Source organism: Dipodomys merriami, unplaced genomic scaffold, assembly GCF_024711535.1.
Source record: "Dipodomys merriami isolate MVZ:Mamm:240054 unplaced genomic scaffold, mDipMer1.0.p SCAF_3, whole genome shotgun sequence".
NCBI classification, from domain to species: Eukaryota; Metazoa; Chordata; class Mammalia; order Rodentia; family Heteromyidae; genus Dipodomys; species Dipodomys merriami.
Genome location: NW_027204492.1, coordinates 780,051 through 840,998, shown reverse-complemented (window position 1 = coordinate 840,998; position 60,948 = coordinate 780,051). Strand labels below are relative to the sequence as shown.

The 60,948-nt window shown below is 42.1% G+C and overlaps 3 protein-coding genes and 1 non-coding gene across 4 annotated transcripts in view; 2 read left to right on the top strand and 2 right to left on the bottom strand.

Moving 5' to 3' along the window:
- Nucleotides 1–892: 892 nt before the first annotated feature.
- On the top strand, nt 893–12,487 carry Dkc1 (dyskerin pseudouridine synthase 1). The gene is made up of 15 exons (XM_070039452.1): nt 893–1,006; nt 1,680–1,747; nt 2,617–2,703; nt 3,494–3,585; nt 3,728–3,912; nt 4,607–4,671; nt 4,832–4,958; nt 5,168–5,298; nt 5,783–5,926; nt 6,884–7,004; nt 8,402–8,520; nt 8,985–9,088; nt 9,914–10,022; nt 11,158–11,295; nt 11,691–12,487. The coding sequence occupies exons 1-15, from the start codon at nt 991–993 to the stop codon at nt 11,757–11,759; spliced, it is 1,575 nt and encodes a 524-aa protein (XP_069895553.1). The 5' UTR covers nt 893–990; the 3' UTR covers nt 11,760–12,487.
- On the top strand, nt 5,398–5,530 carry LOC138840557 (small nucleolar RNA SNORA36 family). The gene has a single exon (XR_011376123.1). It is a non-coding gene; the product is annotated as a small nucleolar RNA SNORA36 family (small nucleolar RNA).
- An 803-nt stretch (nt 12,488–13,290) lies between the features above and the next one.
- On the bottom strand, nt 13,291–42,092 carry Mpp1 (MAGUK p55 scaffold protein 1). The gene is made up of 12 exons (XM_070039451.1): nt 41,855–42,092; nt 33,307–33,450; nt 33,062–33,140; nt 30,555–30,640; nt 26,978–27,046; nt 23,377–23,573; nt 22,405–22,511; nt 20,059–20,139; nt 18,565–18,645; nt 17,021–17,223; nt 14,310–14,384; nt 13,291–13,865 (listed from the first exon to the last, which is right to left on the bottom strand). The coding sequence occupies exons 1-12, from the start codon at nt 41,954–41,956 to the stop codon at nt 13,689–13,691; spliced, it is 1,401 nt and encodes a 466-aa protein (XP_069895552.1). The 5' UTR covers nt 41,957–42,092; the 3' UTR covers nt 13,291–13,688.
- An 11,380-nt stretch (nt 42,093–53,472) lies between these two features.
- Smim9 (small integral membrane protein 9) overlaps nt 53,473–60,948 on the bottom strand; it is a 10,631-nt gene continuing 3,155 nt past the window's right edge. The window contains exons 2-4 of the mRNA XM_070038853.1: nt 59,695–59,943; nt 58,455–58,584; nt 53,473–53,609 (exon numbers count right to left, since the gene is read on the bottom strand). Coding sequence (XP_069894954.1) covers nt 53,579–53,609; nt 58,455–58,584; nt 59,695–59,890 — 357 coding nt within the window. The 5' untranslated portion in view covers nt 59,891–59,943 and the 3' untranslated portion in view covers nt 53,473–53,578. The remainder of the gene's footprint in view (nt 53,610–58,454; nt 58,585–59,694; nt 59,944–60,948) is intronic.

The following is a 60,948-nucleotide window of genomic DNA, read 5'->3' as shown; positions in this document are numbered from 1 at the left end:
AAGAACCATAGAAAAGCGTTAGCCATTGTCTTTATCGGACAACTCATTAGAAAGCATAATGGCAATAATCCCAATCAAAGTAAAGAGTTAAATAAGAATTAATGAAGCTTATAGAAGCTAGGCTATGAACCTCTGATTGAGAGCAAGAAGAATGTAGTAGGGATGAGAGTGGAGGGTTTACAGTCCAAAGTTCTAGGTGTGCGGTGAAGTGTGAAACACAATAGAAAGATTTCCTGCGTGGAGGGGGGAGGAAAATATCACGTATTGTTGCATATTGCTTCAATGTTGAAATAGTAATTTTTCTGATATGTGGGGTTGAATAAAATTAATTCTTAAAATGGATCTGTTTTCGTGTGTGTGTGTGTGTGTGTGTGTGTGTGTGTGTGTGTGTGTGTGTGTGTATGTGTGCGCCAGTTCTGGGTACTGAAGTCAGCCCCATGCTCTGGCTTGGCTTTTTAGCTCACAGCTGGCACTCTACCACTTGAGCTATGCGTGCAGTTCCAGCTTATAGGTAGTTTATTGGCGGCAAGATTCTCACAGACTTTCCTGCCACGGCTAGGTTTGAACTGGGATCTCCAGACGTCAGCCTCAAGAGTAGGTTAAGATTACAGGCATGAGCCACAAGCACCCGACCGTTTTTATTTAATGGGATGAAAGGATGAACAATTTACAGAGCGCTAAACAGGGTGTCAGGTGCAAGAGTCGAAGAGACTGTGAGCAAAGCAGCCACGGTACGGGCCACGCCCACACACTCCAGAGGGTGGCGCCAAGCGCTGTGAGAGAAAGCAGAAGATGCGCATGCGCAGTCTCACGCGCGCCTCCTGAGTCCTGGCACCGCCCCTTCCCGTCCCAAGATCCCGGACGCTACGGGTTGGTGCACGGGTGGGCGGGTTCTAGCGGCGCGGCCTGACGGGACTCGGCGGCGGGAGTCTGCGGGTTTTTTTTCCTCTCAGCAGTGGCCTGGGAGGCACGCACGCGGTGTAGCGCAAGATGGCGGATGCAGAAGGTAAGGGTTGTGGGAGGTCGAGGCGGGAGACCTGAGCTGCCCTGGTGATCTCAGGGGACAGCAGCGGGGAGGTGGCGTCGGTCGCGGCCCGCGGTTCCGCCCATTCCCTCCTGCGGGTAAGCTGTCGCCCCCGCGGGCCTCAGGCCAGCGCTAGGTGAGCCTCGGCCCCAGGTGGGAGAGCCCGCCGGGACACTTGGCGTGGCGTCCAGGCCTCCCTCCGATGACTATCCGCCTAGGGCCCCGTGACCCCGTGGTGAGCGGAGACATGGCAACTCGACCCTCATCAGTCCAGTTGCTGCCCTTAGCGCCAGGAAATGAGGGGAGCAACTCTGCAGGGGAAGTATTGGGAAGAAAAGCTCCGGGATCCCGGAGTGGGTATAGTACAAGGTTGCAGCCGCGTTGTCGCCTATGGAACTTTCCAGCCTGAGAGCGAGCGATCCTGGGCTTTTGGCCCTGTCGCAGCAACGTGGAGGGGAACCGGAAGGGAAGGGAAGGCAACACGTGCGCCACACAGCCTGCACGGCCCCAGCCAGGCGGCCCATGTGCTCAGCCACACGCTTGAGTTTTCTCTAGTAATGCTCAACTTAAAGCCCTCTTCTATCTGCCCTGCTGTTGGCCTTTAAACTTCGCCTCATTTGTTTTCAAAGCAAATTGCCCAATCTCATTTCTTTAGTGACTGCTTTGCCAAAGAAGCATAAGAAGAAAAAGGACCGGAAGCCATTACAAGAAGATGATGTAGCTGTGAGTAGAAATGGGTTTCACTTAGCTTTGATTTTTTTTTAAGTTCAACAACAAACTAAAAGTTTTTAAATGTTTGCAAATAGTAGTGGTGTGGAAGCAAGAAAGCACTGAAATGACACAGCCTGTTACCCGGCATGCGTAGTTCACTAAATAGTGTTAGCTACATTTCTTCTTCCTTCTTTGGGGGGGGGGTTCCAGTCGTGGGGCTTGAACTCTGGGCCCGGGCGCTGTCCCTCAGCTCTTCAGCTCAAGGCTAGCACTCTACCACTTGAGCCACAGCGCCACTTCTGGCTTTTTTTCTTTTTGCTTATGTGGTGCTGGGGAATCGAACCCACGGCCTCGTGCATGCCAGGCAAGCGCTCTGCCACCGAGCTACCTTCCCAGCCCCGAGTTAGCTACATTTCTTTTCCTTATCCCATCCACAAAGCATTATTGTTGTTGTTATTATTATTATTCCCACATCAGTGGTACTTCTCCCTGGATCATTTCTTTTTGAGGTCCAGTGAAGTTCCTGACCCTGGTTTCTGTTTTTTTGTTTTTTTTTTTTTGTCGGTCATGGGGCTTGAACTCTGGGCTTGGGCGCTGTCCCTCAGCTCTTCAGCTCAAGGCGAGCGCTCTACCACTTGAGCTACAGCACCACTTCCGGTTTTGTAGTGGTTTATTGGAGATAGGAGTCTCATGGTCTTTCCTGCCCGGGCTGGCTTTGAACCGCGATTCTCATATCTCAGCCTCCTGAGTAGCTAGGATTACAGGCGTGAGCCACCGGTGCCCCGCCCTGGTTTCTGTTTAAAAACATGCAATTCAGTTGTAACAGAGTTGTTCCAAATCAGGTGTGAAGTTTCATGGCTTATATTTCTGTCTTGTTGAAGGAAATACAATATGCTGAAGAATTTCTTATCAAACCAGAGTCCAAGGTGGCTCAGTTGGACACTTCTCAGTGGCCCTTGTTGTTAAAGGTATGTGCTTGTGTGCCTAGACAAATGCCTGGATTTTACTTCTCATTGTTAAAAAAGTTATGAATGCTTACTGATAGCACTTTTCACTTTAGTAAATGCGTTAGATACAGCATAAACCACTATTATCCGCAGGAGAGCTGAGATGAAATACCAGGTTAGATAGAAATTTCTAACATGCTCAGCAAAGTGTAGGTGTCAGCTATGTAGTTTAGAGAAAAAAGGCTATTTAGACGCCCCTTGGCATGCTAAATGAATCATGTATGTGGTGGTAAAAGACTGAGGTTTGCTTATATTGTTCAGCATCAGTCAAACTAAACAAATCAAAAGTGGGCATCACTTGGTGAGTTCTTCCCCACTGGTGGTCAAGCTTTGGAGAGGAGACTGAAAAGAAGCAGATGTGAAAAGCACACATGGGGGCATCTGGAGCAGAACAGCTCATTATGTTAAAAAAAGTTGCCATTTATCCTTAATTTGGCTTTTTTCCCTAAGAAAATGAATGCTAGTCCATATTTTATTCATGCTTTTGCACAATGAAGCCTAATCCGCTTAGTAATGCCCCCAACAAGCCTTTTTCTACAAAATGCCATAAACTGATAAGTGTTCAAATTAGTCTTGTACTTAATGGTATTTGGAAATTTCTCAGTATAAATCTGTCATAGCAAATAATAGTATTAACATAGGAGTGGAACTCTATGGAGCTTGCATTTCTTGGTTGATGTGGTACTGACTGTTTTATATATTTCAGTGATGCATTAGTAAGTCAACTTCAGGTTGTATTGTTGCTTTCCAGAATTTTGATAAGCTGAATGTAAGGACAACACACTATACACCTCTTCCTTGTGGTTCAAATCCTCTGAAGAGAGACATTGGGGACTACATCAGGTAAGTCTTTCTCAAGTGAAAGCTTCATATCCGTTATTCAAGGAGATACTGAAGTATATGCCCTATGCCTTTGATGAGTTTTTCTTTCTAACTCTTGAAGAGCACAAGACCAGGTGGTACATTAACCCTTTTTCCACTCTAGGACAGGTTTCATTAATCTTGACAAGCCCTCTAACCCCTCTTCCCATGAAGTGGTGGCCTGGATCCGACGAATACTTCGGGTAGAGAAGACAGGACATAGTGGCACCCTGGATCCCAAGGTGACTGGGTGTTTAATTGTGTGCATAGAACGAGCCACTCGCTTGGTGAAATCACAACAGAGTGCAGGTATGTGGAAAGGGGCATGAAGAAGTATTTAGGGATTGTAAGGCATTCTGCATTTGTCTCCTTTCTGTATTTTGGCTCTTGCGCTCCATTAGCAAAAGTCTTGTTGCAGGGTTATTCTTTTGGTTTCTATGTACCTTATGTCCTCTGGCAATTCCTGGTGAGTCTGCCCTTGTTGGGAGTTCTAATACTAGACATGTGCACATTCCTACTATAGGAACAGAATTCTGTCTGTCTCTGAGCTTGTTGCTCCTGACCTCTCACTGAGCCTGTTTCTTCCTCAAGTGTCCTTTCCTTACTTTCATGTGAAAAAATTCTCCAGTCAGGCTCTAGACTAGGTATTCCACCTGTCCCTGTCTTTATCAGCACACTGAACATTGAATTCCACTCTGGGGGGAGTGGGGAGGATCTTGCTACACAACCCCCTGGCCTAGAATTTGGGATGCTCTTGTCTCAGCCTCCCAAGTGTTGGCATTATGGGCATGTGTCAACACACCACATTTGGCTGGAGAAAGTATCTTCGTTTCTTTTTCTTTTTCTCATCAACATTGTATAATCTTGCTTCATATTAATTTTAAGAAAACATGACATCAAATTGCCTGCTTTCTCACTGTGAAATGGCAGTGGTTGAGCATATAAAATGGCAGATATAGAAAACTCAGTGGCCACACCTGACTACTCTTTTGTCATTTTTCAGGCAAAGAGTATGTGGGAATTGTCCGGCTGCACAATGCTATTGAAGGGGGGACCCAGCTTTCTAGGGTAAGTCTGCAACTAGAGAGAGGGCACGTTTAGTGACTTGGGAGTATGAGCCCTTAAATTTCCAACTTGCTTTGTCTTGTTGTCCTTTAGACTCCTAAAATATGCTCTTTCATTTGAGAGGTCACCTAATGAGAGTGTTTTTGTTTGTGCTTCTTCTTAGGCCCTGGAAACACTGACAGGAGCCCTATTTCAGCGACCCCCGCTCATTGCTGCCGTAAAGAGGCAGCTCCGAGTGAGGACTATCTATGAGAGCAAAATGATTGAATATGATCCCGAAAGAAGGCTAGGTGAGCCATTAGGGAACTTGCTATAGACGCACAGTGGGTAGGAGTGCATGCTTGAAGATTCCGTCCGCAGGTACTCCTAGCACATTGTGTAGTCACTGCCTGTGTCTGTTATCTCTAGTTGACTTATGATGGAGAATAATGATTTTCTCAACTAGTGATTATTTATGGTTGGACATAGGTGCTACTTTCCTTTTGTGTGTGTTTCTTAGGAATCTTTTGGGTGAGTTGTGAGGCCGGCACCTATATTCGGACTCTGTGTGTGCACCTTGGTTTGTTGCTGGGAGTTGGTGGTCAAATGCAGGAACTTCGGAGGGTTCGTTCTGGAGTCATGAGTGAAAAGGTATTCCATTTTTGGGCTAGAGGTTTTAGTTTCAGAACTGATCCTTCTTAAATGTCTCCCAGCATTCCTAGAATGCTGCACCATTCTAGGAAAGGTAACTTCCAAAGTGTTGAGTTCAGTTCAGGGCAGCTTCCCCTGTTCTGTTAATTAAATTTTGGAATATTGAAATTGGCTAGGGGAGAAGACTGGGTAGAAAGTATTATTCTATTCATTTACTTCCCAGCCTACAACATGTCTGCCCAGTCATAGAGCAGTGCCCTGGGTTCCATCCCCAGTGGCACCAAAGAAAATTTGCCTACTTAGATCTACTATAGGAACAGTTAGAGATGCCCAGAAGACAGCCAACTCTAAACAAACTAAGATGAGTGATGAGTTTGGAATAGCAAACAAATTTCAGCTAGAATCAGATTTTGGAGGTTTGGTGTCCAGTGAGTGTTTGAGATAAGAAAATACTGAGTTTCTTTCACACCTGGCTGCTTTTCAGGACCACATGGTAACAATGCATGATGTACTTGATGCTCAGTGGCTGTATGATAACCATAAAGATGAGAGTTACCTCCGGCGTGTCATTTATCCTTTGGAAAAGCTGTTGACATCTCATAAACGACTGGTTATGAAAGATAGTGCGGTAAGCTCTAGAGTAAGAGTCCATATTTGCACGGTCTATTATGAAAACATGACAATGTCAATCTTTTAAAGAGATGAAACTTTGGCATTACAAGTTCATATTTATTGTTAGTTTGAATTTCTTAGTAAGGCGGTTAAAGGGTGAGTTAATTTGTATTATCAGAGAATGTTGCCTTTCATAAATTAAAATTGTCTTTGTGGTCTGGTGTATAGAGTACTGTATAGCCATAGTTGTTGAAGAATAGAAATGACAGTTGATGATTTAAGGTCAATAAAATATTCATATTCAAGTCTTAAATTGCAGACATTTGGTTTTTTTTATATTATATGGCCCACAGTAAAAAAAAAAAAAAAGTACGCTAAACATGGCATTTAATAGGAATTGAAAGCATTTAATGAGATAAAGAGTGAAGTGGGATAGGTTTGCTATGCCTCCCTGTGCTGCAGTTGCTTCTGGGTAAGTTTAAAGAGAGGGTGGAATGTCATCACATATGAGATCTAAGTAATTGAAGGAAAGATGGGTGCATCGAGTGCTATCAAACTCCTGGAGAGGTGGCCTTAACGGTGGCCTGTAAATGCTATACCAGAACTTGTATGTAATTGAACAGGCCTAGTAATTTTCTCTGCTAGTTATTTTGGGAGCCTGTTAAAGCCTGGATCTCCTGTAAAGGAGAAGCAATTCTGGAAAGCTAAGGCTAGTTTGTTTTAGGTCCAACGGAAAAAGTGGACACTAAAAACTTCAGAAGTCTGCTTAGCAATTTGGGTGTGTGTATAAAGTTCTTAGGGCAGGGCCTAGATTGCAACTGTTGCGTGTCTCTTCATGCCTGTGGTCAGTGGGCTATCAGTGCTGTTCTATTTCTTGCTGTCAAGCTACCTTCCCCATGTTCTCCCCTGTTCTGGTATGGAAGTGAGGTGGGGGGCAGTAGCTGAGGCTTTCAATATGACACCATCCATACAGGTGAATGCAATCTGCTATGGGGCCAAGATCATGCTTCCAGGTGTTCTCCGATATGAGGACGGCATTGAGGTCAACCAGGAGATTGTGGTCATTACCACCAAAGGGGAAGCAATTTGCATGGGTAAGGGGATTGTTACCTTCATTAGTTCTAGATTTGGGGCTCATTCTACTCTTAACACTAGCTCACCGATTCAGTTCCTATGTCCTTGTGTTTCCTGTGGTCTCTATGGTGGGTACAGTGGAGGGACTGGCAAGTTATGTACAAGTGAGGAGGTAGTATTGCACCCTTGACACTCTCCAGGGCTTTACTGGTAAAGAGTGGTAATGGTTCCCTATATAGTAGTCAAAATGAGGGCCCTATATATTTCATTCTTGTGTGCTTGCAGATAACTTGTAACTATTATATATGATTTTTAATTTGTGACAGATTAGTTGGATTGTCTTTTCAGCATTAAAATGCTTGGTGACCTTTTCCCCCCTCCCTCGCTGGTGGGGTTTGAACGCTGGGCCTCGCCCACTTATCTGGCTTTTTCACTTAGAACTGGCACTCTGTTGCTTGAACTAGACCTCCACTTTCAGCATTTTGGTGGTTTATGGGAGATAGTCTGCTTGGGGTGGCTGTGAACATTGATTCTCCAATCTCAAGTCTCCTGAGTAGCTAAGTGTGGGCCACTAGTACCTGGATGTGACTCTTAGTGAAGAAATCAGAGTTTTGGTTACAGTCCTAATTTTTACCAGAAGCACAGCATGTCTGCAGATCCCTTATGTCAGTTCTGTAAGCAGGTGGGTCTGCCCTGGAAGGTTTCATCCCCATGGACAGTGGGAAAGGGATACCTAAGGATTCTGCAAACCACACCCCTGCCATGTCTATATTCTCTTACTTTGGTGTTGGGTGTTTTTTGTTTTTTGTTTCTGGTCACTCATAGACTTGAGTCTATGGGCTTGAACTCTGTGCCCTGAATGCTGTCCCTCAGTTCTTCAGCTCAAGGCTAGCGCTCTACCACTTGAGCCACAGCGCCACTTCCAGTTTTCTGGTGCTTTATTGGAGATAAAAGAGTTTCACAGCTTTTCCTGTCCAGGCTGGCTTTGAACCGTGATCCTCAGATCTCAGCCTCCTGAGTAGCTAGGATTACAGGCGTGAGCCAGTGAGCCACTGGCGCCCGGCTGGTGGGTTGTTTTTTAACTTGCTAAGGTTAACATCATTTGAAAAACTCCCTTCCTGTAAAGGAAGGTTGTCTCCGTAAGCACATTCTGAGCCTAGAATACTCAGTTAAGGTAGTAGACATGCCTATACCATCTCCTCAGGAAGTGTAGGCAGGAGGAACACAAGTTTAAGGTCAGCCTAGGCAAAATTAGCACACTTCTATCTCAAAAACAATAGGGTTCTGGCCCTAGTTCAATCCTCAGCAATACATATACACACAAGGTAGTGGAGCTCAGAGCTTTAAATGGTTTAAGTTTAGGCATAGAACAATTGGGGCTCAACAATAACCACATCTTTCTACTTTAACTTATTAGCTATTGCATTAATGACCACAGCCGTGATTTCTACCTGTGACCATGGTATAGTAGCCAAGATTAAGAGAGTTATCATGGAGAGAGATACTTACCCTCGCAAGTGGGGTTTAGGTCCAAAGGTAAGTAGAACTGGGCTGTTTTGTGTTGTTGAATGCACACTTAGTCATTTCTTTGTGTGTCCCTACTGCCACAACCTCTTATTGTTCTAGACTCTGGATAGTTGATGGTGGTCAGAGATAGGCTCTGTCTTGGACCTTAAGAGATTTTCAGTCTAATGGAGAATAACTTGGCATTACTTAAATAGTTGTACAGTAAGGTAGTGAATTTCAGCCATGGTAAATGGCTGTCAGGGATGCAGAGACATCTCCAGCATCTGGGGAGTCTTCAGTGAGTTTAACTTTGTCAGGGGGTTGGGCGGTGTTTTTCAGGGAAGATCTACAGCAGAGTATGAGCCCCTGCTGAGATATAAAAGGGAGAAACCTCGTGCCATTCTGTGCAAACTGGGTCTATGGCATAACGTTTGTTACAATGCCTGCTTTCTGTATTGACACCTTTCTAACATTGAAACCCCGTATTTCCCCAGGCAAGTCAAAAGAAGCTGATGATCAAGCAGGGCCTTCTGGATAAGCATGGCAAACCTACAGACAGCACCCCTGCCTCCTGGAAGCAAGAGTATGTTGACTACAGGTGAGTAAAAGTTTTGTTGAGGACTATAGAGAAGAGATACTTGCCATTTGGGCATTGTTGATGGATGAGGACAGGAGTTCACAGAGCCTGCGGGATACAGGTAGGACTTACTTTGGGCAACCTTTTAGAATGCTGGACCAGTAAGACCCAGTACTGTAGATGGCTTTTTCTTTGCTGGGCTTTGTGAGGCTTGGATCAGGTATGGTTGTGCCTACACAGCAGGTAAGCATTCCTTTCTAGTCTTGCTCATGGATTCTTCTTGTCAGTCGTCAGTGGGTGTTTGTGTGTATGTGCCGGTCCTAGGGCTTGAACTTGGTGCCTGGGTGCTGTCCCTGAGCCTCTTGTTCAAGCTAGCACTCTTACCACTTGAGCCACCACTTCCAACTTTTTGTAGTTTGTTGGAGGTAAGTTTCACAGGCAGGCGCCAGTAGCTCTTGCCTGTAATCCTACCTGCTCTGGAGGCTGAGATCTGAGGATCTCGATTCAAAGCCAGCCAGGGCAGGAAAGTCCATGAGGCACTGTGACTCAAGTGGTAGAACACTCCCCTTGAGCTGAAGAGCTCAGAGACAGCACCAGGCCCAGAGTTCAAGCCCCATGACCGACCACAAAAAAAAAAAAAAGTTTCATGGACTTTCAAGTTGAGTTCAAAGTGTGATCCTCAGATCTCAGCTTCCTGAGTAACTAGGATTACAAATATAAGCCAGCCCATGTTTTGGAGGTGGCTTTAGCTTTATCCAGTATCATTGATTAGCTGGGGGGAGGGCAGGGGGGTGCAGCAGAATTACAATAGAAAGCTTTTTTTGACCTCTTAATGTGTTCTTTCAGTGATTCTGTCAAAAAAGAAGTGGTTACTGAAGGAGAAAAAGGCTCACCGTTAGTTGCTGAAGTGGTAAAAGTTCCGCAAGTAGTTGCTGAAGCAGTAAAAGTCACAAAGGTGAGTGGTGTGCTATAATGTTTGGAATGTGCTCCAAGAGATGATTATAAGCACCACCAGTGTTTGACTTATCTACAGCGCACCAAAAATGTCCTGGCTCAGCAAGGTTACTTGCCCTCCTCCTTGCTGTGGTATACACACAGATCATGCCTCATACCTTGGGGTACATGTTTGGCCTTAGTGGGCTTAGGAATCAGATTTACTGACCTTGCCTCCCACCTCAGTTATGTCAATAACACTGGATAGAACGGGTGTCACACATAATTCTAGCTCCACCTTAGGTCAAGTGGTAGTATAGGTATGTTGAAATCAGGTCCATATCAAAACCAACTGGCCAGCACCAGTTCTCTTCATTTTAAGTTGCAGCTTAGCTTCCAGGGATTGAGGACTGCTAACTTTAGAGCCCAGAATGACATCTGTACTCAGAATCCTTGGGTGGTGCTGGAAGACCTATAACAAGCTGTGTACACAGAACTTGTCTGATGTGAATTCTGGCTTTGCTTGCTTTCTTTAAGGACTTAAGATAGTACTTTGTAAGTCATGTAATCCATTCTTTGAGAAGAGCAGCTTCTCAGGGCTTTTTATCCTCCAAGGCCCATGCTGTTGCTGTGGTGCTCCTGTCATGCCTCATGGCTTCCTGGACTTGTAAGATGAGACTGTCTTTCCTGGGGGCTGGTGGCTCATTCCTGTAATCCTGAGATCTGAGGATTGCAGTTTGAAGCCAGTTTGTCAGGAAATTCTGTGAGACTTATCTCCAGTTACCACCAAAAAAGCTGGAACTGGCACTGTGGCTTGAGTGGTAGAACACTAGCCTTGAGCACAAAAGTTCAGGGACACTGTCCAGGCCCTGAGTTTAAGCCCCAGGACTGGCTCCCTACCAAAAAAAAAAAAAAAAAAAGATTGTCTGCAAGCTCTGAGTAAATTACAGTGCTTTCCGAGTTTGTAAACAAAAAACTTTTTTTGGTTCATGTCGCACTTTTTAAAGTGTGTGTGTGTGTGTGTGTGTGTGTGTGTGCGTGTGCGCGTGCGTGCGCGCGCGCGCGCGCGCGCTAGGACCTTGGGCATGCTACATTTTGACTGACTTATCCATTAAATGGCCCATGATTTACCTTTTGACCAATTGTTTTCATCTCAGCGAAAGCGAGAGAGTGAGAGTGAAAGTGATGAGACCCCTCCAGCAGCTCTTCCGTTGATCAAGAAGGAAAAGAAAAAGAAGAATAAGGACAAGAAGGCCAAAGCTATGCTAGAGAGTGGGGGCGAGCCTGGAGATGGGGTTTGTATAAACACTGGCTCCTTGGGTTGACCTGGCTCTTGGCTGTGGCAAGAATTAGCCACGTGGTATTGGCTTTGTAACTCTGGAGGAGTCATGGCCTACTGTTCATAGTATAGTGCCTAGGGCTTCCCTAGGTGGACAGATAGAAAGTCTGTTGGTGGTGGGGGCAATATATATAGTTTGATTGAACTTCTTTATGAAAGTAGACTTATAGGACTTCACTAGAAAGCTCACAGAACCTATTGTCACATGAAAACATACAAAAACCTACTCAATTCCAAATTTTATAGATCCTGATAAGGCTTGTCTATAGTTCACCACATGTCCTTTTGGGGGTCCTAATTGGTTTGTTAATAAATGCTCTGAGCTTGAGCTTTTTTTCTTTTTCTTTCTAGGACAGTGATACCACCAAGAAGAAGAAAAAGAAGAAGAAAGCAAAGGTGGTAGAAGTGGCATCTGACTAGTAAAGGTTGCTGTAAGCATTGTGTCCAGCTGGGAAGAAAAAGCCTTGTTGTAAAAACAGTTTTAGTTAAGGGAATGGAACAAAGGTCCAGAACAGGGTAGAGTTGTACACTTTGCTGCTACTTGAGACCTCAGTGATGTTACCTGGTGTGGTCATGCCATCGTGTCCTGTTTTAAGGATATGGGTGATGAAAGAGGCAGACCTTATGCCATCAACTTCTCTGCTTCAGTTGGGAAGCCTCACCTTCAGACCTAGTACTGTCCAGTGGAACTGCAGCTACTAAAGGCCATTTTAAACAACCTCACAGTCCTTTCCTAGTTTGGTTTTTTAAGCCCCCCTCATTTAAAAAGTCCATATATGTTAAGACTGCTCTATGAAATAATATAAAACCCTCTAAGTGAAATGTGTAACTGAGTCACATGTTCACTGGGCACAGCTTGCCTGCAGTGAGTGTCCTGTGAGGACAGCGATACAGTATACAGTGTGGTGTAGGTGTGGGCCGCTAAGGCTTGGCTGGTATCTATCTTCTCTTTGGCCCAGTTCTCAGTCTTTTGTACACTTCTCCAAAACTTCCATACAGCAGATTTATCCCATCCATCTGGCTACTTGTGTTTGTGATGGAAGCTGCACTGTCCTGTCTCCTCGTGTTTAACCTTTATTTACTGTTGAACAGATTTGCTCATTGCTGGGAGAATTATGGTTTTTACTTATTAAAATTAACTCATGACATTTTTAAAGTATTCCTGTTGGGTTTTTTTGTTAGTGATCTCAGACTGGCAGAACAAAAAAATATAAAATATTTTGGTTAAAACCCTAAGGACCTAGCTGGGTGCCAGTAGTTCATTCCTGTAATCTGAACTACTCAGGAGGCTTAAATGTGAGGGTCATGGTACAAAGCCAGCCCAGACAAGAAGTCCATGAAACTCTCATCTCCAGTAAACTATGAAAAGGCTGGAAGTGGTACTATGGCTCAAGTTGTAGAGTGCTAACCTTGAAGAAAAGCTCAGGGACAGCGCCCGGGCCACAAGTTCAAGTTCTCTATCTTACAACATTCACCTTGGGACCTTTCACCTGGAATCAAAGGACTGAGAGGAGAAAGCCAGACAGATGTACTAGTGAGGAATGAGTACTATGAAGGAACACATGCTGGTAGAGGCCTGTTGAAGCTGTCAATTCTGGAAGCTGGGGGTTGGGATGTTCAGGAATCTGAAGGCCTTAGTAATAATCGTTAGTGGGAAGCTCTGGAATTGCTTCCAGTTGGTTATCAGAAGTCAAGAAAATGCAAACAACTTTTGAGTACTGAGCCATGGGATAAGCCGGGTAAGCACAGTGCACTGTGGTGCTGGCTCACCCAGCCCCCACTTTCCCAGGCTAGGTTTTCTTAACCTTTTATATGGGGTTTTTAATAGGAAGCTTAAGTGTATGCCATAATGGGTTTCCACCCAGAGGAAACCTTAGGCTTAATGCAGGCACCAGAAGTGGGAGGTACTCTGAAGATATGTGGCACAGATAACCCAGAGTTAAAAGACCAGTGGTGTTTTAACACGTATTTTATTGCTTTTGAGGGTTTCCCTAGAACAGTCTATTGCACAGCTTTCATTTTGGCATTTTAGGAAGTTGCAAAAGATATTTGATTCAAAGGAAAAGAAAATGAAAAGATGCTGAGTTGAAGGTGAAGAGTTCAGGCTTCACAGGGACAGGTGCCATTGCTTTATTTGTCTATCATTGATTAGCAGTTTCATTTCTATACTAACATTTCCAGAGATACTTTTGAATTCCAGATCGGTAGGGCCCTGCCCTTCAGGAGCTTGAGCAAGGAGACAGAGAGACAATCTGAGACAACTAGTTGAAGCAGCCCTGTTTGATTTAAAGCAAGGGGAATGGCATTCCAAATGTTGGTGAAAGGGTTATAGTTTCCCATTCTACAAGTTTAGTAGACCCAGGAGACAGGCACCCACTGTGGAGAGCTACACGCCAGCTCAAAGGCTTCTTGGAGCTTCTTAAGAGTTTCATCAACACCATTATTCACCAGTGAGAGGTCAAAGTAGTGAGCATACTGACTGCGGATGGCCTCAGAGTCCTTTTGCAGCTGCTGCAAGGCTTCAGTCTGCAATGAAAGCCATGGATGAAGCAGTCATCAGTGCCTCTCCCACAGCCCAAGCCAACAGTAGGTTTTACACAGGCATTCATTAGCATTGCCTGTCTCTGTCACCTAATTATTACTGTCTTTTGTGCTGGGACCAAACTCAGGGCCTGGTATTTGCTTGGCAATTGCTCTGCTAAATTCGGCAGCCATAAAAAGGGCATTAAGTAAAAACGTGCACATGGTGAAGATACACCAAATGGTTAAAAACATTTTCAGGTAATACCACGTGGCACCGTGGCTCAAGTGGTAAAGTGCTAGCCTTGAACACAAAGAAGCTCAGGGACAGGGCCCTGAGTTCAAGCCCAAGGACTGGCCAAAAAAACGTTCTTCGTCTTGACCTTGGTGGAAATGCAGGTGGTCAATGGCCCAGACTTAAGTAGACCTCTTCTCTACATAGCTCCTTACCTGAGTGCCCTGGTCAGTAGGCGCGATGAAAACAATGAAAGGTGAAAGTTCTGCTGTCCGAACAATCTTCAGAGTCTAGAAAAAGGAAAGGGAGGAAGAAAATGAAAGAAAAAAATGAATTATTTTGCCTTTGATAAAATTCAACATTCATTCATGCTAAAAGCTCTGGAGAAAATAGGAATAGAAGGAACATTTCTAAAAACAATAAAAGCCATTTATGACAGACCAATAGCCAATATTATACTTAATGGGGAAAAGCTACAACCAATTCTAAAATCAGGAACAAGGCAAGGATGCCCACTGTCTCCACTCTTCAATATAGCCCTAGAACCCTTAGCCAGGGCAATAAGGCAAGAAAAAGACATTAAAGGGATCCGCATAGGGAAAGAAGAAGTTAAACTATCCCTTTTTGCAGACGACATGATACTATACCTCCACGATCCCAAAAACTCCATCCCCAAACTCTTAGAAGTCATAAATCACTTCGGCAAAATAGCAGGATACAAAATAAACCCACAAAAATCAGTTGCCTTCCTATACACTGATAATGTACAGGAAGAGGGAAATAAAGGGAGCAACCCCATTCACAATAACCTCCCAAAAAATAAAACATTTAGGAATTAACCTAACCAAAGATGTAAAAGAACTATTTAATGAGAACTATAAGAAGTTAAAGAAATTGCAGAAGACACTAGGAAATGGAAAGACCTCCCACGCTCCTGGATAGGCCGACTTAATATAGCAAAGATGGTAATACTTCCAAAACTAATATACAAATTCAACGCAATTCCTATTAAAATCCCAATAACGTACATCACTGAAATACAGAAAACAGTCCAAAAATTCATATGGAACAACAAAAGACCTAGAATAGCCAAAACAATTCTAGGGGATAAAGACAATATGGGAGGGCTATCCATGCCGAACTTCAAACTCTACTACAGAGCTATAATAACAAAGACAGCATGGTACTGGCACAAAAACAGACCCGAAGACCAATGGAACAGAATAGAAGATCCAGAAATAAATCCACAGGCCTACAAAGGAGCCAAAGACATACAATGGAAGAAACACAGCCTCTTCAACCGCTGGTGCTGGGAAAACTGGGCAGCCACATGCAGAAAACTAAAAGTGGACCCCAGCCTATCACCATGCACCAAAATCAACTCAAAATGGATTAAAGACCTTAACATTAAACCTGAATCTCTGAAACTACTGCAGGACAGAGTAGGAGAGACACTTGAACTAATAGGTACAGGAAGGAACTTCCTGAACAGAGTCCCGGGGTCACAACAAGTTGGAGAGAGACTCGACAAATGGGACTACCTTAAAATAAAAAGCTTCTGCACTGCTAAAGCTATCGTAACCAAGCTAGAAAGACAACCAACTAATTGGGAAAAAATATTTACCAGCAATATATCAGACAAGGGGTTAACATCCTGTATATACAGGGAACTCAAGAAACTAATCCCTCCCAAACCTAACAAACCAATTACTAAATGGGCAAGGGAACTAAAGAAGGACTTCTCAAATGAAGAAATAAAAATGGCAAAGAAACACATGAGGAAATGTTCATCATCCCTGGTGGTGAAGGAAATGCAAATAAAGACAACCCTGAGATACCACCTTACCCCAGTCAGAATGTCCCACATCCACAAATCAGCCAACGACAAATGCTGGAGGGGATGTGGAGAAAGAGGAATGCTATTACACTGCTGGTGGGAATGTACACTTATATAACCACTTTGGAAAGCAGTCTGGAGGGTCCTTAGAAAGCTAAAGATTGACCTCCCTTATGACCCAGTCATACCACTTCTAGACATCTACCCTGAACAACAGGAACCAATATACAAGGACACGTGCACCTCCATGTTTATTGCAGCACTGTTCGCAATAGCTAGGATATGGAAACAACCTAGATGCCCCACCACAGATGAATGGATCCAAAAATTGTGGTATCTATACACAATGGAATATTATGCAACCATTAGAAATGACAAAATAATGGCATTTGCAGGGAAATGGATGGAGCTAGAAGGAATCATGTTGAGCGACGTAAGCCAAGAACGAAGAGACAAATGGTACATGGTCTCCCTGATAAGTGGATGCTAAATCCAAAATGTTAGGTGATATGACAAAACTAACAGGACTTAAGAAACAAAGAACTCCCACTCATCTGGTTGAACCACTACTAAATATCCCCATGCTGCTGATCACATATATGGTATATAACATGTGAGCACCGTTATATATTACAGACTGTGATAGACAATTCGCTCCAGGAAAGTTAGAATGAACTTGTGACTTTAAATGAGCATCATTATTCCACAATACTGTGAATTTCCGGAAATTATGTAATCACTTAATCACAATAAAAAAAAAAAAAAAGAACCTCGGGGAAGGGAGGGAGGGAGGGGATGGTAGGGGGAAAACAATGGAGGGGGTAACAATGTTCAAGAGGAAGTGTACTCATTACCTCACTCATGTAACTGTAACCCTCTGTATAGTATCTTTACAATAAAAAAATAAAAATTAAAAATTAAAAAAAATGAATTCTTTTTAATACTTGGCCTAGGCTTTACCATCCCCATACTATTTTCCACTATTCTCAATACTACGGAACTCCAGATGTCTTAGAGCTTTTCTTTTGATCACTCCTCCATCTGCTAGATGGCTGATCCCATCACTCCTGCTTTTCCATGCCTACTTACCTGGGGCTCAATGTCAAGGATGGCAATTTTGTCTTGCTTATGAATCTGGTGCACGGTTTCAAATTTGGTGCCAAACATATTGCCCTGGTAGCTGCCAAACTCCAAGAACTCATTAGCGGAGATGCTCTTTGTCATCTCCTCTGTTGAAATGAAGTGATACTCCTTCCCGTCTTCTTCAGTTTTTCTGGGTGGCCTCGTCGTATCTGTACAAGAACCCAAATCTATGATGAGCTCTGGCTCCATATCAGTCTATATGGAAACTACCTGATTTGGGGACAAGAGTGTGATCTAGGAGTTCCTCTTATGGGCCCGTAGGGCAGAACAGGAAATCTCCCATTTGCTGAGAATATATTTAACTTTTACACTTAATTATAACTTGGTCACCCTTGTATTGGTGTCTTAACATTTAAGAGGCAAAGCCCAATGTAAAAACATTCCCTATAGGAAGTTAAATCTCTGAACCACCAAACTTGTCAGTATTGAAACTCAGAAGTGAAGACAGCTAAATTTTTAATTAGATCTCTGGGACATGGCACTGTGGCTCAAGTGGTAGAGCACTAGCCTTGAGCTGAAGAGCTCAGGGACAGCACCCAGGCCCAGAGTTAAAGTCCCACGACTGACCAAAAAATAAGATCTCTGGGCTGGGGTATAACAGCAAAACGCGAGAACGCAGTGTCTATACTAGTTATTTCTACTTCCAGACTTCCTCCATTCCTCAGCACACCGCTGTCTGCTTTCTGCCCCACTAGGATGACTTTTACTATGACCCTATGAGCAACTCTCAGTGACCCCTGTGTAAAAAGACAAGAATTAAAAGATTTAAAAAAACTCATCAGGTTCACAATTGACAATTCCACAAACTGAGAATGCACAACTGAACTGTGAAGGTTCAATTTGTTTCTGGTGGGTCATGGGGCTTGAACTCAGGGTGCTGTCCTGGAACTCCTGTTTGCTGCTAATGTTCAACATCTGAGCCACAGCGCCACTCCTGGTTTTCTGGTGGTTAATTGGAGAGAAGAGTCTCATGGGGACTTTCCTGCCTGGGCTGGCTTTGAACTGCGATCCTCAGACCTCAGCTTCCTGAATAGCTAGCATTGCAGGTGTGAGATACCAGCACCCTGCTGAATATTCTCTTTTGGGTGTAGAGTTGTCTAACTGCATGCTTGGCCATTGTCCCACATCTAGGAATGCCACCATGATCTGGCCTTTCCTAAAGCACTGCTTTGACTTAGAACTCTTCATGAGAATCAGAGGCAGCCTAAGTACTGAGCCATAATGAGATAAGGAAATTATAGTATGCCCAATATCCAACTTAAGAATGTATCAGTGGACCATGAAATAGTTCTCAATGGGAATTAAGCAGAGAATGAAAAAATATTCGAAGCAATTGTGGGTGCACATTTTTATCTTGCCAAATTTTTAGTTTTTCTCAAATGAAAGATGACATGGCCTCGAACCAAGAGGGTGCTAACTGTGCTCTACACATAACACTGATGCTGTGCTCTTCAAACTCTTCCCCTCTAAAATGTCCCAAAGTCACTTACATGGGGCAGGGTACACAAATTTCTCTGGATTCTGGCTGAGCAGGGCATTCTTAATGTGGCTGCGACCCACCCCACTGGCTCCTGTGTGAGGAGAGAACAAAGCTGTGATTTTTTTCCCCCCAAAAAGACTAAGGCAGAGATGGGACAGAGGATAAGAAATGGATTATCATCTTGGTGCTCAAAATTGTCAACACATATGTAGGCAGGCAGTAGTGGCTCACATGTGTGATCTTAGCTACTGAGAAAACTAAGATGAAGGTTGTGGTTCGAAGCCACAAGTGGAAAGTCTGAGATTCTTATCTCCATTTAACCAGCAACAAGTCTGAAGTGGAGCTGTGGTTCTAGTGGTAGGAGGGCTTGCTAACTGGCCTTGAGCAAAAAAGCCCAGAGCACCCAGGCTCTTGAATTGGAGCCCCAGGACCAGCACAAATGAATGCATACATGCATGCATGCATGCATGCACACATGCACACAACTGTCAACGAGTGAGAATGGGTTGGTGCTGTATCTCAGCAGAGCTCGGGACTTTTGAGCTGTTGGAAGATTTGGAGCCAGTAGAAGGTTTAAGGGGCAGGACTCTAAACATAACTTAGTTCCACTGAGAAGACAGCTAAAGTGAAGCTTTCTGTTTATTTTGTAAGTAAGTACCTTAGCTTTTCTAAGCTCTCCAAAATTAAATGGAATTTAAATTCGTGTTTTTACTGGAAGTTTCACCAGAATCTTAATACAGATCACATGGCAATTAATGTTTCAAATCTAAGAATGGGAAATTGAGCCAGTCAGCATCACCAAGGCTCTGTATCTGGGTTTGGAGCAAGAACTCATTTTGTTTTGGGACACTCACTGAGCTATCATAACAGCTCTGGAAAGCATATTATTCCAGGAAATGGAAACATGGGTTTGGGGTTGGTGGTGGTAGTGTTTGTTTTTGCTTTTTTTATTTGGGGGGGGGGAAGAAAAAGAAGGTGCAGAAAGGGAGGGAGTGAACAATGCAATCGTGCTGTTCAGTAGACACTGTGGACAATGACCTCCATTACTTCTGGACAGGGATAGGAGGGGAAAACTTTGGGAAAGTGAAGGAAGGGGTGACATAGCCAAAAGAAATGTACTCATCTGATTTATAAGATAACCTTTCCGTACAACACCTTTATAGTAACAAAATATGTTAAAGCATATCACAGCTCTACTGGTAGTCAAGTGGATGAAGAAGTTGAAGATCAAACCCAACCTAAAAGAATTAGTTCTGAAATAGTAAGAGAAAAAGAATTTGTAGTGTTCAATTTCACGTGTGAGGTGGATTCAGATGGAATACTTAAAGGACCCAGAAAGTTCTTTATAGCTGCCCTATACGAAGAACCCAAAAGCCTTCACTCCCTTTCTTCTTCACTGCCTTTTTTGGCAGGGGCAGGGGAGAGGTAGACACAAGATACAGGAGGGAATATAAGGACATAATGTAGTCTTGAACTATCAAAGCAGCGTGAGGCAGTAAGATACCAATCAGCACCAGGGTCTTCCTCTTGAATGCAGGCAGCCGAACTACTTCTTCATAGGAGACAACATCCAACTGGTCAAAAACTAAAGATAAAACAAAGCAATGTTCATGTTCAGGGCTGGCTAGGGAAAGCCCTGGCCACAGTTGAGGAGCTAATACCTAATCGGCAGAGACAGCAGCTGTGAATGGTGCACACCTGCAACCCTAGCACTCTGGAGGCTGAGGCAAGAGGATCACAACTTTGAGGCCTGGGTTACAGTGTTAGCCTCTGTCTCCAAAACAAGCATGAAAGGAAATATGGGAGAAGATGAGGCTAAGGGGATATGGTGGGGAGGAAGGACTTTGGGATAAATTTATTTTTAATGTGGCCAAGGGAGTTTTGAGTAAGGGACTGTTATAGTCCCATTTACATTTTGAAAGGATTACCTCGACTGCTGGATAGGAAATACGCTGCAGAAGCTGTGAGACTCTTAGCTAGAGCCAAATCCATTTCTCACCATTTTATCTTCGGGAGAAACAACTGAATTGAAATTTACTGGATATGCTAGCACACAGGGCAACCACAAAGAAGTACTGATTTAAAAAATATTAAGAAGAGGGGCCAGTGCTGTAGCTCAAGTGGTAGAGTGCTTGCCCTGCAGTACTGAAATTATGAAGAGAAGGGTATTAGAGTAAGCTGATTCTTACCTTTTGTTTTTGTGTGAGTACTGGGGCTTAAACTCAGGGCCTGGGTGCTGTCCCTTAGCTTTTTCACACAAGGATGGCACTGTACCACTTAAACCACATCTCTACTTCTGGCTTTTCACTGGTTAAGTGGAGATAAGAGTCTCACACACTTTTCTGCTCAAGCTGGCTTCGAACTGTGATCCTCAGATCTCAGTAGCTAGGATTATAAGTGTGAGCCACCAGCATTGGGCTCAGAGTAATTCTGTATTACGGATTGGCATATTCCCCTAGGTTTTGATTTGATTTTCCCAATACCTTCTATCTGAACTTTTGACATGACATTATCATCCAGTTCTTTGAACTCTCATTTTTCCCAAGTGCTTGGACTCTGTTCTTCCTTTTCCTCTGAAGTGACCTTTCCATAGTTTCAGTAAACTGATAGTTCTCTACTCCCAACAGAGATGCTTCTCCCAGCTCTAGCTCCCTAGGACATGTAACTTGGTTATCCCATACCCAACAATGCCATCACTACCTCTTTACTCTCATTAGTGACTCAATTGCTCAGGAAGGAAATGTGTCTGTCAGCTCAACTCTTGACCCCTCCTCCCAAATGGACGCCTTGGCTATGTCTACTTCTGCAGAAGCTTGTCACATGCTAATGACTTCAGGTTCTATGATTTGTTCATGTTCTTGTCTCCATCTTGAATGTTCCCAAAAGAATAGAAAATTTAATAAATGGTAACTGGCAGATTAACTCATTTATAATTTGAATATATAGTCATGCATGGGTTCTGCATCATCAGAGTCAACTAATCATGGACTTAAAATATTTGAAAACAATGCATCTGTACTGAACATGTATGCTTTTTTCTTGTCATTCTCTAGGCAACATAGTACAGAACTACTGTTTCTATTACTTTGCACTTCATTAGATTATAAGCACTGTAGAGATTGCTTAAAGTGTACTGGGGATGTCCATAGGTTCAAATGCAAATCCCATACCATTTTATATGAGGGACTTGAGCATCTGTGGACTTTGAGATTCACAGGTGCAAGAATTAATCCTTTAAAAGTACCAAGAGATAACTTTGCTATATTTTCAACTATGTTGGGTGAAGGGCAAACTCACAATTAGGTCTCCAGTTCTCTCTAGGATTGTTCACACTTGCAATCAAGTCACACTGAAGTTTTTGAGAAACAGTGAAGTTTGAGCATGGGAAAAAGTCTGGAAAAATTGGTTATCCAAGAGATGAGGTGATGGGCAGCAGCGGACACACCGCTGGCCTGCCTTTACCTGCACTGCTGGATCTCTCTCTAGTGATCTTTTTTTTTTTTTTTTTTTTTTTTTGGTCGGTTGTGGGGCCTGAACTCTGGGCCTGGGCGCTGTCCCTCAGCTCTTCAGCTCAAGGCCAGTGCTCTACCGCTTGAGCCACAGGGCCACTTCCAGCTTTTTCTGCTTATGTGGTGCTGAGGAATCGAACCCAGGGCCTCATGCATGCAAGGCCAGCCACCTTCCTAGCCCCTCTCTAGTGATCTTATGAGGATCAAAACCGGAAGAAATGTCCTGCCTTCTGTAGTTCACACCTACTGCATAATGCTCCATCTCCTATTTTCTTTTGGTTAAAGAGCCTCAGCAATACACTAGTGTGCAGAGCCTGTAGCACAGGGGCTCAGAAGCTTACTTGAGCTGTGTTTGGCCAAGTACTTGTCTTTGTACTTCTTCTTCTTCCCAAAGGGACTGCAGCTTGGGGCTTCACCTGGAGCAGACTGAGCAACACTTGCCACTCGCCTGGCAGGAACAAATGACAAAAGGGTCAGTGGGATCTCAGTGCTGAAGCTATACGTTCATTTACCTGTCCTAGAACAATCCTAGACTGTTGCTGTTCCTTTCAGTCAGATTTTCTCCATTCACTTTGTCCCAGATGAGTCCCGGAGCCATCCCTGCATTACACACAGCAAGAGGACTAGCACTCATCTCGCTGTAAGAAACAGTATTCACTGCAAACCAACATTACACACCTACACATCTCGAAAGTACAACATGGATGTGCACACATACCACATTTACATCTAAAGCAATAGTTTGATTAAACAAGCTTCCACTGTATAATCACTGGCTCCAAACTAAAACATTACTATGGGGAATAATATTCCCGGAGGTCTTAATCTTTATTGGGCTTATTTTGCAGAGATAGAGGGAGGGTTAACAGTGGGATGTGGAGTTTTCTACCCCTCCAGTGGTGGTGTGGTATATAACCTAGCAGTAAGTGAGCAATCTGACTCAAAGACAGGATTCATTTCCTCTATGTGCACGGAATATGCATCAAAGGCACACACTGAAAATGCAACTGTTTTGTGGGACATTCAAATAGCATGGAGTGGTGAAAGGAATGCAGGCGTCTTGGACAGGCTTCACAGCTGTCAGGAAAGTATTTGAAGAAACAGAGGCCCACTGAAGGCTCCTTTACCTGAAACAAAAGGCCTGCCAACGAAGCTCATCAGCTCCTCGCGGCCCCTCCCTCACCCATTATGCCAGGGCTAGAAAGAAGGTAAGTTTCTGAGAAATGGCAACTACACATTTGACAACACATTTCGGAAACAAAGTGATTATGTGTAGCAGGGGTGTGTCCTCTCCACCTGCACGAATGGCTCACCATTCCTGCAGCTCCGGGGAAGGGATCAATCCTGCAGACTCCTTGGAGGAGCCTTCCACTCGCCCTTGCCACCAGTTGCTGTCATCCTTGTTGATGATCTGGATAATGTCTCCAGTAACAAACTTCAGCCCTGCCTCTTTGCAAGGGATCAGATTGTCCTTTTTGGGATCATAGTCAAACTGTGCTCTCATGAACATCTGGGGGGAAAAAGGCAAATGGAACTGCAGGCACCAGACCAAGAGAAACATCAGCATCAGAGCATGCACACAGAAAGACTTGCTGTAAGGAAACAGAATGAATGGACAAAGTAGAAGAATGGTGAAGAAGCACCCAACAGTGGGAAATTGGACTAGTGAAGTGCATGCAACTGCTTATTGACTTTTGTTGTGCAGAGCTGTCAGAACTGATCCCTTTAATAACAAAGCATGAAATGCTTTTTGGGGTCAACATGTTTTGTTACTAGATCTGAACTGTCTACCTCAGAGTGCAGAACTGCTACTGTCTGGAACATGTTTCTTTGATGAAATACTTCCACAAACATGTGAAAGAAACTTTGATCAACTTTTTCTAGGTAACAGACTAGCAATATGAATGTGCCCAAACTCTTCAACTAGACCCACATTCTACTTCTGTGCATTTATCTGATTCAACAGAGCTGTTAGTAATGATGTGTGGATAAGCATGTTCACCACAGAGTTATTGTAAGAGTAGAATATTGGAAACAACCTAATTTTCCAAGAATGGAGAACTGGTTAACTACTGTCATGTATTGACTATGTTACTAGATGAGCAGGAAACTCAATCTCTAGAAGATTATTTAGTATCCTGGTAAATGAAAATATCAATAGTCAAACGAAAACTAGTATGCTCAATATTTAAAAATAACTATGCATAGAAAAAGCCTGGAAGAAATCTTACTGGAATTTAATACTAATAAGTGTACAGTAGTGGGATTTGGGGTCCAAATCCAACCCAAATGAAGGAAGAAGAAATACTAAGGATCAAAAGAAATGGAAGGGAAAATAGCATTAAGATCATCATCAACAACACAATAAAATTTAAAAAACAGAGAAGACAATTTATCAATAGAGACCTTGGAAATATTTAGAAGGTAGTAAGAAAATATTGGAAATAATTTCATAGCAATACATTCAACAAATTCCTTGAAGATCACAATTTACCGAAAGATACAACCGGAAATTGAAAAATGAAGAGGGGATCTATTAAATAGTTTGAACACATTACTGAAAATTGTACTCCCACACCTGATAGTAAATATTCCAAACCTTATTTGAATAAAAGTAATCTCATATAAACAACATCAAATAATGGAATTTTCTGATTCATTTTATAAATAGCATAACCATGACATAAAAACTGGACATGAATCTTACACTGTCTCTCAGTTAGCAGAAACATAAGTACCCCCAAATAAAACACAAACCAAATACAGCAATGCATAAAAGGGACAAAAATTACAATAAAAAGGATCTAGTTCAGCAACATAAGCAGTACTATCTGATGGGCAAAATTGCCACATTAACTGAAAAATGCAGGGAAATCATATGATCCTCTCTCACTAGATGTAGAAAAAAACATTTGATAAGAATCAAAGCTCATTCAAGATTTAAATTTTCAGCAAGCCCACAATTGAAGAGAGCTTCTTTCTGTAAGGTTTTAGGTGAGAAAAGGACCACGCAGAGAGGAATAAAAAGACTGACAGGAAAGTTCATTGGGGTCTGCTTCCGGGCAAACTCCCTGGTTGGGATCAGAGAGATCACGCTGAGTTTGGTTGCAGCAGAGCTTTTATAGGTGGGGTAAAAGCAGAACTTTTAGTGAGCAGGGACTTGTAGCATGTAGCTTGTTTTGCCAGTTTGGGTGGTTTTAGGCCAGTGCACTGGAAGACTGGTTCACTCAGATGGTGTTTTTGATAGGGACAGGGTAGTTTTAGGCAGCAGCCTGTCCCCTCTCACCTGACATTTTCCCTGGCTGCTTACTTTTTCCAGTGGCCTGACACTTTCATCTGATGAAGAATGCTACAAAAACCCTGTAGTCAGGACAATACTTTCACAGTGAAAGACTAAGAACTTTCCCTGTAAGACTGAAAAACAGAGAAAAACGTTTGCTCTCACCACTTCTATTGGGATATTGTGAAGATGTCTCCTCCCTCCAGGATAAATAACAGCTCAGAAGAAATGAATACAGAGTTCCAAAACAGATCTACACATATGACTTATGACAAAGGTGATGGTGAATGTAATAGGAACAGGATGGTTGTTCTTAATAAATACTCCTGCACCCACTGATAACCATATGGAAAAATTAGACACTTGACCTCTTACTCAACAGTTCACCACACAAAAATCAATTCCAGGTGTGGTTTAGAAGAAAACGTAGGAGAAAAATCTTCTTGGCCTTGTAGTTAAAAAAGTAAATAACAAACAAAAATGCTAATCCTAAAAGAAAAAACAAGTGGTAGATCAGAGTTCAATTAAGTTCTAGTCAGGTGCCAATGACTCAGACTTGCAATCATAGCTACTCAGGAGGTTGAGATCTGGGAAAAATCAATGTTCTAAGCCAGTGTTGGCAGAAAAATTTGAGATTCCATCTCCAAAAGTACCTAGCAAAAAGCCTGTCTGGAGGCATAGCTCAAATGGTAGAACACCAGCTAAGCAAGCAAGCTGAGTGCAAAGCCTTGAATTCAAACCTTAGTATTACCAAAAATGAACAGACATTTCTAGTTATCAACAAAACCATGAATAAAATAAAACAAGCCAAAAAGAGAACAGATTTGGAGAATAAACATGGCAAAGGATTCTCATCCAGAATGTGTGACGTACTAATTGGTAAGACAAAACCCAAAACTGGTATTTTACAAAAGAAGATATTCAGGTAGAAAAAGAAACATATATGAGGGTTCTGGACGCTACCTAAGGACAAAAGAGTTGAGAATGCCAAAATACTTTAACAGTAGAACAGATGAATATACCACATTCATAGAATAAATCACTGAGAATGAAACATCTATTTATACAAGCAACCTATATGACTCCCATAAACATAATGCTGTATGAACTAAATGAGATACAAAAGAATTCATACCTTATAGTGCAATTTATGTATGTATGTATGTATGTATGTATGTATGTATGTATATATGTAGGTTGTGGGGCTCAGGCCTGGGCACTGTCCCTGAGTTCTTTGTGCTCAAGGCTAGCACTTTATCACTTTGAGTCACACCACCACTTCCAGTTTTCTGGTGGTTCATTGGAGATAAGAGTCTCAGGAACTTTTCTGCCTGGGCTGGCATTGAACTGTGATTCTCAGATCTCAGCCTCCTGGGTAGCATGGATTACAGGCGTGAGCCATGGATGCCTGGCTAAGCTATACGTGGGCTTGGAATGCCCCGTTTCTGTTCATATCAATTCTTCCGCATCAAAGAGGAGAATGAACTCTTATATTTTAGTTTAGTTTAGAAAGTCTTACGTTTCCGTGAATAATGAGAACCTGAACCAAGCAGCTACACATTTTTGAGATATTTAGAATGTACGCTGAGAACCATATCACTCATAATCTTATCTCTACAAACAGTGCCACATACTTGTAGTGCAGGAAGACGACTTTGTTGGCTGGGAATTACTTTCAATGAGATCATTCCTTTGGTTTCTTTCTATTAAAAAGGAAAGAAAAAATGTAATTATAAGGAAAATTAACTTGGATGATTTGGGGTCCTACAATATCAGATTTTCTCCACCTGGCAGACATCTTTACTACTATCATGTGTCCATAATCCAGCATAACTACATGAAGATATACAAAGAATAATGAAACAAAACTTAATGACTTTTCCTTCTCCATGTATTTTCCAGAAGTTTCTGACCTGTGCCCTGGCACAAATGTAGCCATAACCTGTTCTACACCACAGGAAGCATCACAAATATTTACACTCTATAGACATACACATGCATTTTTGTTTTTAACCATAATGTCATTATACTATATACACTTTAATTTACTTGATTATATTTGGCATTGCTTCAGGGACAAATTTTATATTGGTATAAAAAAGATCTCATTCATTCTGTTACACAGCACCATGTCAAGTTGATTCTAGTTTTATCCTCAGATTACTTTTCCAAAAAATTATAGCAAATCCAATCCCAGCAGGAGTGTATGAATGAATCTTTTCTATTCAAAATTTTTGCCAGAATTACAGTCACACTCCTTTTCCATCTGATGGATGGAAAGTATTCCATAGTTTATTTTGTAATTTTGGCATAATCCAAGTAGAGAACATTTCCTATTTCTCTTCTATTTTTTTTCCTTTCTCTTCAATTTGTCAAAATTTTGTATTTAGCAATACAATATGTTGTTTTGAGATGTGTATGTATTTGGAATGACTGCATAGAGCTAATTAACACATGTATTCGTCCACACACTTGCTTTTTGTAGTGGGAATACTTAAAATTGACTCTCAGCAGTTTTCAAGAATATAATTCACTGTTACAACCACTACTATGTTGTACAATAGAGCTAATGAAATTATTCCTCCTGTCTAGATGGAATTTTGTACCCTTTGGCCATTATCTCTCCATTATCCACCCTGAAGCCCCAGTGGCTGGGAAGCACTCCAAGAGATTGACTTTTTAGATTTCATATACAAAGGAGTTCATGTGGTGCTTATCTTCCTGTGCTTGGCTTATTTTTCAACCATGTTGTGACAAATGATGTGATTTTTTTCTTCCTTTTTATGCCAATCCTGGGGCTTGAACTCAGGACCTAGGTGTTGTCCCTGAGCTTTTTTTGCTCAATGCTAGTCCTCTACCCCTTGAGCTACAGCTCCACTTCAGACTCCATGGTTGTCGATTAGACATAAGAGTTTTAGGGATTTTTCTGCCCTGGCTGGCTTGAAACCACAATGTTGAGATTTCAGTCTCCTGAGTAGGAACATAGGTATGAGGCCACTGGCACTGGACTGATTTCCTGTTTTGTTTTGTTTTCCGGTTTGGGGGCCTGAACTCTGGGCCTGGGCACTATCCCTCAGCTCTTCAGCTCAAGACTAGCGCTCTACCACTTGAGCCACAGCACCACTTCTGGTTTTCTGGAGGTAAATTGGAGATAAGAGTCTCCTGGACTTTCCTGCCCCGGCTGGCTTTGAATCGCCTTCCTCAGATCACAGCCCCCTGAGTAGCTAGGATTACAGGCGTGAACCACCTAAGTGTGGCTTGATTTCCTGCTTTTTAAGGATTCTTCAAGGACACCTTTGTTAAAGCTGTACCTACAAAAGAGGGTTTGGCCTTCACCAGACTGATCTTGCATGGAGATACATACAAATGGCCTGATATCCATGTGTGTCACTCTGTCTCTGCCTCTCTCCTTTCTTTATGTCTTTTTTTTTGTGGTATAGGTCTTTTACTTGGGCATGCACTCTACAACTTGAGTTGCATCCCAGCCCTCTTTTGTTTCTTTAGTTATTTTTTTTCAGGTAGAGTCTGGCATTTTTGGGTGAGGCAGCCATCACACCACTACTCTCCTGCCTAAGCTGATGCATATCATAGCCACATTGACGGAGATGGGAGAAGCTGGCTAACATCTGCTTCCAATCATGGTCCTGAGTAGCTGTGATTGTACACATTCACCACCGTGGGCAGCTCATTTCTATCTTCTTACTGAGCTTACTGAAGCCCAATGGAAGCCCAACTGATGCAGTCATTAGACTCAGCCTCCTGTGGCATAAGACAGTCAAGAAGGTTCGCAAAGAGACTGACAATTCTCTTAAGAAGTACAAATGACCCCAGCCATAAAAAAGCTACGAATACAAAAACTGAGATTTTGATTTATTCTCACCCCACCCCCGTCAGAATAGCTATTATCAAGACCACAAACAACAAATACTACAAAGGTCAGGAACTCTTACACCATTAGTGAGGATGTAATTTAGTGCAGCCACTACGAAAATCAGAGTGGAGGCTCATAAAAAGTGCTAAAATAGAACTACCATGTGATTTTATGATACAACTCTTGGGTGTATGTTGGAGGGAATGTAAAAGTCAAGATACAATAGAGACTTTTGCACATTCATGTTTGAAGCAGTATTCATAATAGCTGATCTATGGAATTGACCTAGGTACCCTACAACTGATGAATGAACTAAGAAAACACAACTGAGTACTATTCAGCTATAAAGGAGAATGAAATCATTTCATTTACAGAAAAACGAATGGAACTGGAGACTATTATGTTAAGTGTAATAAGGCAGGTTCAGAAGGATGAAGGTCACATATTTTCTCTCATTTGTGGAATCCAGACTCTGTGTGTGTGTGTGTGTGTGTGTGTGTGTGTGTGTGTGTGTGTGTGTGTGTGTGTGTGTGTGTGTGTGTGTGTGTGTGTGTGTGTGTGTGTGTGTGTGTGTGTGTGTGTGTGTGTGTGTGTGTGTGTGTGTGTGTGTGTGTGTGTGTGTGTGTGTGTGTGTGTGTGTGTGCCTAACATGACTCTAACTGTGAGACTGTTAGGGGGACAATGGGGAAGGGAGAGAAAGCAAGAAAATGATAGAGGGTGAATAACATAGGAATATATTGTCTTTGAGTATGAAGGTGGCATCATAGAGAAATCCACTGAAAACTGTTGAACAGCAGAAGGAAGGGAATACGGGGGAAACACAAAACAATAGAGAGGTTAATCTGATCAAGTACAATATATGCATATATCAAATATCCTTTTTACAATTAATATACACTTGTAAAAAAAAGAACCAGAACATGACACATAATAATAGGTGATGAACAAATATCAACTGAATATAAATAGCACACTCAAATTTTCATTTATAACATCCCATTTTGTATTCATAATCAACCTATGATGTAAGAATAGAGATTACGGTCTTCATTTTGGTAGATTAGGAAATGAAGAGTAGTTAATTCACCTGCTCAAGTTACTGAGTCAGAATAAAACAAAGCTGAATTCAGAGTGGCCATTAAAGACCAAGGTCTCATGACTTGCAATGCAAATGTCATTCCATACACCACACTGATGCCCTGTTCACCCTGATTTAGAGAAAGCAGAGAAATGTCACCTCTTGCATATAAGCACAGATACCAGAAAAGTGAAATACTTTTGTAAAGAAATGATGACTCTAACAAAACAGATGATCTTCATCAAGCATAGAAAATACCTACCATTGCTTTCTGTAGCTGGTCTACTGAGTGATTAGACACATTTGTGCCATTGATTTCTAGGATCTCATCTCCTACGTGAAGGGAGCCTGCCATAAAACAACAACAACAAAATAAATACATCAAAAGCTCAAGAGATGTCAGTACAGAAGAGACAGCATAGATCATAAGATGCTGAGGATTAAAAATCCTCAACAAGGACAGATGAAAATGAACATCTTTCTGAATCCCTTGTAGGATGTATCAAGGCAAACACTTGAGAATACAACACTATCTCCTCTTTCTGATTCAACTCCTGGAACTCCAAAAGACCCTGACAAATATGCTACCAAAAATAACAGGGCAAGGCAAAGTCAGTTCTACTCATTGGCCAGCAAGGTCAAAAGCTCTTTTTTTTTATTGTTTGGCTAAAACTCCAAAGTGCTTTCTTCTCTTTGGTCAGCCATGGGGCTTGAACTCTGGGCCTGGGCGCTGTCCCTAAGCTCTTCAGCTCAAGGCTAGCCCTCTACCACTTGAGCCACAGAACCACTTCGGGCTTTTTCTGTTTATGTGATGCTGAGGAATCAAACCCAGGGCTGCATGCATGGGGAGGCAAGCACTCTACCACTGAGCCACCTTCCGAGCCCTCCAAAGTGCTTTCAAATGGTAAAGTCGATCACTAAGTGGCTAATATTAGTCATGTTGCTTTGAATAGAAAAAAAGTAACTTTTTGTTGTTGTTTTGGGTCAGGGGCTTGAACTCAGGGCCTGGGCTCTATCCTTGAGCTTTTTTGTGTTTGTTTGTTTTTACTCAAGGTTAGCACTCTATCACTTGAGCCAGAGCTTCACTTCCAGCTTTTTCTGGGGGTTAATTGGAAATACAAGTCTCACTGACTTTCCTGCCTGGGTTCGCTTTGAACTGTGATCCTCAGATCTCAGTGTCCTGAATAGCTAAGATTATTAGCAGGGTTTCTATTTGTTTTTAATCAGAGTACATTAGCTATGGCATTGCCAGGGAAAACATAAATATTAAAGGGAAAGTGCTAATGGTTTATTATATTGGAATTTAAACTCAGGGCCTCATGCTTTCTCTATTGGTAAATCTCCACCCCCTTCCCTTCTTTTCTGCACTGCTTATTTTTTTAAAGCTCTGTATTTATTTAATTTATTTATTGTCGTGGGGCTTGAACTCTGGGCCTGGGCACTTTCCCTGAGCTCTACAGCTCAAGGCTAGCACTCTACCACTTGAGCCACACTTCCTGTACTGCTTATTTTAAGATAGGGTCTCATTTTTCTACCAGGCACACTCCTGGACTGGACTATTACCTCCCATTTTACATTTCCCACTGTAGCTGGAATGACAGGTGGACACCACCACTCTCAGCCTCTTCCACTGAGATGGAAACTCAAACTGTTTTGCAGGAAATAGCCCAGAACCATGATCCTATTGATTTCAGTCTCCTGCGTACCTGGGATGCCTGCCACCCTGCCTAGCTACTGGCTTAGAAGGGGTCCTATGAACTTTTAACCTAGGGTATCCTGGAGCACTCCTCATGTACTATATACGGTATAAGCCAATAGGCCTGTCTACACATGCTGCATTCTATCCTCTCATCAATCTCTACAGTAGATGAGTAAAAGACACATCAGAAAATTGATGACCACCATTAAGGAAACCAAATAGCTGATTCTTTAGTATCTGTTCTCTCAGATAAACTGCTAGCTCCAGGAGGGTAGAGGATATCTGTTCACCTCACTGTTATATGTTCAAAGTCTAATGCAATGGGTGACATGCAGTAATGACTCAGATATTAACTAAACTATCAGTACACAAATGTATATAAGAAATGTATATAAGAAAACTCAGGCCGGGTGCCGGTGGCTCACGCCTGTAATCCTAGCTACTCAGGAGGCTGAGATCTGAGGATCATGGTTCAAAGCCAGCTTGGGCAGGAAAGTTTGTGAGACTCTTATCTCCAATAAACCACTAGAAAACCAGAAGTGGTGCTGTGGCTCAAGCGGTAGAGCGCTTGCCTTGAGCTGAAGAGCACAAGGACAGCACCCAAGCCCAGAGTTCAAGCCCCACGACCGACAAAAAAAAAGAAAACTCAGGGCTGGGAAGATAGCTCAGTGGTAGAGCACTTGCCTTGCATGCCTGAGGCCCTGGGTTCGATTCCTCAGCACCACATAAGCAAAAGAAAAAAGCTGGAAGTGGCGCTGTGGCTCAAGTGGTAGAGCGCTAGCCTTGAGCTGAAGAGTTGAGGGACAGCGCCCAGGCCCACGACTGGACCCAAAAAAAAAAGAAAAAAAAAACAAAAAAAAACAAAACTCAGAGTAAAGATGGCGATGGCGGCACTGGGCAATTCATAGTAGGGTCTTATCATGAGAGTTTTCTAAAGAGTCAGTAATTAAGCCACAAAGATCTCTTGGCACAGTTTCAAGAATTATAAGCTTGATGTCCCATATCACTGAACAAGAAGTGAATGATTAATCCAGGAAAAAAATACAACATAGGACCTCCATCCAGAGTACCTTGTCTATGAATCATGCCACCATGGAGAATTCTGGCCACAGTACAGGATTGTTTTTCATTCAGCTTCAGAGTGATTCCCTGGAAGAAAGGCAATGTAATAAGATTTGCTTTAAGCTCTTTCTAAGAATATCTTTCAAATAGTTGAAGGCAATTTCTGAGGAAATTATCTTCCATCTACACCAGGAGAGCCCAATCTACACCAAGCAGATTAGGGACAAAGACCCATAAAATGACATGGTGTTACCATGGGCTCCTCTGTGATCTTCTCAAACTGTATGAGACGCACTTTCCTCAACTCCTGCCCCTTAGCCTGGGCAGCGTTACCCGAGCCTGTGGACCCATTGGTGTACATGTCCTCAGTTACAGCATTCAACTGCTTCGACACAGCCTGTCAAGTTAAAACAACAGAGGAGTGGATGGATTAGGTGACAAAGCCACACTGGGACCCCATCGTTTGTAAACCTAAAATCTCTAAGATTTGAAAATACCAACATTTCATAAGCTTGGCATTCAATCTCATTTGAATTCATGTAAAGCTACTTGTTGATTTTATTTATCTAATCATGTAAAGTCACTTGTTGATTTTATTTATCTAAATTAACAGCTATTTTTAACTAGGTCACTGCAGGTACATGAACAGCTTTGATCTATAGGGTGCTCCTTGGCATCCTGCAGGGAGTATTGTATAGCATATAAAAAACATTTTAAATTCTGAATCCTGAAGCACCTTGGGTCCTCATCATTTTCTGTATGGTGTACACACACACACACACACACACACACACACACACACACACACACACACACTTTATACAGTAAAGACCCCAGGGAGGGTCTAAATTAATTTATGACAGGAGGCAGACAACAAGTTCAGAAGAAGAAACAACTATAAATGACAATGTCATTCCCAACAAATAAAGAACACTTCCCAGTGACAGGCTAACCTTGGGGAGGCCTGACTCAAAAAGCAAAACCAAAAACAAAAACACATATATTCAAGCCAAACATGGTATATCGGTAGCCCCAGCTAATCCAGAGGTTGAGGTAGGAGGATTGTTTGAGCCCAAGAGTATGAGACCATCCTGGGCACCACAGTGAAACCCTGCCTCAAAACAATCAAAACAGGGTCTGGGAAGGTGGCTCAGTGGTAGAGCGCTTGCCTTGCATGCCTGAGGCCTTGGGCTCGATTCCCCAGCACCACATAAGCAAAAAGAAAAAAGCCAGAAGTGGCGCTGTGGCTCAAGTGGTAGAGCGCTAGCCTTGAGCTCAAGAGCTGAGGGATGGCGTCCAGGCCCAGAGTTCAGGCCCCATGACCAGACCAAAATAAAAATAAAAATAAATTAAAAAAAACAATCAAAACAAACAAAAAAACAGACAAAATCATAAGAAAATTCATCTGACAAGGGGCTGTACATAGAACATTCTAAAAATTCTGACAATTCAATAGCAGGGGCAATCCAATGAAAACACAGGGCTTGAACAGACTCTACAGCAAACAAGACATGAAAAGCTAATAAGCACAGGAAAAACTGATCAAGATCGCTAAAATCTTGGAAATGCACATTAAATTCAAACAACAGTAAGTCACTAGGATGGCTAAAATGAAAAAGAGATGATAATAGTGGTGGAATTCTTATACACTGCTAATGAGAATATTAAATGGTACAGGTACTAGGGAAAACAAAGTTACATAAAGTTAAACACATACTATCTTGTGGTTCTAGGGATTCACCCGAGACAAAAATAAACATTTGTCCACACAGAAGGTTGTGCATGAACATGCATAACAGCCTTCTGTTCGTAATAGCCAAATAGTAGAAACAACATAGGTGTTTATTTGTAGTTGTGGTCCATCCATACAAGAAAATACTACTTGTCAGCAAAAAGCATCCAACTACCAATACATGTGACAACTTAGATGACTATCAAAAACATTATGTTAAGTAAAAGAAGCCCAGGAGAAAAAAGAATACATACTACATGACAGAATTTACATGATTTTTTTTTGCCAGTCCTGGAGCTTGTAGTCAGGGCCTGGACACTCTCCTTGAGCTTTTTTTGCTCAAGGCTAGCAGTCTACCACTTGAACCACAGTGCCACTTCCAACTTTTTCTGTATATGTGGTACTAAGGAATCAAAGCCAGGGCTTTGTGCATGCTAGGTGAGCACTCTACCATAAAGCCACATTCCCAGCCCCTATATGAAATTTTAGCATAAGTATTATAAAAAATTAAAACAACAGCCTAGTGCCAGGGGCTCAAACCTGTAATCTTAGCTACTCAGGAGGCTGAGATCTGAGGATCAACAGTTCAAAACCAGCTTGGACAGGAAAGTCTGTGAGACTCTTATTTATCTCCAATTAACTACCAGAAAACTGGAAGGAGCACTGTGGGTCAAGTAGTAGAGCGAGCACCAGCTGTGAGTGAAAAAAAAACTCAGGGACAGAACACAGGCTCTGAGTTCAAGTCCTAGTCTTGGAACAACAAAAATTGAAACAGTAGTTGACCTTCATGGGATAGCGAAGAGGCATGAGAGAACTCGGGGGAAGCTGGTGCTATTCTGTATCATGCTAGGAGGTTACATCACATAAGTTTATGCATTTGTGAAAAACGATCTAAGAATACATTTACTATTTTTGGATTCCACTTTATATATATATATATATATATATATATATATATATATATATATATATATATAATTTACATCAAAATAAAAAAGAGCAATAAACAAATACTGATTTCTAGCCCAAAAATGTATATTGACGCTCTTAAGAGTTAAGAGCTCTGAGATGTGTAACTTACCTTGAAATACTAGAAAGGTGGATTGGCAGATGGTGGTTTGGGAGAGAGATGTAATAAAGCAAAGAAAGTAGCATGTTGTTTATGAAATCTAGATTGCATGACTATATGGATAACAACTTTTCAGTAACTTTGGACTTCTTAATAAAAGTGATGAAAATGGCAACCCACCCCTCATGTCTGTAAACTGGTGAAATCATATTGGAGTCCTTACTAAAGTGATGCTACCCTATTCCCATCTCCCATGTGTGTCAAAAGAAGCAAACAGTGGGTTGGGAAGGTGGCTTAGTGGTAGAGTGCTTGCCTAGTATGCATGAAGCCCTGGGTTTGATTCCTCATAAGAAGCTGGAAGTGGTGCTGTGGCTCAAATAGTGCTAGCCTTGAGCAAAAAGCAGCTCAGTGACCAGGCTCGGAGTTCAAGTCCCAGGACTGGCACAAAAAATCATGCAAAAAAAGTCTTAAAAAAAGTAGCAAACAGTAATATAATCATGAGACACGTGCACACACATGTGCCTGTGCTGGTGGTGGGACTTTGAACTCTGGGCCTACCTGCTGTCCCTGAGCTTTTTTCCCTCACAGCTAGCATTCTACCATTTGAGCCACAGCAGCATTTCAGGCTTTTTAGTGGTTAATTGGAGATGAGTCTCAAGGACTTTCCTGCCTGGGCTGTCTCTGGCCCACTATCCTCAGATCTCAGCTTGCAGAGTAGCTAGGATGACAGGAGTAAGCCACAGGTGCCCAGCTGGAGGCACCATTGGCTTAGACCTGGCAAGACTATTTTTCAATGTCCTAAAACTTAATTAAACATTTTGCCTCTTAACCAATAAATACTCCAGTATAAACTGTTGAATCAAAACCAACACATGGGGCTGGGAGGGTGGCTCAGTGGTAGAGCACTTGCCTTGCATGCATGAGGCCCTGGGTTCCATTCCTCAGCACCACATAAGCAAAAAGAAAAAGGCTAGAAGTGGCGCTGTGGCTCAAGTGGTAGAGCGCTAGCCTTGAGCTGAAGAGCTGAGGGACAGCGCCCAGGCCCAGAGTTCAGGCCCCACAACCGGACCCCCCCCAAAAAAAAACCAACACCGGCGGGGCACAGGGGCCTGTCATCCTAGCTACTCAGGAGGCTGAGATTTCAGGATCGAGGTTTAAAGCCAGCCTGGGCAGGAAAGTCTGGGAGGCTCTTATTTCCAACAAACCACCAGAAAACCAGAAGTGGCGCTGTGGCTCAAGTGGCAGAGTGCTAGCCTTGAGCTGAAGAGCTCAGGGACAGCACTCAGGCCCAGAGTTCAAGTCCTATGACTGACAAAAAAAACAAAGAAAAAAACCCCACCAACACAACACCTAGAGGAGGAGGGGCAGGCTGAGCATGGAGTGTAGAAGGGTCAGTATGGCATGTGGGTGTGGCAGCCACACTCACAGGTGGCCTTCAAGAACACAAAAGATGAAAGGTGCCCTCAATGGGCACAACTGAAAGGCGTGGACCTTGTACCTTACTGGTGGGAAGAAGAGGCTAGGGGTGGGGGCATTTTCCCAGGCAGTGTCCCTGAGTCCCATGATGCATGAATCCAGAGGGAAAAGGAAAGGAAATGGGAGGCAAGGTGGTCTGGTGGTGATGTCTGCAAATGTACACAGGTCGCCTAATGTAGAGGTGCCTTATACAAGATATAACATTGTAATTTTAATTTGCCACCTATTTTCTAAAAGGTTAGCAGAAACAGTGACAAAATGGCTTTACTCGCCATTAGGAAGCAATGCTACTTACTGGGTGATTTCAGATAAGGGAAGTACTGGGAAAGAGAAACTGTCTTGTTTAGCAATGACATCCTCAGAAGACTCACATGACACCTAGTCATATGGCATTGAGGGTGTAATTTGAATACTGACTTAGATTATCTGGAAGTACAGAACACCACAGAACTCCAAGGTACACTAGAACAGATGATTCAATGATACAGTTAACATTGCCACAACAAGGCGACCTTAGTGAGCTAGCATGCACCTGAACAGTGAAAAACAGAATACATTCACATTTGCTTATGAGTATAAAAACTATGTTTTAAAAGTTGGGCACCGGTAGCTCATGCCTGTAATCGTAGCTACTCAGGAAGCTGAGATTTGAGATCATGGTTCAAAGTCAGCCTGGGCAGAAAACTCCATGAGACTCTTATTTCTCAGTAAGCACCAAAAAGCCAGAAGTGGATGAATGGGTTAAGTGGTAGAGAGCTAGCCTTGAGCAACGAAGCTGAGAGACACTTCCTAGGCCCTGAGCAGGCCCCAGGAGTGGAACAAAAAGAAAAGCAGAGAAAGAAAAGTATGTTTAAAGAAGACATAAGAAGTAATAATTGCTTCTAGGGAAGTAAATTGGGTATCTACAAAATATAGACAAAGAGGTTGTTTTCATTGTTTATCTGCTTATCACACAGTTCAAATTATGTATTATGTGCATTTTTATTACTTTCATGAAATAAATTAGTGAGAGAATTTTTTATTTTATTTTTATTGGAACCTAATATTTTATGTGTAATAGTACTGGGGTTTGAACTGAACGCCAAAGAAATCTTAGTTTTTTTGTTCAAGATTGGCACTGTACCACTTAAGCCACACATCTACTTCCAGCTTTTTGCTGGTAAGAGTCTCTCAGTTTTGTCTGCCTGGAATGACTTGAAACCAGGTTTCTCAGGTGTCATCTTCCTGAGTATGTAGGATTACAGGTGTAAACCACCAGTGCCAGGCAGTACCGTACTCTTAATGAAGCATTTATATTGATTCACCTGCATTTCTAGACCTGGTGGGCCCTACATTGTGTTCTCTCCTTGACCTCTCACAAGGCCTTGGGACTGTGCTTGCAGTTTAACTCTTGGGAGTCTGAAAATTATTAGGTGCTTTAAGCTCAAACAGGTTTCTAAACCACATTTGCCTCCAAATACTGATCACAAAATGGGGATAGGAATGTAATTCAATATGACTTCACCTAGAAAATAAAATACTAAGTTGAGTGCTGGTGGTTCATGTCTGTAATTCTAGCTACTGAGGAGATTAAGATCTGAGGATCCTGGTTCAAAGCCACTGGGGGCAGAAAAGTCTGTGAAACTCTTTATTTTCAATTAACCAACAAAAAAACAAGAAAGGTGTGGCTCAATGGGTGGAATACCAGTCTTCTGTAAAAAAATCCTCACGGATAGCACCCAGGCCCTGAGTTTAAGCCCCAGTACAAAGAAAGAAAGAAAGAAAGAAAGAAAGAAAGAAAGAAAGAAAGAAAGAAAGAAAGAAAGAAAGAAAGAAAGAAAGAAAGAAAGGAAGGAAGGAAGGAAGGAAGGAAGGAAGGAAGGAAGGAAGGAAGGAAGGGAGAGAGAGAGAGAGAAAAAAAGAAAGAGAAAAAAAGAAAGGAAGGAAGGAAGGAAGGAAGGAAGGAAGGAAGGAAGGGAGAGAGAGAGAGAGAAAGAAAGACAGACAGACAGACAGACAGACATTATTTGACATAGTCCCAGCACTAGTTTAATGGCAATGTGAGGACAAAGAGCCAGGTATCTGCACAGTATCTTGTAGTTTTGTGTTCTTCTGTATGGAATGATTTCCTGTTTTTCTTCAGTAGAAAGAGGCATGTGAACGGACTGCACTGTGTAGATAAAGCACATTGCAAAAACATCTTTACATACTTGGCTTCTTGCACATAGATATGTTTATGGATGGCTTTAGAGCCTGAGAGACATCTAGTGTATGATGTTAAGACAGTATTTGCCAGAAAAATTCTGGCTCATAGGGCTTCCTGTCTCCCCAGTTGTCATTTTGGACAGTAATAATCCCCAATTCCTTTGAGCACTCGCCTCTCCCCAAGTGGAATAGGATACTGTCCAGGAAAAAGTGGGAACACCTGGGTCCAGGGACTACGGCGGGTCTTGTGTCATTAATCACTTGCTTCTCAGTCTCCATGTGGAAACAGCTGGCAAAGAGCCTCATAGTAAGCTGAACAACTGTTTATTCATTCCTATGCTCACTAGTTCCCTATTACTTGCTGTTAAGCCAATTAGTTTGGATGAGACCGCTAACTGCAGTTATCCCTGCTCTATTTACTGCCTTCCTCCTCCCCACCCCCACCAAGTTTGTTTTCTCTTACTGATTCCAACTTCCTTTGAGCAACTGTCTCTGCCCTTTGAACCCAGCTGCAGATGTTTCCTCCAAAGGAGGTTCAGAGTGCTGTGAGGCAGTGTCAGTTACCCCACGCTCAGAAAACCAGATTTTTGTACTGTCTAGAAAGAATGGGCAAGGAACACTCCAGGAAAGATTTTTGTTCAATGCTGCATTCTATTGTGTCTGAAAGCCAAGTGTTGCCTGAGTTTGTGGGGTACATGGTCAGTGAGTTTGCTCCTTATTATTATTTTGCTGGATGAAGAACTTTTGCTGCAAACTGGTTGTTTCATTTGAGGAAGTTTTCTTTTGAAGGAATGGGTACTAGAAAATAAAGTGCATTTTTCCAATTATTAAGTTCTGTTGCTGATTCCCCTAGTGTGTCTTGTGGTCTGTCAGTAGTGTTCTTCCTCTGTCCTTCACTTCCTGGATCTTTATTGTATTTTTTAAAAAACTGGAAAGACTTAGTATACCTTGCAGATTAAAAAAAAAAAGTCTAGTTTTACTGTGGCCAGGAGGACTTAAGTAGATGAAAGTTTTACCAAGTTCTGTTATTTTCTCATTTGTTCTCCCCTAGATAAGATACTGAATCAGAAGATCAAGAACAGGTATTGGAGGTATAGTAATTCTTTGTTGAGAGAAGTAATACTCCAGTAGTTGTGACAAACAAAATCATCTGGAGACACTGCGAGTGAGGAAGGCAAAATCAGCTGACATTTTGTTGATGCAGAAATTTTGTCCTGAGCAGTGAAGTGTTCTTTTGAAATGGTGTCTGGGTGTGGAATATGGTAAAGCATGTTAAATAACCAATTTTCCCAAATTGGCTGGTGGAGGGGAGTGACAGAAGAAGAAGGGAAGAGGAAACCAAGCCTCTGAATTAGGAACCAGAACACAACTTTGGTAACATGGAGCTTTCTTCTGTGGTTCTTCATTTTTTCTTTTACCTCCTTCATATAAAGAAATATATGCGCCCAAAACATGTAATAGGTTTTTGCTTCGAAGCTACCTTGCCCCTGAGGCCTTTTCTGCTTTATTTTGCTGTTTCATCTATAATCAGCTGTAAAGTATCTTATTAATGAGTGTTTTTAACAGCTGTACTTGCCCATCACGATGTCAGCTTTGCCATCTCCTTAAAGTGTCTCTTTGGATGAAGGGTGTGGAGTTGGGGGAGCTGGCCTTTCCTCCCATTAACCAGGAGAGCCAGCCTTCACTTGGGGGGCAGAAATTCATACCTATTTGTGTGTCTTCACTGGAATCTGGAGGCCAGCATTACCTCCCGAACTCCCTGGACTGCTGCTCCATGAACATATATACACAGCAGTAAATACCCCTTTGGCACCATGGCATAAGGGAGCTACGTAAATGCGGGAGTGAGGGGGGGGCAGGTAGTGAGCAAACTGAAATCTTTAGAGCCAGAAGTTGTTTTCTCTTGTGATCATGTGAACACAAGCACTACAGCAACCACCAAGTCCTCGTCCTGTGCTCCTTTGAATCTCTCCCTTCCGCAGGCCTCTTATATGAGGAACTTTTACTTGACCTTAAGTAATGCTCTGTGGTGACTACAGCCGCTCCTACACACACACACCCCACTCCTCGTAAAGGGGCGACTGTGGCTACGGATCCGGATTCGAATTCGGATCTCCACCGGTCGCAGTCGGGTCCCAGCAAGAACCCAGGAGAGCAGCGTCTCCGTCCCCACCCGGCTGGCTGCGGAGGCCTCCACCCGGGGAGCAGGGCACCCCCACCTCAGGCCCTCCCGGGTGAGACCGCTCGGAACAGGGCCTTGGATGGGGGAAACGTAGCGGCGGGAGACAGGCCTGTGGCCGCGCCCCAGCCCCGCACCCCGGGCCCCAAGGGCCCGCTCACCTCGGGCCGGTTGCGCTTCTGCAGTAAGTGCTCCAGGTAAAGGTCGGAGAGCGCCGTGCGCATGCTGCCCCCCCCCTCGCCCTCGCTCGACTTCAGTGTCATCTCGCCGCAGAGCCGGGGATCTGCCACGCAGGAACCGGCGGCACTGGGAGGCGAGCCCCGAGGCCTGTGGGAAGACGGCGGAGGCGGACGCCGCAGAGGTGGCAGAGGCGGCAGGGACGCGGCGCTACTGCGCTGGTCACCACCCCGCAGGCAGCGAGCCAGGCGGCGGCGGCGGAGGAGGAGCTCGGCCCACGCCCCGCGCAGCCCCGCCCTCGCCCCGCCCCCAGCCCACCCACGCCTGCACGCGCCACTCCAGGGATGACAGGAAGCACCTAGCTCGCCACCACCTCTACGGCCTCCAAGCGGGACGCAGGGATTGGATCCCAGGAAGATAAGGATTGGAAGGCGACCCCCGAGTCCGGCCAGCGCGGAAACCCGCAGCTGCCGCAATCCACCCACTCTCACCCACCCCTCCACCCCCCCTCCCCTCCCCCCCCCCTCCCCCGCTCGGAGCTCCCGCATCGTCAAGAGTGCTTCCTACATTTGGAAAAACATGGAAAGTTCGAATCAGCTTGCTTAGCTCTAGGTGAAGAATGGGAGATGTTGAGGAGCCCCGGGCCCTGCGTGTGAAGGGAGACAGCCACAGCAGGGCAAATGAATGCACCGTGGCAAATGCACCCTTCCAGCTTTTCACAGGACAAAAATACCTTTAGGCGCCAGAGCTGCAGTGCCCTGTTGTTTCCGTTGCGGTTCGCTGTTCAGTGATGAAACACTTGATTGCCCACAAGAGCAAACGGGCTTTATTTACCTTGGCCCACGTCTCTGCTGCTAATGCCATGAAATTTTCAGGAATCACGGAAACTAAGCCAAACAAGCCAAACAAGGACCACCCGACATCCTAAGGCTTCAGAGATGGCAAAACACCACCCACACTGAGGGAAGCATTTCTGAGCAAATCAAACATTTACTGGGCTTTCAGAGCTGCTGACCTCCTAGCCCAGAGCTAATAGCTTCACAATGCTACCTACACACAGTTCATCAGTGCAGCTAACCTTACTCTGACCATCCTCAAAGCTCCCCACCAGGATATTCTCATAGCCGAACAAAAACAAACAACATCAAAAGCAATACTTTAGGCCTGAGAGGATAAGCTCACATGACTGATGACAGAGAGACAGAGACAGAGGGACAGAGGGACAGAGATGGAAACAGAGGACAGATTGAGTAATACTACAAAATGGAGACCTCAGAAATAATATATATATGTATATATATATATATATATATCTGTGGTATATTGTCAACATACTACATTAGATCAGCCAAGAGGGACTTTTCATTAAGTGAACTGCAATTGGGAAAGATGTGATATGCAAAATAATAATAAGTATTACAATACCCAGGTGTGGGTTGCCCATGCCTGTCTGTGATTTTGGTTGCTCAGGAGGCTGAGACCTGAGAATCACACTTCAAAGCCTGCCCAATCAGGAAAGTCTATGACACTCTTATCTCCAATAAACCACCAAAAATTCAAGAGTGGAACTATGTGGCTCAAGGGGTATAGTGCCAGTCGAGCAAAAACAGCTCAGAGACAGTTCCCAGACCCCAAGTTAAAGCCCCAGGACCAAGAATAAATAAACAATACATATACACATACATACATGAAAACAAAGAAATGAAATAAGGAAAAGCTCTAGCAGAATAAGGATATGAACAGTGAATATAAAAAATAAATGGAAAAGGAATAGGGGCTAGGATGGTGGCTCAGTGGTAGAGTGCTTGCCTTGCATGCATGAGGCAAAAAGAAAAAAAGCCGGAAGTGGCGCTGTGGCTCAAGTGGTAGAGCACTTGCCTTGAGCTGAAGAGCTGAGGGACAGTGCCCAGGCTGAGTTAAGGCCCCACGACCAGACCCCCCCCCCCAAAAATAGAAAAGGAATACAAATGCAATAAATTTATGCAAAATTCTTCAACCACACTGATAATTTGGCATATAATTTACTGCAAAACATGCATTATTTCTATGAAACAATTATTTTAAAAACTGAAAAATAGTTACATATTATAAAATTGGTCCATTTAAAGTGAGAAAAAAATCCAGTGGTTTTTAGTGTAGTCATACAATTGTGCAATTATAGCTACTAATAAAGCAGTGTAAACTGGGTAGTTTGTAAACTACAGAAATTTCCTCACTTAGTAGAATGTAATGAACAAGCTCACTGGTCTTTTCATAGGTCTCTAATCTCAAAAGCTGTGCTTCTTAATACCATTATATTTGGGATTAAATTTCAACATAAAATTTGTAGGAAACAAACATTTGGATTACAACATACTTTCACACTTTTATCATCGCCACAGAAACTACTATCCCATAAATAGTGGCTTCTCATTCCCAGCCATGGTAACTATTAATTGATTTTCTGAGTGATCAGCAGCTGAAATGACCCTGTGGGGAGGGGGTGTCCCTCTCCTCTAAGATGTGTAAGAATAGGTTGGCGAGCCAAAGTTACACTAGAGATGGGACCTTACAAACTTTAAGTGGATAATTTCACTTTTTTTCTGAAGATATCTCTATTAATATGAGCTTTTAATTTTCACATACCTTTACTAACAAAATGTGCAGCTCACAAAAAAAGAATAATATCAATAAGACAGTGTATAAGCAAAATAAAATAACCAAACAAGGAAATAAGATTCCATGAATGAGATCTAGCAGAAGCCACAGATAAGCAAATTAGGCAAAAAATTTCACAAACTGGAATTTAAGATAATCTCAAATTTAGAAAAATAATTTATCTTGTTTGTCATGTTAATAGGAAGCCTCTATTATCTCAGCAGGTGAAAAATATTCAATGCAATATCTCTTAACTGAAAAAAGGTTCAGACACATATAGAAGGTCCCATCATTAATTTTAGAGTTATTTAACACTCTATAAAGACATATGGGTTGAAAGCTCAATATATTTCCTTTATGATTTTTTTTTATGGGTCCGGTCGTGGGGCCTGAACTCTGGGCCTGGGCGCTGTCCCTCAGCTCTTCAGCTCAAGGCTAGCGCTCTACCACTTGAGCCACAACACCACTTCTGGCTTTTTTCTTTTTGCTTATGTGGTGCTGAGGAATCGAACCCAGGGCCTCAAGTATGCAAGGCAAGTGCTCTACCACTGAGCCACCTTCTCAGCCCCATTCCTTTATGATTTTGAACAAAACAAAGCTGCTTCTATAGCCCCACCCCATTGTATAATAACTCCTATCCTGTATAGTAAGGCAAAAACACATTTAGTAAGGAAAAAAAAAACCCCAAAACCCAAACCACTGGAAAGGGGCCACGCATGATTGTACGCACTTGTAATCCAAGCTGTTCAGGAGGTGGAAATAGGAAGACTGTGTTTCAGGGTTAGCCTGGTCAAGAAGTTAGAAAGAGCCCATCTGGATAAACAAACCATACTTGATAGTATATGGCTGTAATTCCAGCTGTACGACAGACATTGGTAGAGGGTTTCAGTCCAAGGCTGTCCCCTGTCAAAAAATGGGAGACCCTATGCAAAAAAAGAGTAAAGCAAAAGTGTCATTCAAGTGGCAGAACATCTGCTTAGCAAGGGTGAGACCCTGAATTCAAATCGTAGTAGTTCAAAGCCAAAGTAAAAACTTAGAAAGAACCAAAATTGTCATTATTTACTGAAATATTGTGGCCTATTTAAAATAGTCAAAATGAATGGATACTATGAAACTTAACAAACTGTATTATGAAAACTGCTACCTATTATCATCATACAATAAGGAATTACATTTTTTTATGTGCATGTGTGTTAATCCTGAGGCTTGAATTCAAGGCCTGGGCACTGTCCCTAAGATTTTTTGCTCAAGACTAGTGCTCTAACACTTTGTGCCACTGCTCCACTTCCGGCTTTTTTTTTTTTTTTTTTTTTTTTTTTTTGTAGTTAGTTGGCAATAAGAGTCTTTTCTGCCTGGTTGGCTTTGAACCACAATCCTCGGATCTCAGCCTCTTGAGTGTCTAGGATTACAGGCCACTAGCACTTTGGCCAGTTGCATTTTTTTCATTTAGAATTTTTATTTTTTTCATTTAAATCTTATTATAAAGGTGATGTACAGACGGGTTAGAGTTGCATTAGTCAGGTAACGAGTACATTTCTTTTTTAAGTGTCACGCCCTCCCTCATTTTCTCCCACTTCTTCCCCTCCCTCAGTTGCATTTTTATATACCAACAACACTCAGAAAGTATGTTAAAACCACCTGGGTACTGGTGGTTCATTCTTGTAATCCTAGTTTCTCAGAGGCTGAGATATGAGGATCTGAGGATAATGTTTCAAAGCTAGCCCAGGCAAGAAAGTCTGTGAGACTCATTTCCAATTAACTACTCAAAAGAAGCCAGTAGTGGTGCTGTGGCTCAAATGGTAGAGCACTAGAGTTGAGCAAAATGAAGCTGTAGGATAGCACCCATGCCCTGAGTTCAAGGTACCCCCCCCCCCCGCCAGGCACACAGACACACACACACAGAGAAGTTAAAACATACTATTTCATGATGACATCTAAAATGACCAAATATCTAGAAATACATGAAATACACATATGCTCTATGAAGAGAATTATAACTCTTTAAGAATATATGAAAGAAGAGCTAAAATGAAGAGAGAAATTGCATTTGGAAGGCTCCATTTTTTGAAGCATCAGATCCTGCCTGAAATTGCCCTATAGGTTTAGTACATTTGTGATTAAAAACATTTTCAAAAGGTAGGTTTGTTTTGTGCCACTCTGCAGTCTAATTAAAATATGCACAGAGCACCAGGTGCTGGTGGCTCACATCTGAATTTCTAGCTACTCAGGAGGCTGAGATCTGAGGATCGAGGTTCAAAGACAGCCCAGGCAGGAGACTCTTATCTCCAATGAACCACCAGAAAACCAGAAGTGGCACTGTGGCTCAAGTGGTAGAGCACTAGCCTTGAGCTGAAGAGCTGAGGGACAGCGCCCAGGCCCAGAGTTCAAGCCCCATGTCCGACAGAAAAAAAAATGTAGAGAGCAAGAGAGTGGACGCTTGGATGGACATGTTAAATTGTAACCCCCTTGTACAACTTTTTGAGATTCAGAACATTTTTAAATAGCATGGTACAGAAAATGGGCTTATGAAACAGAAGAGTCTGGAAGCACATGCACTTATATTCAGACACTTGGCAGTGTGGCAAAGGAAGCATTGCAGAGCAGCAGGGAAAGGACAGATTGTCAAGCAGTGCTTGGTATTCGGGCCAGCTGAACCATCCCAATGGAAACAGACTAGTTTCAGTGGAGCAAACACTTCAATCAAGCTGCCGTAATCAGAAGAACTGAAGACACAGGGATTCTTTGAGCAAAATTGAGTTAAACTGTATCCTGAGGCAAAACTGAGAATGGAAAAATACCAGAGGGCAAGGTGCCTGATTCAGAGGGCTGGTCTGGAGACATCTCAACAAACAAGCCAGGCTTTCCCAGCATTCCCATGCTGTTTTATGGTTGGCTGGCTCCAGGTCAGGATAGTCATTGTTCACAATCTTGGTTTGCTCCTGGGAATTTATTGCTTCTTGGAATTTATGGCATATTGCTCTTCTGAATTTCTAGAACTGCCTAATTTAGCTAGCAAAGCTCAGTTCAAAGTTCCTGCGTGGAGAATTATACCTTTACAATATGAAAAAGTGAAAATGAACTCATCCCATATAACAATCAATTCCAAGTAGCTTATGAAATTTGATGTCAAAGGCAAAACTATGAAAATTTCAGATGACAATATGTATAATTCCTTTACAACTCTGGGGGTAGAAAAGGATTTCTTACACAACCCAAGTATTAACCTAAGGAAAACCATGGTCAAATTCATTATATCATCAAGAGTAAAAAGACAATTTTTCAAATGGAAGTATTTTCCTCATATATAATCCACAAAAGATTACTATATACATATATAAGGAATTCCAGCTGACCAATAAGGAATAAGGAAAATGACTAGTTTGAAAAATAGGCAAAATCTACTCACAAATATTCCATAGACAAGAAAGACCAATGATCACTAAACACATGGAAAAAAAAACCTTCAATCTCATTCATTATTAGGGAAAGACAAGATAATAAACCAGGGATTGGTGACTCACCAGCTACTTGGGAGGCTGAGATCAGGAGGATCTCAGTTCAAGGTCTGTGTAGGCAAAATGTTCACAAGACTCCTCAAGCTACTTAGGAGGCTGAGATCAGGAAGATTGCAGTTCTAGGCCAGCCTGGGCAGAAAATGCTGCAAGACTCCATCTCCATAGAAGGAAGCTAGATGCAGTGGTGTGTATCTGTGATCCCAGCAGTGACAGGAAGCTTCAAGTAAGGTGGACTGTGGTGCTCTGGTGAGAGCTTATCTCAAAAAAATCACCAGCAGGCACTAGGAAGGTGGCTCAGTGGTAGAGCGCTTGCCTTGCATGCGTGAGGCCCTGGGTTCGATTCCTCAGCACCACATAAGCAGAAAAAGCCAGATGTGGTGCTGTGGCTTAAGAGGTAGAGCACTAGCCTTGAGCTGAAGAGCTGAAGGACAGCATCTAGGCCCAGAGTTCAGGCCCCACAACCAACCAAAAAATAAATAAATAAAATAACTACAAAATAACAAGGGAAGGAAATGGAACTGTGACTCAAAGGGAGAGTGCCCACACTCTGGGTTCAAGCACCAATACTGGCACAAGTAGTCCAATGATGATGATGGTGACAATGATGATAGACAGATAAAAAGAACGTATTGCTGGGCACTGATGGTTCAAACCTGAGATCCTAGCTACTCACGAGGCAAGGCTGAGATTTGTGGGTCACAGTTCAGAGTGAGCCTGAGTAGACAAATCCGAGACTCTTCTCCAATTAACCACCAAAAGACTCAAAGTGGCTAGGCTTGACCACCAAAGCTAAAGGGCAGTGCCAGGGCCCTGAGTTGAAGCCCCAGGGCTGGAAAATAAACACACAAAAAGGATTAGTGTACACTGACAATTCATAGTCAATGAACACAGTCTTTGATAAGAATGGTGGTTCACGGGGCTGGGAAGGTGGCTCAGTGGTAGAGCGCTTGCCTTGCATGCCTGAGGCCCTGGGTTCGATTCCTCAGCACCACATAAGCAAAAAGAAAAAAGCTGGAAGTGGCACTGTGGCTCAAGTGGTAGAGTGCTAGCCTTGAGCTGAAGAGCTGAGGGACAGCACCCAAGCCCAGATTTCAGGCCCCATGACCGGACCCCCCCCAAAAAAAAACAAACACAAAAAAAGAATGGTGGTTCACTGAGTGTGGTGTGCAACCCTGTAATCCTAGCAGGTTTGCAAGTTCCAGGCCAGCCTGGGCTACCCAGTGAGCCCCTATCTTAAAATGACCAGCTAATACTAAAATAAATAGTAGTCTCCTTTTTAAAAAAATGTACTTTATTGTTATTATGGAGGTGGTGTACAGAGGGATTACATTTACATGAGTCAGGTAAAAAGTACATTTCCTTTTGTACAGTGTCTTCAGTTCCCTCATTCTCTCCGTCCCTCCCTCCCATCTCCACCCACAAGTTTTACAGTTCACTTTAGCCAGTGTCTAGTGAACTCTACTGCTACACTTTTTCACCCTTTTTACCCTGAGTTCTGTACCCCTCCAACCCTCGTGAAGATATGCACATGAATACACCATACATAAGGGAAACAAGACAGAATCATAAAAAAAACAATAAATTAAAAGGAAAAAAAGAAGACAGGTCTCTTGTTTCCATATCTTGGAGTTCATTTATCTATATCTATATCTATATCTATATCTATATCTACATCTATCTATCTATCTACCTTTATGGCCAGGGATGATGAGCATTTCCTCATGTGTTTCTTTGCCATTCTTACCTCTTCTTCTGAGAACTCTCTTCTTAGCTCCCTTGCCCATTTAGTTATTTCACTTATTAGATCTGGGAGAGGTTAGTTTCTTGAGCTCTTTGTGTATATTGGATCTTAGGCCTTTGTCTGATATATTGCTGGTAAAGATCTTCTCTCGGTCTGTTAGCTGCCTTCTAGTTTCATAACTATGTCCTTGGCTGTGCAAAACCTTTTTATTTTGATGTAAGCCCTCTTGTCAAGTCCCTCTCCTATCTGCAGTACACCTGGGACTCTTTTCAAGAAGTTTCTACCTATACCTATACCTGTAAGTTCTAATGTTTCTCCTACTTTCTCTTGCAGTAATTTCAATGTTTTGGGTCTGACACTGAGGTCTTTGATCCACTTTGAATTGATATTAGTGAATGGTTAACAGACAGGAATTCACTTTTAGTTTTCTGCACATGGATGCTCTTTTTCCAACACCAACTATTGAAGAGGCTATTTTATTCCATTGAATGTCTTTGTCTCCCTTATCAATATCAGATAAATGTAAGTATGTGGTTTTATGTCTGGGTTTTGTAATCTGTTCCATTGATCTTTGGGTCTATTTTTGTGCCAATACCAAGGTGTTTTTGTTATTATAGCTTTTCAGCAGATCATGAGGTCTGGTATTGTGATACCACCCACATTACTTTTTCCCCCTAGAATTGCTTTTGTTGGTCTATATGAATTTTTGGATTGTTTTATCTTGGTAAAGAACATCATTGGGATTTTGATGGAAATTGTGTTGAATTTGTCTATTATTTTTGCCAGTATGGCCATTTTCACAATATTGATTCTACCTATCCATGAACATGGAAGGTCTTTCCATTTCCAGGTGTACTCTTTGATTTCTTTCTTTAGATTTTATAGTTTTCATTATAAAGATCTTTTATGTCATTGGTTAGGTTTATTCCTAGATATTTTATTTTTTGAGGCTACTGCAAATTGAAGTTGTTTTCCTGATTTCCCTCTCTGCTTGCACATTGTTGGCATACAGAAAGGCTATTGATTTTTATGGGTTAACTTTGTATCCTGCTACTTTGCTGGAGTGGTTGATCAGCTCTGGGAGGGTGGGGCTGGAGTCTTTTGGGTCCTTTAGGTGTAAGATCATGTAATCTGCAAATAGGGATAATTTAATTTATTCTTTCCCTATGTAGATCCCTTTTACCTCCTTTCTTGCCTTGTTGCTCTGGCTTGGAATTCCATAACTCTATTGAAGGGGTGTGGAGAGAGTGGGCATTCTTGCCTTGTTCTTGATTTTAGGGGAAATGGTTTTAATTTTTCCCCCAGTTAGTATGATATTGGCTGTTGGTTTGTCATATATGGCTTTTATTGTTTTAAAGAATGTTCCTTCTACTCCTAGATTCTCAAGAGCTTTTTAACATGAATGGAAGTTGTGTTTTGTCAAAATTTTGTTCTGCATCTATTGAGATGATCATTATTGTCTATGGTGCTGTTGATGTGGTGAATTACATTTAGTGATTTGTGTATATTAAACAGCCTTGCATCCGTGTGATGAGGCCTACTTGGTTATAATGTATGATTTTTTTTTGTTTCTGAATTCTACTGGCTAGTATTTTATTGAAGAGCTTTGCATTTGTGTTCATCAGAGAATTGGTCGATAGCTCTCTCTTTTTTCTTGGAGCCTTACCTGGTTCAGGGATGAGTATGATATTGGCTTCATAGAATTAATTTGGAATTGACCTGTTTCTATTTAACAGGAAAGTTTGAGGAGTATTGGTGGTAGTTCATTTCTAATTCTATTTTTAAGAGATATTTATTTATTTATTTAGTCAGTCGTGGGGCCTGAACTCTGGGCCTGGGCGCTGTCCCACAGCTCTTCAGCTCAAGGCTAGCACTCTACCACTTGAGCCACAATGCCACTTCTGGCTCTTTCTGCTTATGTGCTGCTGAGAAATCGAACCCGGGGCCTCATGCATGCAAGGCAAGCACTCTACCACTGAGCCACCTACCCAGCCCCTCATCTTTAATTCTTATAGAATTCAGTGGTGAATCCATCCAAGTCTGGGCTTTTCCTTCTTGGAAGACTTCTGATTACTTCCTCAATCTCATTGCATGTTATTGGTTTACACATTCTTGGCAGTTTGTATGTCTCAAGAAATTTGTCCATTTCTGCTAGTTTTTCCTTCTTTTTTGAGTATAGATTTTGGATGTGGCCCTTTATAATCATTTGGATTTCTTGGATGTTTGTTATACTGTTTCCTGTAGACATCTCTGATTTAGTAGTCTTTTTTTGACATCTGAGTGAGTGTCTGGGACAAAGATTATGTGCTTTTCACAGAAATTCTGGAACAAAGGGTGAACCAATTCATCAGTGACACTCTTTAGACACTATGTTGGAAATGAACTATACAACTCGTGGGTGGGGATAAGAGGGAAAAACTGGGAGAAAATGAGGGAGGGGGTGACACTGTTCAAAAAGAAATGTACTCATTACCTGATTTATGTAACTGTAATCCCTCTATACATCACATTTACAATAATTTTTTTTAAAGAATTGCATATAGAGAAGAAAAAAAGATTATGTGCTTTATGCTATGCTATGGTGTGTGTGGGTAAATTGGACCCATTGTCTCAGTTAGCAAGTGTGTGGGATTACCAACCAGTATCTACATGGATGTCTCTTGTCCCCGTATTGTTGGCCCCTGTTAGCCTCTAATGCAGCCCATCATCTTCTGATTTGAACAATGGTCTCATTGCTCCCATGTAGCAATAGTACCATAAGCCTCTGTTGAGTCTACGATGCTCACAGCCCAGGTACTGTTCCTTATTTTTTTTTTGTCAGTCATGGGGCTTGAACTCGGGGCCTTGGCCCTGTCCCTGAGCTTTTCTGTTCAAGGCTAGTGCTCTACCACTTTGAGCCACAGCTCCACTTCCAGTTTTCTGGTGGTTTATTGGAGATGAGTCTCACGGGCTTTCCTGCCTGGGCTGGCTTTAAATTGTGTTCCTCAGATCTCAGCCTCCTGAGTAGCTAGGATTACAGGCTAAGCTCCAGTGACCAGGTTGTTCCTTAGTCTTTTTAAAAAGTTTGTATTTCATATTTCACTGAGATATAATAATAGAGGGTATTCAGTAAGTGTTCATCGAATGAATGATTTCAAACCCAGAACAGCAAGAAGCAGATTAATTTTTAAACTATTACTTATATCACATTTATAATACATGGAGACACTTAAAAAGTATTATATTTCAGGTGATTAGATGATGTATCATTATAACTAATTGGGAAATGCTTAGTTTACTCTTTTATGGAGATTTATACTAGCCTCTCCAAGGTTCTCAGAACTCTGGGAGCAAAGCAAAACATTTAAATTTGTTAAATCCTGTGTCTTCAAAATATAATTGACCACAGAGCTCTATTGTTTTATAATATTTAAATAAAATAAATAAAAAATAAAATAAAAATAAAAAATAAAAATAATTAAATAAAAATGTTGTTTTACAGAATGGACTTTGAAACAGGTAATCTATACTAGTTTAGGTAAAAGCTTGAGAGGAGAAACACCAAGATATTAATGGCTTGTATTTCTCAGTGCTAGCATTATGAATGTTTTTTCTTCCTAAAAAATATTACAATAAATATTACTTTTAAACTAAAACAGTAATAAAGGTATTCACATTTTTCAATGGTAGTTCTTGAAGAAAACAAAGGCAAGGATAATTTAAGGTGGAGAACAATTTAATTTTAACCTTCTGTTGAGCAAATAGCACATTTTCCAGGCCTTGAAATCTGGAAAACCAAATATTTCATTGCTCCATTGCGTCTTCGAGATAGATGCTCAGTAGACGATTGGTTCACCTATGAGTATGCTGAGAAAGAAAAATAAAAGGATGAATGCTGAATGCAGTTTACATTGCTATACCCTCTCCAGAGCTGCAATGCTACTATGCAATTACATCACCTGTTCCAACACTGGATTTTTAGTTAGCTACTTCTCTTAATATGAACCAAATTATTTCATAGGTACAAAATGCTTTGCTGACTTGATTAAAGAGTAGGAATATGTTTATAGTACAATTGGGATCAGAAGTTGTGATAAAGGTATAGTCAGACATTTTTCTTTTCATTTTAAAGTATCTTTTAAAAATGTACTACTCACCAGGTGCCAGTGGCTCATTCCTGTAATCCTAACTACTCAGGAAGCTAAGATCTGAGGTCTATGGTTCAGGACAGGAAAGTCCATGAGACTCTCATATCCAGTTAACCACAAAAAAGCCAGAAGTGGAGTTGTGGTTGAAGTGATAGAACATTAGCCTTGAGCAAAAGAAGCTCAAGGAGAGTGCCAGGCTCCAAGTTAAAAAAAAAATGTACTACTTAAACAATACAATTTGTTACAAGGAGATTAGAAAGTGCAGATAAAAAATGAAAATAAATAACAATTAAACAACCTATTAACTATCACAAGGAATATAATCAATGCTTAATAATATGATTAAATCCTGAAAGGTATTTCCCTGTACATTTACTTCTTAATAATAATTTGGATTAAATACATATCTTCTATTATAATGTTTTTTTCTACTCAACAATGTTTCAACAATATGGTTTCACATAATTATTGTTCTATATTGATGTTTTGGTGTTTGTATGGTGTTCATCATATGAATTCATAATGCTTTATTTAGCCATTTCCAGTCTTAGGAACATTTAAGTTGTCTCCATTTTTAACATTATAAATTGTATTAAAGTTCCAAGTCTAAGTGTCTTTATTTTTTAAGATTTTTTTGTGTGTTGGTTATGAGGCTTAATTTAGGGCCTGAGAGCTGTCCTTGAGTTTTTTTGCTCAAGGCTAGCACTCTACCACTTGAGTCACAGCTCTACTTCCAGCTTCTTTGGTGCTTAATTGGAGATAAGAGTCTCACAGATTTTCCTGCCCAGGCTGGCTTTGAACCATGATCCTCAGATCTCAGACTTCTGAGTAGCCAGGATTAGAGGCAAGCCACTGGTGCCCAGCTTCCAATAAGATTTTTATTAGCATAATTTAGTTGTACAAGGGCAGGTTTCATTACAAAACATGTGACTCAATCCAGCTCATCCCCCTTCATTTCTCTCATCCTCCCTCCCCTTAAATGCATAATTTCTTAAATAAAGGCTGTACACAAATATTTAGTATATCTGTTACATGTAAGACACAAAAACAGATTTTAACAAAAATTCAATACATACAGGTATCAAAGAAATCCTGAACATATTTTAACACAACTAGTAGTCAGCACCTACAGCACTTTGAATTGAACACCATTTAGTACAACGTTCATTGCAACTGCTATTTCAAACAATTCCAATTGCAGCTTTTTCACTGAGTCTGCTGGATATGGCACACATTTCTGGTTTCCCTTGACATTTTACCTTTCAGAAGCACATGGGCTTCCACTGCCATCTAACATTCTTGCCTTGCTTTCATCTTGTAAACCTGATTGCTCTTTCAACGACTCCAAGTTCAACTTGCAACGTTGAAATGACAGTGAATAAAAGAGGTTTCCTCCTGCATCCAGACTTTAAAGCAATTGCATCCCATTACTTCATCCAACAATGAAATCCCCAGGAGTTCATTTCAACCTATGTCATTCTTGGTCTGCTGAAATCTTGCCTCTTGCAAAGATTGGAAGCTGTTTTGAGGCCTCCAGGAACTCTCTTGGACTCTGAGTGCATTTCTCATGCCAATAACCTTGCCTTCACTCTGGCAGCAAATACAGCTTAACTTTTCAATAGCAGAAATCTTCAGTGGGCTCCCAGATATTGGGAACTTCCAAATTGGAGCAATATTCAGAATCGATGAACTACAGCTAACATTTTGAATGCAGCCAATGAATAGTCCCCCTGGAAGTGTATCCTGTTCTGATTTGCCTTTTTATTGGAAGGATTCGGGGCAGGGGAAAAGGCCAGTAAACTGGGGGAGCTGTAGCAAGAATTTCTTTTAGTTTATCAGGATAAAATAGGAAGAAGTAGAAAAAGAGAAGCATTTCCTGCTTGCATGCAGGGGATGGGAGTTAAAGACTGCCGTGTGTGTGTGTGTGTGTGTGTGTGTGTGTGTGTGTGTGTGTGTGTGTGTGTGTGTGTGTGTGTGTGTGTGTGTGTGTGTGTGTTTGTAAGCTGCCACAGTGCTAGCAGATAACCCAGCATCCACAGTAATTGCCTAAGGATAATGAGCCACTGGCCTAAGCTTTCATTACAGCTGCAGCTAGTGAGAGAGAGGTGAGTGTGGAATGAGGCACATTAGAGGCTGTTTGCAATTGAAACATATCAATTAAAAATGAAGGAATGTTACTGAGAATCTTCAATGTACCTAGTGCCAAGTGCCCCTTAGGACTATAGATTCAAGCTTTTCTTTCTGTTTTCAATATATAAAATTTTAAGTATTTTAGGTGTCTTCATCAAAAAAATCATATGTCTCTTACATCTATCATTTTGTCCTAATCTTACATTCCTGAAAGTCTTTAATATTGTTTGCCTTTAAAGCCTGTTTTCCATATCTTCTTTTGTATTTTCCATCAATGTCTCTTCTCCTTTGTGTTTATTATTTTCTGTGATGCTTTGCTTTTTATTTTTTTTCACATTTCCCTTGGGAAGAAGGCACAAGATTGCTGAACTTGCTTCTAGCATTTCCCAATGTTTCTACTTTTCCTTTGACACAGGAGCATGGCCTCCATGTACCCTGTATGGAAATTGCCTTGCAGATTTTCCCTTGAGAAAGGACTTGTGTCCCTAGGTGGTTCAGAATGCTGATGATACAATACACAGCCTTTCTCTGTTAACTGTTAGGGCTTGCCTCAGTTGCAAGGGGCTGTCTCATACTTCTTCATGAGGCCAGCTCACATCAAAGTTAGAGACTCTACAGTGGTTTCAGGCTCATGTGGGATGAATCTGATGGGGTCAACCAAGACTTTGTGGGGCTTGCAAGGCAGTTCAACTTCTCCCTCTTTCCACAGCCTTCTCCAGGCATTGAACTATAATAATACCCAGAATACCAAACTCAGATATCCCTATCTGCTTGTAGAACATTTGACCTGTGGCACACCTTCCTCTCCCCACCACCATGATTAAAATCCTGTTCATCACTATATGTGGTTCAAAGTCCAGATTATTTCAAGTTGGAATGACTCTTATTAGTTAAGTGACCTATGAACTGAAACCAGTTATCTGCTCTTGATTTCCACACCCTGTAACAATGATGGAGCAGAAGAGGATAACCACAGTAAACATTCTCATTTGAAAGAGCAAGAATGAGAGACACTGGCTCCATCCTGGAATCGTGCTAGACAAACCATAATTAGGCCCAGATTTAGCTTTCTAGGAGGACATCCTGGGCCCATTGTCCACTATCTGGGAAATTCCTCTGTCCATTCTCTCTGGCTGCATCTGAGGCAAGTATTGAGGAGCATGACCTTTGAGGCCTTCAAAGCTGGTCTTCTCATGGAAGATCGTAGGTCTACATACTATTTACTTTGATAGCTCATTTGATTTCTAGCTTGCGGATTCTTTGGCAATAAACTTCTCTCAAAAGCTCAGGTGACTTTCCATCAGTGAATTTAGGGGTAATTTTGATTTTGAAGTCTGTAGGACCCCACATTTCTATTCCCTGTTCCCAACCACTTGTTTATGCAAACTGTCTCCTACCATAGCAGTGACCTACCAATTAGTAATTTTATCATTCTTTCTAGCCACAAAGATATAGTCATTTCTTGGTAAATGATGGATGAATTAACAAAATATAGTTTAACTATTTTGTTTTCCTCAGAAATCTCTGTAGCTTTATATGGACAAATATTTTGAGACAATTGAAAATATAATTATATATTTTCCATGTGTTATTCCTGAATCATAGGACAGAAAATTATGAGCCAATGAGGTTAATAAAGGAAATTATTTAGCTAGGTACTGGTGGCTCATGCATGTAATTTGAGCTATTTGGGAGGCTGAGATCTGAGGATCACTGCTTGAAGCCAACCTGGGCAGGAAAGTCTGTGAGACTCTTATCTCCAATTAACCACTCAGAGAAAGCCAGGGTGCTGTGGCTCAAAGTGGTAGAGTGGTAGCCTTGAGCAAAAGAAGCTCAGAAGCCTACGTGCTCTGAATCTAGCCCCAGGACTGGCAAAAAGGAAGGAAGGAAGGAAGGAAGGAAGGAAGGAAGGAAGGAAGGAAGGAAGGGAGGAAGGAAGAAAGAAAGAAAGAAAAAAGATTTGCTGGTAGCCAGTGGCTCATACCTGTAATCCTAGCTAGTCAGGAGACTAAGATCTGAGGATCATGGTTTGAAGCCAGCCTGGGCAGGAAAGTGTGAGACACTTATCTCTAATAAAAACTAACCCCCCCCCCAAAAAAAAAGCTAGAACTGGAGCTATAGCTCAAGTGGTAGAGCACTAACTTTGACAAAAAGAATATCAGAGACAGCTCCCAGGCCCTGAGTTTAAGCTCCAGGACCAGCACACACACACAAAAAGATTATTTGCAAACCCCGGCTATTAAATGTCAACTGTTAGTTGTTGGTAATGGATAGGAAAGATTGCAGGCAAAAAAGTTCAAGGAGCATCTTGCTTACAGAATCTTCCTCCTTAAACTCTCCTTCAATTACAAAAGAGCACCTGAATGTTTCTGTCCCCTTATGTTACTTGACATTTTTTTCTCTCCTCTTCTCTTTTCATCCCATAATAGCTTACGTGAAGCAGCAGAGAGTGCCAATTACTGCTACAGACATAAGAAAGGCAAAGATGGCTATTGAAGGTATGGAGTTCCTGATTAGATCACGCAGGTAATTCTTGATGTTCCAAACCCAAGATCTTTGTTTTCCTGCAAAAATAGCATAGACATTCTCTGAGGAGAGGTCTTGTTATTATTGTTGGCCAGATAATATAACATGTACTATTCTCTTCTGCTGCCTCTGGGGTATTCAAAGGATATACATTATTTTAAAGGAAAATCTCTTAGATAAATATCATTTTGCTTCCTCATAAGTCAAATAGAAAAAAACAATGTCAGTTCTAGATATCTGCAGGACTGTTTTGAGTTTATGCAATACTTTATGAAAGAGAAGCATGAACTGATAATAAGAAAATCTCCAGTGACGTGTTATCTACCACATGTCTGCATATTCTTTAGGAAGATGAACAGAGTTAATGTCCCCAGAGCAGAGGAAGAAGTCCTTATCCTGGAGTCTGCTAATAAAAGTAAGGCTGGATTGAGCCCCAAAGCTCAGGGACAATGCCCAGGCCCTGAGTTCAAGCCGCAGGACCAGCACAAAAAAAGGCTGAAAGTGCTGTCTTTCCTTTAGAAATGGTGAGGGAAGGGGGGCTGGAAAAGTGGCTCAGTGGTAGTGTGCTTGCCTTGCATGCATGAGGCCCTGGGTTCGATTCCTCAGCACCACATAAGCAAAAAGAAAAAAGCCAGAAGTGGCACTGTGGCTCAAGTGGTAGAGCGCTAGCCTTGAGCCTTGAGCTGAGGGACAGCACCCAGGCCCAGAGTTCAGGCCCCACTACTGGACCCCCTCCCAAAAAAAGAAAAGAAATGGTGAGGGAAGGAGAGGATACTGTGATTTGACCACAAGGGGAAACACAATGGTCTGTTCCAAGTGGAGTTCACCACTCACCAGCGCAGCACTTTCTGAGTCTCAGAACCAGAACACTCCAAAATGAGTCTGTGGTTCCGCAGATCATCAGGTTTATTTTAAATTTCGCCTCCTTCATGAAGTTTCCCCTTTCACCTCCCCCAAACAAGCATTTATCAAATTGCATGGAAGTTTGGCATCTATGGGTTTGTCTGCCCACCTGTGAACAAAGACCTTGGTATTTACCAAGGTCTTTGTCTTTGTTGGTGCTTGTTGAACTCAACTGAAACAAATCAAACAAATCCAAGATAGAATTCTTAGGAAAAACTGAAAAATATGGAATAATTTTTCCTGACCTGAGAAATAAATCTTATGTCTTTCGAAGTCAGGAACATTCATCCTAATGGCAAGTATGCTCTTTGGGTGGGATTTTGATTCTGATTTTTCTCGATGTCCAGTATTAGACAGTGATGAAGAAGCTTCTATCTCTAATAAGAGTAAAGTCAGTATGCACAGAAGAAACACAATGCACAGATGTTTTTTAAGTTCCATGGACTCTGACTTCCAAGGAAAGGCTTATGTTTAAAATTTTCCACAGAACCTGCCTGAAAAGAAAGTGATAGTTTAGTTCTCATTGCAAATCAAACACTGTAACTCCTCTCACCTGTTCTATACACAAGGATTTACAGAATCATATGGGTGTATCCTGAACACATCAAAATCTCACTACATTCTATCAGGCCAGGTACTTTACTATTATATTTCTTTAACTCAGTGGAAACTTTCTGCTGTACAGGCCAAAACTATCACATTTATTTATTTTTTACTAGTACTGGGGATTTGAACAACTCAGGGCTCGCTTTTGCTAGGCTGGTGAGATATCACTGAACCACGCCCCTTTTCACTGGTTAATTTTTTTTTTTGTCGGTCGTGGGGCTTGAACTCTGGGCCTGGGCGCTGTCCCTCAGCTCTTCAGCTCAAGGTGAGTGCTCTACCACTTGAGCTACAGCGCCACTTCCGGTTTTCTGGTGGTTTATTGGAGATAGGAGTCTCAAAAGGTCTCTCCTGCCCGGGCTGGCTTTGAACCGCGATCCTCAGATCTCAGCCTCCTGAATAGCTAGGATTACAGGCATGAGCCACCAGTGCCCGGCATTCACTGGTTAATTTTAGGAGTGAGTCTCACTTCATAACCAGGCCTGAGCTACTATCTGCCTACTTGAATATTCCTGTCATCATTGGCATGTCAGGCATACACTATCACATCCAACTTCCCCTGTATGGAAATTGACTGCCATATACTCTTCTGCCTGGGCTGACTGGGCACTGCAATCCTCTCAATTTCAGCCTCCTACATAAGTAGCTAGGAGTTCAGGTGTGAAATTTGGCACCTAGTTTACAGCATCACCTTTATAGCATCATCATCTTTTCACTCCTATGCCTTACCACATCAGAAACACCCTGTCAGTTTTACCTACAAAATGTATCCAGAATCCTGTCACTCCACACTATCTCCACTGCTATTCAGCCTCAACTCTCTTTCCTCCCTCCAACTTCTGCACTGAACAGCCAGAGAGCTTGTAAGTAGTAGGTCAGATCATGTCATAGTTATT

What these genes read in the sequence shown, in the direction of transcription:
- Dkc1 (XM_070039452.1), top strand. An exon ending in AGTGGCCCTTGTTGTTAAAG is followed by an intron (nt 2,704 to 3,493) that starts GTATGTGCTTGT and finishes GTTGCTTTCCAG; the next exon opens with AATTTTGATAAGCTGAATGT. An exon ending in AAGCAGTAAAAGTCACAAAG is followed by an intron (nt 10,023 to 11,157) that starts GTGAGTGGTGTG and finishes TTTTCATCTCAG; the next exon opens with CGAAAGCGAGAGAGTGAGAG.
- Mpp1 (XM_070039451.1), bottom strand. Translation starts at nt 41,956, where the DNA reads ATGACACTGAAGTCGAGCGAGGGCGAGGGGGGGGGCAGCATGCGCACG. An exon ending in AGATCACAGAGGAGCCCATG is followed by an intron (nt 33,141 to 33,306) that starts GTAACACCATGT and finishes CCTTTCTTCCAG; the next exon opens with GGAATCACTCTGAAGCTGAA. An exon ending in CTTGGCCAAACACAGCTCAA is followed by an intron (nt 20,140 to 22,404) that starts GTAAGCTTCTGA and finishes TTTTATCTTTAG; the next exon opens with TTTTTGACCAGTTGGATGTT.